General features: G+C 47.0%; 2 protein-coding genes across 4 annotated transcripts; one reads left to right on the top strand and one right to left on the bottom strand.

The window, feature by feature from the left end:
• Window positions 1–23,633: 23,633 nt before the first annotated feature.
• On the top strand, window positions 23,634–62,727 carry FGD1 (FYVE, RhoGEF and PH domain containing 1). Of its 3 annotated transcripts, none has more exons than XM_047764428.1 (18): window positions 23,634–24,509; window positions 40,552–40,725; window positions 40,996–41,173; window positions 41,299–41,737; window positions 43,021–43,110; window positions 43,797–43,945; window positions 45,291–45,447; window positions 45,556–45,694; window positions 52,823–52,881; window positions 53,020–53,166; window positions 53,529–53,621; window positions 53,784–53,863; window positions 58,620–58,650; window positions 59,157–59,258; window positions 59,610–59,735; window positions 59,912–60,073; window positions 61,181–61,324; window positions 61,820–62,727. In XM_047764428.1, exons 1-18 carry the CDS (start codon window positions 24,203–24,205, stop codon window positions 62,123–62,125), a joined length of 2,883 nt encoding a protein of 960 aa, XP_047620384.1. In that variant the 5' UTR covers window positions 23,634–24,202; the 3' UTR covers window positions 62,126–62,727. The 3 variants fall into 3 exon arrangements, with proteins under 3 accessions (XP_047620384.1, XP_047620385.1, XP_047620386.1); XM_047764430.1 differs by lacking the exon at window positions 23,634–24,509 and adding an exon at window positions 31,414–31,489; XM_047764429.1 differs by lacking the exon at window positions 61,181–61,324 and having other exon boundaries at window positions 24,073–24,509.
• On the bottom strand, window positions 62,672–67,844 carry TSR2 (TSR2 ribosome maturation factor). Its single transcript, XM_047764432.1, has 5 exons — window positions 67,710–67,844; window positions 67,452–67,542; window positions 64,849–64,940; window positions 64,179–64,355; window positions 62,672–63,656 (listed from the first exon to the last, which is right to left on the bottom strand). Exons 1-5 carry the CDS (start codon window positions 67,791–67,793, stop codon window positions 63,534–63,536), a joined length of 567 nt encoding a protein of 188 aa, XP_047620388.1. The 5' UTR covers window positions 67,794–67,844; the 3' UTR covers window positions 62,672–63,533.
• Window positions 67,845–68,313: the final 469 nt, after the last annotated feature.

The following is a 68,313-nucleotide window of genomic DNA, read 5'->3' as shown; positions in this document are numbered from 1 at the left end:
CCTATCCCAAGGATATGTTCCTCAACCTCTAGCATATCCAGGCAGAAAATGGCTCCCTCTGCCTACTCCTATCCCTTACATACACAGGAATCACTGCCCCTACATCCATGGAATTCTTCTAACCCCTTACCCCTGAGAAACACAACTCCTGTGGACCCGAAGCCAGCCCTGGCCGCCTTCACCTTACCCCCTGCATTAGCAAATTCTTCCGTTTTCTTTAAGACCTAACTATTCAGTTCTGTGAACTTTCCCAGCTGAATTAGAAACTCAGAGCACCTTGTTACATTTATCACTTAGTGTTGTAATCATTTATGTGTCTGTACCTCCACAGGAGAGTGAACTCCGTGAGAATGGGAACCATATATATATAATATATATTTGAGCCCTCTGCAGGACCCAACACAAGACTAGTACAAGGCAGACTTAAGCAAATGTTTTTTAAATAGGTAAGTTTACAGGCCTGTACTACAAATCAACGGGAAATGGACATTTTAGTAGATAACGTTGGGCAATTTGGCTTACCAAAATGAGAAAAATAAAACTGGATCCATGCTTATTTTTGCATGAAAGGGTAGAGAGTGTCTTATGACCTAGGACTGTGGAAGGACTTTTTTTTTTTTTTGTCTTTTCTAGGGCCACACCCACCGCATATGGAGGTTCCCAGACTAGGGGTCTAATCCAAGCTGTAGCCGCCGGCCTATGCCAGAGACACAGCAACGGGGGATCTGAGCCGCATCTGTGGCCTCCACCACAGCTCACAGCAACACTAGTTACCTGACCCACTGAGCAAGGCCAGGGGTCAAACCCGCAACCTCCTGGTTCCTAGTCAGATTTGTTTTGTTTTGTTTTGTCTTTTTGCCTTTTCTAGGGCCGCTCCCATGGCATATGGAGGTTCCCAGGCTAGGAGTCGAATTGGAGCTGCAGCTGCCAGCCTACACCAGAGCCACAGCAACGCGGGATCCGAGCCACGTCTGTGACCTACACCACAGCTCATGGCCACACCAGATCCTTAACCCACTGAGCAAGGCCAGGGATCGAACCGGCAACCTCATGGTTCCTAGTCGGATTCATTAACCACTGCGCCACGACGGGAACTCCCCTAGTCAGATTTGTTAACCACTGAGCCACAGCGGGAACTCCTGGAAGGACTCTTAAAAGTCCCAAATGCACAAACTATAAGGGAGAAAATTGTAATGAAATCTTTGATAGGAATGAAAATTGGTATTACTACTTAGGAAAACAATGAGGAAGTAATCAGAATAGTTGAAGACGGCCCTGGGACCCAGCAGTTCTATAGAGATGTGCATGTATCAGCTTCAGAATCACTGGGAGGGCTTGTTAAAACACCATTGGCTGGGCCCCATGCCCAGAATCATGTTTCTGTAGTAGAGTCCAGGAATTTGCATTTCGTTTTTTTTTTTTTTTAATTTTCTTTTTTTACATTATAGTTGATTTACAGTGTGCTGTCAATTTCTACGGTACAGCAAAGTGACCCAGAATGTGTATCTGTATATATATACATTCTTTCTCTCAATTATCCTCCATCATGTTCCATCACAGGTGACTGGATATGGTTCCCTTTGTTGTACAACATGATCTCATTGCTTACCCACTCCAAATGCAATAGTTTGCATCTATTAACCCCAGACTCCCAGTCCATCCCCCTCCCTCCCCTGCCCCCCTTGGCAGCCACAAGTCTATTCTCCAAATCCATGAGTTTATTTTCTGTGGAAAAGTTCATTTGTGCCACATATTAGATTCCAGATATGTGATATTCTGTGGTATTTGTCTTTCTCTTTCTGACCTAATTTACTTCGTACGAGAGTCTCTAGTTCCATCCATGTTGCTGAAAATGGTATTATTTTTGTTCCTTTTTATGGCTGAGTAGTAGTTCATTGTGTATGTATAGGAATTTGCATTTCTAACAAGTCCCGAAGTGATGATGATGAAGCTTCTGCTGCTACTACTGCTGCAAGTCCAGGTACCACATTTTGAGAGCTACTGACAGAGAAAATGAAATTATCAAAGAATTTAGTTTTCTTCATTGTGCTTTTGTGTGTTCTCCATGTAGTCATTGACTATGTATTATTTTAGGGTGAGGTTTTTGTTTTTTAAATTTTCTTTTATTTTTACTTCCCACTCTGATTTCCCTCCTTTAGGCAACCATTCTAAAAATGTTTTATGCATATCTTTTTGTTTATATATGTTCTTACAAAATATGCATTGCTCTTTTACATGCGTATGTTCCTCTAATTTTTTAATTTTCAATTTTTCAAAATTCAGAAAAATTGAAAGAATAGGTCAATGAAAGCCCATATACCCTTAATATTTTGCCAAATTTGTTCTACTTCTCTTTGTGTGTATATGTATACATCTTCTTGCAGGCAGTATAACACCTTGCCCCTCAAAATTTATGTGCTAGAATAAGGACATTCTCCTACATAACCACAATACCATTATACACACCTAAGAAAACTTACTAATTCAATAATACCATGAAAGATACCCTGTGTTCAGATTTTCCAGTTGGGTCCAAAATGTTCTTAGACCTGCTCTAATTTTTTGTAAAGCTTTATTGAAGTATAGTTGATTCACAAGGTTGTGATAATTCCTGCTATACCACAAAGTGATTCGGTTATACATGTACACACATCCATTCTCTTTCAGATTCTTTTTCCACATAGATTATCACAGAATATTGGGTGGAGTTCTCTGTGCTGAATAGCAGGTCCTCGATGGCCAATCATTCTATATACCTCAGGGTGCATATGACAATCCCAAACCCCCAGTTCATCCCTCTCCCCCTCCCCAATCTGTCCCCTTTGGTAGCCATAAGATTTTCAAAGTCTGTAAGTCTGTTTCTGTTCTGCAAATACGGGCATTTGTATCCTTTTTCTAGATTCCACATATAAGTTATATCATATGATGTTTGTCTTCTCTGACTGGCTTAGTTCACTTAGTGTGATAATCTTAGGTCCATCCATGTTGCTACAAATGGCATTATTTCATTCTTTTTTTTTTCTTTTTTTTTTTATGGCCTCACCTGAGGGGTATGGAAGTTCCTTACTAATTCAATAAGAGCATAAAAGATACCCTATATTCAAATTTTCCACTTGGGCCCAAAATGTTCTTAGACCTGCTCTTATTTTTGGATCTCAGTATTTAACCAAGGTTTGTGCATTATGTTTAGTTGTTGTGGTACTTTAACCTCTTTTAATCTAGAATGGTACCCCTATATTTTTTGTATATTTGATATTACACTGATCCTTTTGAAGAGTCCAGGCCAGTTTCCTGTAGAATGTTTGGATTCATCTGCTCTTTCCACATGATTAGATTCAGGTTAAATAATTACAGCAATAACAGTACATAGGGGATATCATTTAGTTCATATTGTTATCTCCTCAAGAAGCACATAATACTAGGTTGTCCCACTATGGAGAATGTTTTTGCATTTTTGTTTTATATAAATGGTATCTTACTCCATTTCTTACTTTTTTTAAATCCATTGCTTTTAACTGCTCATGCAAACCACAGTGTGCCTTCACTACATTTTCCGTGAATATTCCCCCAATGATGGATAGGATTGCCTCTAGCTCCATGATACCACAAATAATACTATGATAAACATCCTTGTGCATGTCTCCTCGTTGGCCTGTATGAGAATTTCTTTTGAAACATATACCCAGGAACAGAATAATTACATCATAAAGTGTGACTAATAATGCCAGTACTGCTACATGGTTCTCTGGGATGGTTATACCAGTCCAATTTTACCATTAGTGCACAAAGATTCCTGGATTCCTACATCTTCAGACACTTGACATTTTCTAGCTCCATAGTTTTTGCTGGCCTGTAGATGTAGAATAATAGATTACTTTGTTTTTAGTTTATATTTCTCTGATTACTAATTAATTTTTGAGCATCTCTTTGTATGTGTGATAAATACGTCTTCTGTAAATTGCCTGCTTGTGTAGATGGCACATTTTTTCTGTCAGGGTCCCTATCTTTCCTGTTGATCTGCTAGAGTTCATTATATAGTCTAGCTATTAGTCCTCTGTCAGTCTCAGACATTGCAAATATTCTCTCCCTGTTGTAACTTTGCCCATGATAGCCATCTTTGAACAGAAGTCTTAATTTAATGTAATCAAATGCATCACATTTTTGTTTTATGGTTTTTGGTTTGGGGATGATAATTTAAAAAGTAGTTCCCTCCTTGTAGGTCACAAAGATATTTTACTATTAACTTTATACTTTTACCTTTCATCTTCAGGCTTTAATTCATCTAGAATCCACTCTCATATGTGGTGATAGGTAAGGATGCAATTTTATTTTTTCCACATGGTGAGCCACATTTCCCACCATCTAATACTAAACAATCCTTCCTTTTTCATCCATTTGCCATGCCACGTTTGTCATCTATGATGAAACATACACACACAGGTCTGTTTCTGTTCTCGTACTAATACCACCTTGTTTTTAATATTTTGTAACATATCTTAAATCTGATAGGGCAAGTTCCTCCTCTTTAGTAGTCTTCTTTTGGGTTGTCTTAGTGATATCTTCACATAAACTTTATGTCTTTTTTTTTTTTTTTGTCTTTTCTAGGGCCTCACCCATGGCATATGGAGGTTCCCAGGCTAGGGGTCTAATCCAAGCTGTAGCTGCCAGCCTACGCCAGAGTCACAGCAATGTGGGATCCGAGCTGCGTCTGCGACCTACACCACAGCTCATGGCAATGCCAGATCTGTAACCCACTGAGCGAGGCCAGGAATCAAACCCGCAACCTCGTGGTTCCTAGTCAGATTCGGTAACCACTGAGCCATGACGGGAACTCCTTCACATAAATTTTAAAAGAGTTTATCAAGCTCTTCAAAAGCCCAACTGTAATTTTGATTAGGATTGTACTGAAATTATAGATTAATTTAGGGGAGTTGACACCCTCAAAATATTAACTTGTCGCATCCAGGAGCTTGGAATATCTCATTTGTTCAGTTCACCCTCTATCTGTGTTCTTTATGAAGAGTTTAAAGGAGTTCCCGTCGAGGCACAATGGTTAACGAATCCGACTAGGAACCATGAGGTTGCGGGTTCGGTCCCTGCCTTTGCTCAGTGGGTTAACGATCCGGCGTTGCCGTGAGCTGTGGTGTAGGTTGCAGACGCGGCTCGGATCCCGCGTTGCTGTGGCTCTGGTGTAGGCCGGTGGCTACAGCTCCGATTAGACCCCTAGCCTGGGAACCTCCAGTGGCTACAGCTCCGATTAGACCCCTAGCCTGGGAACCTCCATATGCCGTGGGAGCGGCCCTAGAAAAGACAAAAAAAAAAGAGTTTAAAGTTTTGTCTTTAGAATTGTTGTGTTTTTACTAATTTAATTCCTAGTGGCTTTATAGTTTTTGTTACATTGTGAATATTTTTATTTCTTTTTGAATAGATAAAACATATACAGGAGTTCCCTGGTGGTGCAGCAGGTTAAGGAACCTGCATTGTCACTGCCGTGGCGTGGGTTTGATCCCTGGTCCTAGAACTTCTACATGCTGTGGGTGTGAACAAAAAAAAAAAAACTGAGAAAAAAATTTTAAAAGATAATATGTACATATTTTGAATATCAAAACTATATAAAAATTATACTTTGAGAATTGTCACTTATCCTTGTCCATTCTACCCAGTTGCCACTGTATACACTCCCCACAGTTACCGGTTTTAGTCATTTATTTTTTATTTTTCCAGTGTTTCTGTTTTTTTTTTTTTTTCTTTTTAGGGTCGCCTCTGTGGCATATGGAGTTTCCCAGGCTAGGGGTCCAATTGGAGCTACAGCTGCTGGCCTGCGCCACAACCATAGCAATGCAGGATCCGAGCCATGACTGTGACCTACACTACAGCTCACGGCAACGCCAGATCCTTAACCCAATGTGTGAGGCCAGGGATCAAACCCGCAACCTCATGGTTCCTAGTCAGATTTGTTTCCACTACGCCACGATGGGAACTTCCTCCAGTGTTTCTTTATGCAGGTACAAACAAGTATAAGGATATATCATATTCCATCTCCCTCTTACACAAAAGATGACAAACTCTACATACAATTATACGTGTTGCTTTTTTTTGCAGGTCCTTCCATATCAGAGCGTTAGAAAGTTTCCAGTACATAGGAAGTCATTGTATAGAAACACATAGAGTACTTCCTTAAACTGTTATGTTATGTGGATGTACAATAGTTTAATGACTGCAGTACCCTATTGATGTTCAGGGTATTTTCAGGACTTTAGAATTACAAATGGTGCCATAATGAACAGATATTTTATATATATGCAGATATTGCTATAGGATAAATTCTAAGAATCACATTTGTAACTTTGGTAGATGTTGCCAAAATCCCCTCCATAGGTGTACCATTTTGCACTTACCACCCATGTATGAGTTTATATGTTTTACCACAACCTCACTCAGAAGGTGTATTGTTAAAGACTTTTGGACTTTTGATGTGATAGGTGAGAAATGGTATCTCACTGTAGTTTTCATTTACCTGTCTCTTACAATGAGTGAGATTGAGTATCTTCATATGTTTAAGGGTCATTTTTGTCTTTTTCTTTGAGTTGTCTATATACACTTTTTTTTTCTGTTGGGTTCTTGATTACTGCAAGCTTGTTACATAATTAGAGAGATTAGACCTTTTCTATTGGTTTACTCAGGTTTTCTAGCTATAGACTAATGAAAGCTTTACCTTCTCAATTATAATTGTAATTTCTAATTTCTTTCTCTTTTCTGATCACAGTGTTTTTGCTATCTCCAATATTATGTTAACTTGTAGTGGAGAGAATAGACACCTTACCTGGTTTGTGATTTTAGCATATAAATGCTGTTTACTGGTTAAATGAAGTGTGGATTTCTGGATTTGGGGAGATACACATAATTATATCAAGGAAGAAACCATATGTTCCTCTTCTATTGAATATTTGTTATAAAGAATGGGTATTGAATTTTGTCAAATAACATTTTGGCATCGCTGAAAATGATATGATTTTTCTCTGCAGCGTCAATATGTTAGATTGTATGCATGGATGTCCTAATATTTGATGGCTCTTGCATTTCTGGAATAAACTCCACATAGTCATGGCTTCTGTTTGCTAACATTTTATTTAGGATTTTGCATTGATATTCATGAGTGAAGATCACTCTATATCATTTTCTTTTTCTTCTTTTTTTTTTCCTTGATTTTTTTTTATTTTCCCACATTTTCTTTTTCTTGTGGAATCTTTGTTATATCCTGGTATCAGTATTATATGTACTTCACAAAAAGAATGTGAGTGTTCCTTTATTTAAGCTCGAGAAAATAAAAATAGCATTCAGACGTTCTGCTTTTCAGTGTTAGTAGCCCTCACCTGTGAAAGCATCATGGCCTATTGCTTTGGAAGGAAAGTAGTTCTCTGTTTCTTCCATGGAAATAGGTCTATATGGACTTTTTTTTTTTTTTAGGGCCGCACCTACAGCATATGGAGGTTCCCAGGCTTGGGGTCTAATCAGAGCTATAACCACCGGCCTGCTCCAGAGCCACAGCAACACGGGATCCAAGCCGCATCTGCAACCTACACCCACAGCTCCCGGCAACACCAGATCCTTAACCCACTGAGCAAGGGCAGGGACCGAACCCGCAACCTCATGGTTCCTAGTCGGATTTGTTAACCACTGAGCCACAAAGGGAACTCCTGGACTTTTAGAGTTTGGTAAATTATATTTTACAAGGATGTTTTAAAATGATTTGCATAGAGTTGTATGAGGAAGTTTTTTATAATGTTTAAAATGTCTTCTTACTATAGTTATGTATATCTTTTCATTCCCTGGTTCGTATATTTGTGCTTTCGCCATTTCTTGTGTGTGTGTGTGTGTGTGTGTGTGTGTGTGTGTGTGTGTGTGTGTGTGTGTGTGTGTGTGTGTCTTTTTAGGGCCACAAATGAGGCATATGGAGGTTCCCAGGCTAGGAGTCAAATTGGAGCTGTAGCCACCTGCCTACACCACAGCCACAGCAACGCTGGATTCGAGCCACGTCTGTGAGCTACACTGCAGCTCACGGCAATGCCAGATCCTTGACCCACTGAGCAAGGCCAGGGATCGAATCTGAGTCCTCATGGATACTCATCAGATTCATATCCACTGAGCACGACTGGAACCCCTCCTTTTCTTTATTATTATTAATGGCTTATATATTTTTCACAGAATTGGTTATATTTATTTTTTAGTTCTACTATTGCCTGGTTTCTAACTCCTTCATTTGAACTATTCTCTTTAATTCTTTCCTTCTTTCCCCCTTAATTTTGTTTCTCTTTCCCTAACTTTCTGAATTGGGCGCTTTTTTTTTTTTGTCTTTTTTGTTGTTGTTGTTATCGTTGTTGTTGTTGTTGTTGCTATTTCTTGGGCCGCTCCCGCGGCATATGGAGGTTCCCAGGCTAGGGGTTGAATCGGAGCTGTAGCCACCGGCCTACGCCAGAGCCACAGCAACGCGGGATCCGAGCCGCGTCTTCAACCTACACCACAGCTCACGGCAACGCCGTGATCATTAACCCACTGAGCAAGGGCAGGGACCGAACCCGCAACCTCATGGTTCCTAGTCGGATTCGTTAACCCCTGCACCACGACGGGAACTCCTGGGCGCTTATTCATTTAATATTTCCTTTGATTTTTTTTTTTTTCATTTTATGGCTGCCCTGTGGCATAGGGGAAGTTCCCATGCTAGGGCTCAAACACTGGATCTGAGCCTCATCTGCAACCTATGCTGCAGCTTGCACCAACGCTGGATCCTTAACCCACTGAGCGAGGCCAGGGATCGAACCCACATCTTCATGGATACTATATTGGGTTCTGAACCTGCCGAACCACAATGGGAACTCCCTCCCTTGTTTTTATTTTTATTTTTTCTTTTTAGGGCTGCACCCACGGCATATGGAGGTTCCCAGGCTAGGGGTCAAATCGGAGCTACAGCTGCTGGCCTACACCATAGCCACAGCATGTATGCCACATCCGAGCTGTGTCTGCGAACTACACCACAGCTCATGGCAACGTCAGATCCTTAACCCACCGATCGAGGCAAGGGATCGAACTCATAACCTCATGGTTCCTAGTTGGATTTGTTTCCTCTGTGCCACAAGGGGAACTCCCCTCCCTTGTTTTTAATATAAGTATTTTGCTATGAAGTTTTCTCTGCTGTTTTATCTATATCCATAGATTCTGAAATGGGATGTTTTCATTATCATAATTGTCTAGAAGTTCAACAATTTTGGTTTGAGTTTCCCCTTTGACCCAAGAGTTGTTTAACAAAGATCTGCTTTTACATACTCAGATGGAAGATCTTTTTCACATTGATTTCTAGTTTTATCCACTTGTGATCAGAGAACATTGTCAGTATTAGTTCTGCCTTTTGGAATTTATTGAGATTTTCTTCTTGCCCTAATATTGATTTTGTTATTTAGGTTTTTTATATTCTTACTGGGTTTTTGTTGTTCATTTGATCTGTCCTGGAATGAGAAAAGTGAGCTAAATTTCTCCTGTTTTTAGTGTGTTTTCTTTATATCTCTTAACATTTCAACTTTGTGAAAGTTGCTATATTATTTGATATAAAAATAATTTTAGGAGTTCCCTGGTGGCTCAGCAGGTTAAGGATCTGCTTTTGTGTTTGTTTTGGCTGCACGAGTGGCATGTGGAATTTCCTGGGCCAATGATCAAACCACAGCAGTGACCTGGGCTGCTGCAATGACAACACTGGACACTTAACCCATTGCACCACAAGGGAATTCCCTGTAATACACTTTTTATTTTGGAATAATTTTAGTTTTACAGAACAGTTGCTAAAATAGTGCAGAATTTACATATACCCTTCATCTAGTTGGCCCACATGTTACTATCTTATATGACTACATTTGTCAAAACATAAGAGATTAGCATTGGTACATTGCTATAACTAAACTCTTGACTTTATTCAGATTTCACCAGATTTCACTAGTATCTTTTTTCTGTTCCAACCTCCAACCCAGGATCCCACATTGCATTTAGTCATATCTCCTCCAATCTGTGACAGTTCCTCAGTCTCTCCTTTTCATGACCTTGACAGTCAATTAATGCCTTTCATTCTGAGTTCTAACATGCCTGATAAATAAGATTGCAACACCTGCTTTCTTCATTTGCATTTGACTGATATATCTTTGCCCTTCTTGTATTTCTTAAACTTTCTGAATCAACTTGGTTTTTGTGTGTGTGTGTGTTTGTTTTTTGTTGTTTTTTTGTTTTTGTTTTTGTCTTTTTAGGGCCACACCCACAGCACTTGGAGTTTCCCAGACTAGGGGTCAAATAGGAGCTGTAGCCTCTGGCCTATGTCACAGCCACAGCAGCACAGGATCCAAGCCGTGTCTGCAACCTACACCACAGCTCACAGCAACACCAGATCCTTAACCCACTGAATGAGGCCAGAGATCAAACCCGCAACCTCATGATTCCTGGTCGGATTCGTTTCCACTGCGCCACAACAGGAGCTCTTGTTTTAATTGACTCTCTTGAATACAGTAGTTGGTTTTTGCTCAGTGATCCAATGGAAAAATGTTTGTCTTTAAACGGGTGATCTAAGGAGTTCTCATCATGGTTCGGTGGTTAATGAATCAGACTAGGAACCATGAGGTTGTGGGTTAGATCCCTGGCCTCACTCATTGGGTTAAGGATCCGGTGTTGCTATGAGCTGTGGATGTTTGGTGTTAATATTCTCACATTATTTTAAGTTTTATTTTCTTTTTTAGCTATGTGTTTATATATTAAGAGCATTTTACTATGTAGTCTGGTTTTTCTAGTTATCTTTACATTTAGAAAAGTTTGTATTTTGGTCTAGTGATTAATTTGGGGTGTCTTATTTTTTGTTACATTTTTTCCAGTTGTTTATTGCTAATATAAAGAAATGTTATTGATTTTTATAAGTTGACTTTGTGCTGAACTCCGTTTAATTCTAATAGTATATCAGTTGAATCTGTTGGGGTTTTTTTTGTTTTGGGGGGGTTTTTGTGTGTGTGTGTGTGTGCTTTTTAGGCCTACATCCATGACATATGGAAGTTCCCAGGCTACAGGTTGAATCAGAACTACAGCTGCCAGCCTACACCACAGCCACAACAACACAGGATCCGAGCCACATCTGTGACCTACAGCACAACTCATGGCAACGCCAGATCCTCTACCCACTGAGTGAGGTCAGGGATCAAACCCACATCCTCATGAATATTAGTCAGATTCATTTCTGCTGTGCCACAGCGGGAACTCCGAATGTTGGTTTTATCTCTTCTCTTCGAAACCTTACACCTCTCATTTCTTTTTCTCTGTTTATAGAATTAAACAAGACTTCCAGCTCTTTTTGTTTGGCCATGCCCCACAGCAGGCAAAAGTTCCCTGGCCAGGGATGGAACCTGTGCCACAGCAATGACAACATCTTTAACCTGCTGAGCCACCAGGAAACTCTAGGACTTCCAGTTTTATTTTAGACAGTAGCTGGTAAGAAAGAGTAAGCATCTAGTCTTATTTTCAGTCTTCAAAGAAATGAATCTTAAGTTTCTCCATTTACTACGAAATATGCTATAAGGTTTTGCTGTGTAACCCTACACCAAGTTAAGAAATTTGCCTTCCATTCCTAGTTTGCTAAGAGTTTTCATCATAACTAGGCATATAACATACTTTTTCAACATTTTTTTGTCTTTTTGTGTGTGTGTGTGTGTGTGTGTGTGTGTGTCTTTTTAGGGCCGCAACTACAGCATGTGGAGGTTCCCAGGCTAGGGGTCTAATTGAAGCTGTAGCTGCCAGCCTACACCACAGCCACAGCAATGCCAGATCTGAGCCACATCTGCAACCTACACCATAGCTCACGGCAACGCCAAATCCTTAACCCACTGAGTGAGGGCAGGGATTGAACCTGCAACCTCATGGTTCCTAGTCAGATTCATTTCCCCTGTGCCATGACAGAAACTCCCACTTTTTCTACATTAATTGAGTTAATCATGTGATTATTCTCCTTTGGTCTATTCACTTGGTAAATTACAATGATAGATTTTCTGAGGTTGAATGCATTCTTGGAACAAACTTCATTTGATTGTGGTGCATTTTTTAACATATTGTTGGATTCAAATGGCTAATTTTTATTTAAGATTTGTGTAGCTGGATTCACAAGTGAAATCAGCATGTAATTTTCTTATATTGTACTTGTCTGGGTTTTTTGTTTGTTTGTTTGTTTTTTGCCATGCCTACAGCATGTGGAAATTCCCAGGTCAGGGATTGAACCCAAGCCACAGCAGTGACAACACCAGATCCTTAACAGCTAGTCCACCAGGGAACTCCTGTCCTTATCTGGTTTTAAAATCAATAGTTCAAAATTGTACTAGACAAATAAAGTGAGCTTTCATTTTCTATTTTCTCAAGAACTTGTATAAGAAGAAAAGTACCTCTTGAGAGTCCAGCATTCTATACCTATAAACCTGTCTGGACCTGGATGTGGGAGGAAGGAAGGTCCTTGCTTACCATTTCAATTTCATTAATACTTTAGTGATCTATTCAAGTTCTCTATTTCCTGTGCCACTTCTATCATTTTATATTTTTCCAGGCAAAAATTTTACCTAGATCTTTTCCAATTGTTTTGGTCTAGTTCCTAACAGTCCAGTTTCTGGCTTGAGTACCTGGAAGTGCTTTCACAGAGAGGAGGGTACAAGAGGAGCAGCATGTCTTTCATTTGGGGGCCAGAGGAAGTTTGGCTACCTCTGCATTTTCAGCAAAGCAATGGCTATGTCTGATTCTCTGTTACTTTGGATATTTGTGATTATATATGAATGTGTACACTTCTATAAAGGTGTGTGTTTATACATAATAGTCTAGTGTGTTTATGTTTATATAAAAATGTTGGACTGAAAAGAACAATTTTTCAAACAATTTTTCTGTGTAGTTATTTTTCAGCATCTGTTTGCACAGGTCCCTGAGCTGTGATGGGATATTTCCTTGGGTCTCTCAATGTCCTTGTGTACGTCTGCGTCTTTGCCAGCTGGTAATTCATTCTGTGTGCTTTTCCATGTCTCAGAGTATCTGCAACTATTAGGGTTCGTGATTCTATGTGTATCTTTATGTCTCTGCACGTGTCTGCATCTCTAGGGACGGGGGATTCTATACGCATCTCTGTTTTACTGTAGAAATATATGTATGGCGTGCACATGCTACGTGGCAAGTTCAGACTCTCCAAGTCTGGAAGAAACATTACAACAGGAAATGCTCTGGATTCCAGCTTCCGGATGGAATTTCACTCAGAAAAATACCCCTTCCTGGTCCTCCCAATAACTGCAGCCTTCTTTGTCTTTCTTAAGAGAGGCTGAGTTGAGGGGGTTTATGCTAACCTTGACCTCAGAGGCCATGTCTTTCAGGAGGATTTGGCAGAGCCATGAAATTCCACACCCTGCCACTCGCCTCTTGCCAGGCCTACTTCTTCCTCCTAAACCCTTTTATAGCTTCACATTATCTACCAGACCAATCCTGATCTAAATTTTCCAGGGAGACCAGAAGAAGACACAGGGAGATGAGGAGAAAGAAGTAGAATAAGATTTTTTAAGGAAACAGATAAAGGTAGACATAGTAACAGGGAGATAGACACATGAAAACAAGAGATAAAGACAAAGATTCAGAGACTAAGAAATAGGGCCTGCATGGTAGGAGCAGATAGATAAATTTAAAAAAAGGTTGGGGACAGAAACATGTATAGGTAGACAGAATGAGCAGTGTGGAAAAAAGAGGGACTGACAGAAATGAGGCTGGAATGTAGGGAGAGAGAGGTGGGGACAGAAACAGACTGAGGTTAGAAAAGCAGTTATATATAACACATGAGGACAGACAGAGACACAGAGATAACAGCCAAGTAGATAGAGAATGACTGGGATTAGATAGACAAAAGACAGAAATGGAGATGCTGAGGAGGAGGAAGAGGTTGATGGATGATATAGAAGCTAATGTATTTTTTTAATTGAAGTATAGTTGATTTACAGTGTTTCAGGTATACAGCAAATGATTGAGATTTATTTTTTCAGATTATTTTCCATTATAGATTATTACAAGATGTTTAATATAGTTCCCTGTACTATACAATGGGTCCTTGTTTATTTTTAGAAGCTAATATTTTTGAGCATTTGTTATGTCCGAGGCATGGTTCTACAAGTACATATGTGTTAGTTCATTTAATGCTCTTGGTAACACGGAAGCAGATACTGTTATCAGCCCTGTTTTACACATGAGGACACTGAGGCACAGCAATTCAACAGCACAACTAGAATCGGAATCCAAACAGTCTAGCACTAGTGGATCGTACTCTTGGCTACTTTGTCAATGACAGGGAGAAACAGAGGGACCACGGGCTAGGGACATGATAGCAAACAAATGAAACACACATAGGGACAGAAAGACACAAGACAGGCACATGAAGAAAGCCACTGAATAAGAAGATGGTAACACGGGTAGAAAAGGAGTGCTAGAAAGAGATGAGAAAATCCAATAGGGAACAAAGGCAAAAGACCAACTTAGGGGTATGTGTGCAAGAGAGACAGATAGGAGTTCCCTGGTGGCCTAGTGGTTAAGGATCCGGCATTGTTACTGCTGTGGCACAGGTTCAATCCCTGGCCCAGGAACGTCCAAATGCTGCAAGCGCAGCCTAAAGAATCAGAGGCAGAGAATGTAAATGTTAGTTGGGGCGGTGGGGGATGGGGGGAGGGGAACAGGGTGAAGACAGAGACTGGAACAGAAAGGTGTGAACAGAAATAGAGAAAGATAGGTAGGGAACAGAAACAGATGAATGCAGCAACACAGATAGAAAGGGTAGGTACAGAGTGATGGAAACAGGGGCAGACAGAATAGAAGCCAAGGAGCCAAAGGAAATTGAAAGAGAAACAGAAAAGACAGGAATTGTGGAACACAAATTCAGAAACAGATGAGTAATACGGTATAATGTGAGGATGGAGACACAGACCAAGAGAAGAAACATAAGTTAGATGGGGATGGGATGGAGACAAGGCAACCCTCAACAGAGACAGTGGTGAGTGAGAGCAAGAGCAAGAAAGGGAGAAGAGATACTGAGAGAGAATGGGAGAGACAAGAAAGAGGACCACCAGGAAGATGTAAACAAGGAGGACAGGAGAGCAAAATGAGAGACAGAGATGGGGGACATATGAGAGGTGGTGACAGTGATGGTGAACTGGGGTGGAGGCGGAGACAGTAAAAAAACAAGAAAGAATGAAGTCATTTTGATTCAGCAACCATTCACAAGTCTCTGATATATCAGGGCTGGCACTAGGTTGTGTGGTGCCTAGTGGGCTGTGAGTTCAGGAAAGCAGGCCCTGGGCTTTTATTATTCACTGCTATATCCTACACCCACAATATAATTCCAATCATGTGGAGGGCTACCAGTTATTAAATATTAGGTACCAGGGGTTATGCATGCACTGCATGAATATGTCATTGGATATTCACAACTCTGATGTAGTAGGTATTATCATCCCTAGTTTACAGATGGGGAAACTGAGACTTAGCATGTGTGATGATTAACTTACCCAGAGTCACACACAGGAGCTAGGATTGAAGTCCCAGTCTGGACCAATGGGGAGAGTATGTCATGAACCAAGGATTAGGATGAACTCTGTTCTGTCTGTGCACCCCAAGGTACAAAAAATCAAATTCCAGGAGTTCCCACTGTGGCATAGTGGATTAATGATTCAGCTTGTCTCTGTGGAGGTGCTGGTTCGATCCCCAGGTTGCTGCAGCTGGAACGTAGGTCTCAGCTCTGGCTCAGATTCAGTTCCTGGCCCAGGAACTTTCATATGCCACAGGTGCAGACAAAAAAAATAAAAATAAAAATCCAGTCTGCCTGAATCCAAGGCCTACATGTTTGACCACCATGCTACACTGCTCCAGGGTAGACTCACTCACAGACTGATGAAAGACTGCTGAGCCAGGGTATGTCCTGACTCCTTACCCTCTGAAGCTCCCTCTAGCAAAGGAAGCTGAGTGGCCAGCTAATTCAGAAAGACTGAGAAAAGTCCTATGAGTGACAGGGATAAAGCCCTGTGGGCAAACCTCAGCCAAGGAATATCAGAGAATGCTTCTTGACGAGGAAGTAGTTCAAAGAGGCCAGAGGTAGATTTACACAGAATCCAATGAAGCTTCAGGGTCTCTCATTTGCACAGGTCCCTTCCAAGGCCCTACTTAACAATCTGTGAAAAACCAGAGCACTGAAGATGTGTCACTCTATAAGAAAACTGAAATGCCCTGATATAGCTCATATATGAAACTAAACAGAGGTTTTCCCAAATTTGACAATAGTCCTAAAAATGTATGTTATTATAAAGGTGAAACTTTTCTAAACTATCAATAGTTTATTACTAATAGTAAACCAATAGTTCTTGTACTAATAAATTATCAACCATGCTATTGAGACTAATATTTCTATTCTCTCTATTTAAAAACAACTTTATCTCATGCTTCAGTGGCAAAATAAAAACCATCAGACATGAGAGATTTGTTCCAGGACCCTCATCTTCCCACCACTGAATCTCTAAACCTCCCAGTATCTGTGTTCATCTTTTGTCTCATTCTTTCCTATTACAATGAAGGGCGTGAGGACCTCTCCTCCTCTCTGAGGTCCAGGGCCCAGAATCCCAGCCCCTCCTTTCCCTTCCATTATTCCCTTTTTCTTCTGTGTTCCTGTCCCGTCCCTCTCTGTGATCTCTGGGTCATTGCCAGCAGCAAACACAGTCTAGTATATCCCATTTTTTGTTTTTTAGGGCTGCACCCATGGCACATGGAGGTTCCCAGGCCAGGGCTTGAATCTGAACAGCTCAAATCCAAGTGTTTGACCACCTTGCTACACTGCTCCTAAAAATGACTTGTGAATGGTTGCTGAATCAAAATGACTTCATTCTTTCTTGTTTTTTTACTGTCTCCGCCTCCACCCCAGTTCACCATCACTGTCACCACCTCTCATATGTCCCCCATCTCTGTCTCTCATTTTGCTCTCCTGTCCTCCTTGTTTACATCTTCCTGGTGGTCCTCTTTCTTGTCTCTCCCATTCTCTCTCAGTATCTCTTCTCCCTTTCTTGCTCTTGCTCTCACTCACCACTGTCTCTGTTGAGGGTTGCCTTGTCTCCATCCCATCCCCATCTAACTTATGTTTCTTCTCTTGGTCTGTGTCTCCATCCTCACATTATACCGTATTACTCATCTGTTTCTGAATTTGTGTTCCACAATTCCTGTCTTTTCTGTTTCTCTTTCAATTTCCTTTGGCTCCTTGGCTTCTATTCTGTCTGCCCCTGTTTCCATCACTCTGTACCTACCCTTTCTATCTGTGTTGCTGCATTCATCTGTTTCTGTTCCCTACCTATCTTTCTCTATTTCTGTTCACACCTTTCTGTTCCAGTCTCTGTCTTCACCCTGCCTCCCCCTCAACTAACATTTACGTGCCTACACCACAGCCACAGCCACAGCAACACAGGATTTAAGCCACACCTGTGACCTACACCACAGCTCACAGCAATGCCAGATCCCTAACCTACTGAGCAAGGCCAGGGATCGAACCCACAACCTCATGGTTCCTAGTTGGATTTGTTTCCGCTGCGCCCTGATGAGAACTCCTCTCCCATCTTTCAAGAAATCATTATGGAGTTCCCATTGTGGCTCAAGAGGTTAAGAACCAAACTAGTATCCATAAGGATGCAAGTTCAATCCCTGGCCTCACTCAGTTAAGGATCCGGCAATCCCTGGCCAGTGGTGGGTGCGGCTCGGATCTGGTGTTGCTGTGGCTGTGGCATAGGCCGGTAGCTACAGCTCCAATTCAACCCCTAGACTGAGAACCTCCATGTGCCATGGGTGCAGCCCTAAAAAGACCAAAAAAAAAAAAAAATCATTCTTTGCCTCTCCTCCTAGCTCTCAGGGCTCTGTTCCTATTCTCAGTCACATTTCTCAAGGGTACCACCTACACACCTAGCTCCACTTCAGCAGCGTTGCAGGCAGCATTCTATTCCCTCTGACCTAAGAGCAGGTCCTATAACAAGGTACAGTCCCACCGGCACTGTAATCAAGTCTTCCTGGTTTTGTAATTAGTTTTATCTTTCATTAAAATACATTATAAATTTTATAATATACATATCTGTACAGTGTGAATAAATTATAAAACAAATGCCTATGTACCCATCTCCCAGCTTCAAAAACAAATAATTTCTGAGTGACAAAACCACCTGTGTAGCCCTCCCCAGTCACATCTCATTCCCCTCCCTGAGGTAACTACTGCTATTTTTCATGCCTTCCTTTTCTGTATGGTTTTGCAACATATGACTACATCCATATATTGTATGATTTTGCATGTTTTTAAACTTTATATAATTATATTCTTTCATGACTTTTTTGAATCAGTATTAGGTTTCCCGTGTTTCATCCCTGTTGATACATGTAGCTGGAGTTCATTCATTTATGTCATTGTAATATTCCATTATATAAATATGTGTCAATTTATTCATCTAAGGCTCTTGTTTCTGTTTTTGCTGTCACAAACAGGCTTTGGTGAACACTCTTGTAGTGTCTCCCAGTACACATGGGCAAAGATTTCTCTAGGGAAGAAATTCTCAAACTAACTGGTCTTAGGATTTCCTTTGCATTCTTAAAATTCATTGCAGACTCCAAAGAGCTTTGGTGTGTGTGGGTTATGCCACCTGATACCTGCTGTATTAGAAATTAAAACCAAAGCGTTCCTGTCATGGCTCAGCGGAAATACATCTGACTAGCATCTATGAGGATGCAGGTTCGATCCCTGGGTTTGATCTCTGGCCTTGCTCAGTGGGTTAAGGATCCGGCATTGCCATGACCTGTGGTGTAGTTTGCAGATGCTGCTTGGATCTGGTGTGGCTGTGGCTGTGGTGTAGGCTGGCAGCTACAGCTCCAATTCAACCCCTAGCCTGGGAACTTCCATATGCCGCAAGTGTGGCCCTAAAAATTCCAAAAAAAAAAAAAAGGAAAAGAAAAGAAAGAAAATGCAAAAAAAAAAAAGAAAAAGAAAAGAAAACCGAGAAGGCCTAAATATATTTATTTTAAAATAAGAAGCCCATTACATCTAACAGGAATAACGTTTTTATGAAAAATAATTATATTTTCCAAAACAAAAAGAATGTAGTGAGAAGAGTGTCACTGTTTTACATTTTTGCAAATCTCTTTACCCTCTGGCTTAATAGAAGACAGCTGGATTCTCATATCTGCTTCTGCATCAATCTGTTTTGTTTTTGGTTTTTTTTTTGTTTTTTTTTTTGTTTTTTTTGTCTTTTTGCTATTTCTTTGGGCCGCTCCCACGGCATATGGAGATTCCCAAGCTAGGGGTCGAATCGGAGCTGCAGCCACCGGCCTACGCCACAGCCACAGCAACGTGGGATCCGAGCCTCGTCTGCAACCTATACCACAGCTCACGGCAACGCCGGATCCTTAACCCACTGAGCAAGGCCAGGGATCAAACTGGCAACCTCATGGTTCCTAGTCAGATTCGTTAACCACTGCGCCACAACAGGAACTCCCCCATCCTGGTTTTTACCCCAGCACTCCTCCAAAACCACTCTATCAAGGGCACTACCAATAACCACATTGCTGTATCCAATGGATCCTTTTCAATCTTCACTTTAGTTGACTTCTCAGCACACTTAAAATATTCCTAGTAGTTCTCTTGTAGTGCAGTGAATTGAGAATCTGGCGTCACTACAGCAGCTTGGGTTGCTGCTCTGGTGCAGGTTTGATCCTTGGTCTGGGAACTTCCATATGCTAAGGGCACAGCCAAAAAGAAAAAAAAAATCCCTGACACACCCCTAGTTATGTCCCTGTTCTTTACCTTTTTCAGTCTCTTCACCATCTCCTACTCCTTCACCCCACCTGTAAAGTGGAAATTCCTCAGAGCTCAGCCTTGGATCCTCTTCCTTTCTCCTTGCTCTCAGACTGACCTCTTCGCTCATGGTTTTTAATGAGTCTCTCTATTGCCAACTTTCATTTATACCTGAAACCAGACCTCTCCCCTGGGATGTATATACCACTATCTACTTGACTTCTTCATTTGGCTATCTCAAGGGCATGTAAAACTGAACTCTTGATCTTCCCCAGAAAACGTTTTCTTCTTTCCTTCTTCCTCATCTCCATGAATGACCTGGCTTCATATTACCAGATTCCTGGGAGGCATCCTCAATTCCTCCCTCTCCCTCCTACCCCAAGCCACCAAACCAAATCTTTTCAATTCTAAATATCTCTCCAATCTGTCTACCTCTCTCCATCTCCACTTCCACCACCTGAGTCCACTCACCATCATCTCTGATTGTAGTAGACTCCTAATCTTGTCCACCTCCAATCCAATCCACAGCGGCCAATGTAATCTTTTTAAACATCAACTGTATTATGTCAATCCCACGCTTAAAACCTTTCAATGTAGTGTATTTCAGCATTTAGGGGATGTGAAGTATCTACAAAAGAGATGCTATTTCATCATGATCATATATGATGTAAATTCAAGCAAAAGTTTCCTGAAACATGATCATGAATCCTACATACTGTGATACATTTTGATATTTTCTATTCTTTTTTCAAAATGATTTCAGTACCTTCTGCAATTTGACCCACATGTAACAGCCCTGATTCAGTACCTTTTTATTGCTCGTAGAATAAGATCCATTCTCCTTACCATGGTCTATAAAGCCCAACCTAAGCTAGCTCCTGCCTACCTCTTCAACTTCATATCCCACCCCTCTTGCCCTCAGCTCACCACGCTCCAGCCACACTGGCCTTCCTACAGTCCCTAGGTATACCATTTCCCTTTCTTCCCAGGGCCTTCTCACTTGCCACAGCCTCCACCTCGGGACAGTTTTGCCTCAACTCTTCATCCTTCATCCCTAACTCCCACTCCTTCACTTAGCTTAAATATCAGGCCTTGCCTGACCCTCAGGCTAAATTGCCACCACCCCTTATTCTTTCCTATCACCCTGTTCCAGCTCTTTATATTTTTATCACAATTTATAATTTTGTGTGTTTATATGTTATAATTGTGTATTTTTTTTACCTCAAGTCCTCTCCAGCACCAGATTGAAACTCTGAGGGTGGAGTTTGTTTACCACAATCTTGTTCATGTCTGTCTTATTTATCACTGCATAAGTAGTGCCTCACATGGTGCCTGGCCCAAAGTGTGTGCTCAAAAGGCATTCATCAAACAAACAGAGATCTGAAGAACAAATGAAATGGAACTGGGGAGATGTGGAGAGAGTTTCTTCCAGATCCAACAGCATATACAAAGACTGGGAAGTCAGACTAAGGAATAGTCTAAGAATTTCAGCTTTGACTCAAGCATGGAGTCTGGAAACACTGCAAGGGGTCAAATCATGAAGGGCCCAACTTAACCTTCCCTGTTGAGGAAGTTGGGTTTTCTTTTGAGCCAACGGGGACTCACTGAAGGGTTCTAAACATGAGAGTGATATGATTTGTTTTGCCTTTTCAAAAGATCACATTGTCTACAGTGAAGAAACTAGACCAAACGAAGTCTGGGACAGTATACAGGGTAGAAATGGTGCTAGCCTAGATTAGAGTAGTGGTAGTGAAACGAAGAGACTACAATTGGATTGTGATGATCATTATACAGCTACAGATGTGATAAATTCATTGAATAATGAAAAATAAAAAGAGACTATATAAATAAATTTGGGAGATATTCAGGAGATAAAAGGGACAGGACTTAGTGGTTGCATGGAGGTAGAAGAGAGAGAATAGTCAGGGGTGTAGCTCAGTTTTCTGCCTTAACTGGGGTCATTCACTAAAGAAGGACAAAAGGCTTGGAGGAGGATGCCTTGAGTTGGAGAGAAACTGAGGCTTTAGGTGTCTCTAGGGTATTCGGGTACAGCTGCCTGTTAACCTGTTGAATGCATAGGTCAGGAAAAATATCTGGACTTCAGGTATCAACTTGGGAGCCATCAGCAAAGAAATGATAATTGAAGCCATGAGAATGTTATAATCATAGGAAAGAGCAGAGAGAGAGAAGACAATAGAGCTCAGGGGAAACCCTAAAGAGTGCCAACACTGAAGAGTTGGACATGGAGTTCCCTGGTGGTTCAGTGGGTTAAGCATCCGGTATTGTCACTCCTGTGGCACAGGTTCAATTGCTGGCCTGGGAACTACCATGTGCCACTGACATGGCCAAAAAAAAAAAAAAAAGAGAGAGAGAGAGAGTTGGACAAGGAGGACCCTGGAAAGTAAAAAGGAATTACCAAGGAAGTAGGAAAAAAAACAGTGTGGTGTCATGGAAGTGGCTTAAGAAGGAGGAAGTGGTCACTGGGGCTAAATGCTACCAAGAGGTCCAGCAGGATAGTCTCTGAAAAGATTCTACTGAATTTAGTGACACATGGCCAAGGCAGACCTTGATAAGAAGAGCAGCATTAGGCAAGTAGTAGAGGCAGATTGGAGTGGGTTGAAAGATCAGTGGGAAGTGGGAAAATTAAGTTAAGTGTAGGCGACTCGAGCCATTTATAGAGAGAAGAGAGGGAGGTGGCTGGAGAGGGAGATTTTTTTGGTAATTGTTTTTAGATAGAAGAGACCCGAGTATGTTGAAATGCTGGTGGAAAGGAGCAAGGGACGGACTCTTGTAGGTTTGGTAGCAAGAAGTCAAAAACTTCCTTTTTGGTGACTTCTGTTTGTGAAGTAAGTAAGTAAGTAAGTATGAGGGTTAGGGGGTAGATGGAGAAGTTGGGAGTTTGAGGAGAAGGGGAGGTTAGAAATAGCAGTTGTGGAGCTTGAGAGAGAAGGCTGCCTGGGGATGCATAGTAGGGTTGTGGTTCAGCACCAAGGGCCTGGTAAAGACTAGGTACTATGAGTTTATATTGGCTTGTATCTGTGAGGTTGAATAGTTTTCTTCAGCAGTGTTTAGCTGCCTGGGCGCAGGCATAGAAAAGGCGGACAGTTGGACTGATCCAAGGTTGGGATGTTGCCAGGCGGATGCGACAACTCCTGGGAACTGGGGCTGTTGGCAAGAGAATGGAGAAGTAAAGGACCACGGGGTCTGGTCTGAGCAGAGTGAAGATCCCTATGAGCCAAGCCCTAGAGAAACTCTGGAACATGTGGAAAGGCTTCTGGAAAGAAGATTGAAGGACAAGCAGAGGGAGGCAGATCTGAGATGGGACAAAAAGGCAGATTTGGGGTGTTGAGCCCATAGACTTGCCTGTATGGTACCAGGGAGAGGTGGGAAAGGCCGGAAGAGGGGGAATTTTTAAGGGGAAGGAGGGCCTTGAGGGCGGTCTCTGGGAGAATTGAGGCCGGCCTGAGTGAGGGGGCGTGGCCAGGCGCAAATCCCGGGCGAGGGGGCGGGGCCCGGGTAACTGGGTCCCAGCGCCGCTGTGGCTGCGGCTGCTTCAGCGAAGGCTCCCGCCTCCCCACCCCCTTCCCCCGGCTCCTTCCCGCCCGCTGCCTCGGAGACCCAGGCCGAGGCTGGGGAGGACGGTGGAGCCCGGCCCAGGCTGTTCCCCTTCCCCCGCGGCTGGAGCATCATCCGGAGGGATTGGCTGAGGAGGGAGCCCCGCAGCCGGAGCGCGCGGCGCACACGCGCGCCCCCCGCCACCGCCGTCCTCTCCTCCCTCCCTCCTCTTCCCTCTCTTCCCCTCCCCTCCCCTCCGCCCCTCAGCCTCCGCTGCAGCGGGAGGAAGAACCCTTTCCGACCAGCCGGGAGAGCCCAGATCGATTCCCATTTGGGGAGAAAGAAGAGACCCCGCACTCGGAACAGACCGTCGCTCGTCCCGGGGCCGCGGAAGTGGCCCGCCGCTTACGAGAGAGCCCGCGCCCAGCGCAGCCCCCCGACCCTCAACCAGCCGCTGCCGCATAGACAGCACTCCCCAGCGGGCCCCCGGCCCAGCCGAGCCCACTCCCCGCGCGGGGCCCGGGCTGGCGATGCCTGGCACCGCAGCGGCGGTGGCCGCGGCTGCTGTTGGTACTGCCACCGCTGCCACGGCTGCTGGCCCGGGCCCGGGCCGGGGGCTCGAGTCTCCGCAGTGGGGTTGAGCCCGCAGCCCCGCCCCCCGAGCTTGAGGCCGCTGCTCCGCCGGGCGCCGGGCCTCCTCCGCCCGCGCCTCCGCCCCAGAAGCTGGAGCCAAGCGGGGAGCCCGGGCCCCGCGCCCAGGCCCGGACCATGCATGGCCACCGAGCCCCGGGGGGCGCCGGGCCTTCCGAGGCCGAACACCCAGCCGCGAACTCCCACGGCGCCGCTACACCGGCCTATGCAGACTCGGACCCTGGAGCCTCGGATCCCGGACTGCCGGTGCCCAGGAGCTCAGGCTCGGCTCTTGGCAGCTCTTTGGATCCCCAGTTTGCCGGACCCTCGGACGCCAGCCTGGGCGTTGCTCCAGGCCCCCGGGTCTTGCCCTGCGGCCCCAGTCCACAGCACCACCGGGCCCTGCGCTTCTCCTACCACCTGGAGGGCTCGCAGCCCCGGCCTGGTGAGTGATCGAGAGCATTGGAAGCCCGGGCCATGGCCCTGGGAGCGGGTTCTTGTCCTAGGGCCTCTAAGCCCCACCTCGGGGCCGGCCCGCTCACCCGAGCCCTTCCAGTCTTCTCAACCCCCAGCCTTGTCCCTCATTTCTCGGCCTTCTTCCAATTCTTTCAACCCCAGTCTCCGCCTCCTCTCTGTCCCCCGTGCCCCTTCAACCCTTCCGAACCCCTTCTCTTCTCTCTGCTGAGGCTAATGGGAGAGGGAGCACTCCAAGAAAAAGCGGCTGTATTGCAAGGCAGTAAGGGTGGTTGGTTGTAGGAACTGAGGTTTGTTTGGAGGAATGGGAGAAAAGAAGAGTTTCTCATTTGCCAAGCGTCTGTATTGTGCCAGGCACTGGGCTGGGTGCTTCACATGGGTTCTCATTTCATCTTCAGAAGGCTGCTGTGAAGTAGTTATCATTAGCTGCATTTTGTAGGGGAGGAAACTGAGGCTCAGAGAAGTTAAGCAACTTGCCCAAGGTCACACAGCCAGTATGGAGACAGGATTCCAAATCAGATATGTTTCAGTCCAAAGTCTATGGTCTTCCCGCTTCCCCAAACTGAGGTTGGAGACCATGAAAGTAATGCCAAGCCTTCTGCTTATGTGATTTTCTCCTGCACTGTTCAGCAGCTCTAGAGTATGAGTGGAAAAAAAAAAAAAAAAGAGGGATGGTGGATTGATCCAAGGTTGGGGTTTTGCCAGGTGTGTGTGGCAGGAGGACAGGGGAAGGAGGGAGTAGAAGGTGCTGATGAGAGAGAAAGGTAGAAGAGGTGGGCCTCGGGGGTGGGAGGGGGTAGAGCTGGAGGGAAGGGCTGGAGGGGCTGCTAGAAAGGGAGACAGCAAAAAGGTGGGGAGGGGGGAGAAGCCGAAGCCGGTTTTAGCAGATCTGGAGAGCTAAGGGCTACAAGGTTGTTTGTGAGAAGTCAGGATGCTTGAACTTGGATTTGCAGAGTTGGAGCAGCTCCAGGTCAGGCTGGGGCCAAAGACCACTGCCTGGAGAGGCCTTTGCATTGCAGAGATCTGAGTGTCTGAGGGGTCCATCAGGGCCTCCCCCATCTGAGGACATCCCATGTGGACCTGAGCCCAGGAACCATGGAGGAAGAGCAGTGTCTTCCACTGGGCAACACTCAAGGAGCTGTGGAGCATCTGGGGCCCTCCAGGGCTCACATCCCAGGCTCCACAGGTTTTGGGGATTGTGGCTCAGCACCAGGTAGCACTGGTAAAGCATAAAGTATGGGCAACATGTGCCCCTTGCTGTTCTTATGACCTTGGGCTAGTCATGGAAAACCTCTGGGAGTTTTCAGGGGCCCCCTAGGTGGGGGATGGAGATAACCAACTGACAACAGGCTTTTAAATCCTCTGCCCTGCATGTTGCTCCTGCTGACTTATCAAACTCCCCTTGACAGGCACTGTGTGGAGCAGGCTACTCACCTGCTTTACTGCAGCACCTTCTTTCAGATCCCAAAACATGCCACAAGCACACCCACCTCAGGGTTTTTGCATCTGCTTTTCCTCTGCCTGGCAGCTCTTCCTCCTGCTCTCCACCTGGCTTATTCCTTATCTTTCAAGTCTCAGCTCAGATGTCACCTTCTCTGAGAGACCTTCCCTGATCACTTTAAGTAGGGCCCCTTTGTGGATCTCCATCGGAGTTGCCAGTGGCTTCCATCCTTGCACTTCGTATATCTGCAAGTATTTTATTCTATGTGTCTACTTTTTTATTGCCTGTCTTCCTCAACTAGAATGTGAGCTCCGTGAGGGCAAGGGGATTATATCTGTTCTGTTCACTGTTGTATCCCCAGCAACTAGCATAGTGCCTAGCACACAGTAGGTGCTTAATAAATCCTTGTTGAACAAATGCCTGAAAGCTATGAAGGGAGCACATAGTAGATCCTCAGCAACTATTGTCTAAGGGAAGGACTACTGAACTCCTGCCCTCTGGATACTCATGGTGTGGGAGTCAGCAGCTGGGCAGCATCTAGGCCCCTGGTCTCTGGCCTTTGATCGGTACATAAGGGGTGATAACTGAGTTGCCTTCCCACTCCACCAATCCTTCTGTATACAATCACAATACCCATCCTGAACCACTCCCCTCCTCCTTTCAAAAAGCAACACAAAGTTCATACTATTCTTTTTCCTGATGCAGTCCTTGTCTCTATAATTGGTGGGTGTCTTTTTCTTTTTTTTCACTTCAAGATGAGGATTGGGAATAAGAAGGGGGTCAGGGAAGGACCTGGCCTCCCATCTAGACGTTCCTAACTGATTCTCTGGGGGACCCTGGATGAGGGACTTCCCTTCTCTGAGCCTCAGTTTCCTCATCCAGACATTGCCTTGAGGAGTCTATGAGATACTGTTTGCAAAGCCTGTGGAATGAACTAAAATTAAAAAAAAAATAAGAGAAAAACCTTCTGAAGAGGAGGCGGAGAAATTACTCACGCCCTGGCAAGACAAGTGCTGGGCCATGTGATTCACAGCAGCATGGGGTGTGAGAGGCCCGCCTCCCCCACTGCCCAGCCAGCCCAGGGGTAGGCACAAGTGACTTGCTTCTCTCCGCACAACACTCGCCTATAATTGGCCCAAAGAGGGCAGGGTTGGTGGTTGTAGGGTGTGTGTGTATGAGAGAGAGAGAAAGAGAGTCTTGAGCTTCAATTAAAGGGTTGATACATTTTAGTCCACATGTTAAGATTTCTGTGTGCCTCCTGGCTTCCTCCCTCAGACTACCTGAGGCCTTTATTGAATCGCCATCCTTAGGGGCCAGAAGCACATCCTGGGGTGGGGCTGGGGGTTAAAGTGGTATGCCTTTTATATGTGAAAGCTTTGAATTACTTCAAAGTGCTTTCTCTTTTAGCTACCCTGATTCCTGGTGGGGGGAGGGTGGAGGGATTGTTTTTATGCCCATTTCCCAGGTCGATAAAACCTAAGGCCTAATTGGGTTATTGAGATAACTCATGAGATACCAGAGAGGACTTTGAGTCAGAAAGGAGTTCCCAGGTGTAGGTTTGCTCATAGAGATTTTGGGGAAACCCTACCCTCTTCCTTAGGTTTGGGCATATCCTTCCAGGTGCTGGTTGAGGGGTACCTTGGGACCCGACCCTAGCTCAGTCAAAAGAGTTGCACCTGATGTTAAAGCCTTTTCCTGGATATTGGAAGGACTGAGCCACTTGGGGGTGGGGCAGCAAGAGGGGCTTGCTTCTTCTGATTTGGAGCCTGGGACATCATCTGAGGCTCTAAGAGTTAGAATTGGAGCTGGAAAGGCCCCTAGTCACCATGTGGTTCTGGGTTTCCCAAACTGGGAAACTTGTTGACTTTGAAAAAAATAAATATGATTCCCAGACTCTACCTCAGAGCTCCAGAAACTGGGGGTTGCAACCCAGGAATCTATTGTCACAGCTCCCCAGGTGATTCTGATATATAGCCTAGAGTAGGAACCATCCTTGAGCTGGGACAGTGGAGGCTCTGAGAGGCAAGGTTTAGTGGTGGTCCTACAGTGAATGAGCGTTGTTTAGGATGCTGCATCAGCTTCCACCTATGTGGGCCTCCTGCCCTAACTCCCAACCTTGAAAGGAGGCCTGGGATCTAAGCTAAAGGGAGTAAGTCAACCTCTCACCCACGTACACACAAACACTGGTGGCCTCAGTTTACTCTTTATGCCTACCTCTTGTGAATGGCTGCCATTTGGCAATTCCAATTGGAGGGCAGTTACAGTTCTGGGACTCTAGGCAGAGGAAACCTGGCATCAGCAGCACCCAGTACAGGGCCTGGCCCAAAGGAAGGGCTCTAGAGGTGTGTCAGAGGAACACAGAGGAAGTCCAGTGGGAGCAAAGGCACTGAGAGGCATCCTGGGACAGGGACTGGTATTGGGGGAAGTGGAGAGATTGGGCTAGCAGAGGGACTTTATCCTGAGGGCAGAGGGGAACCATTGGAGGAGAATGATGTGCTCAGATGTGGATTTTTGAGAAATCCCCATGGCTGCATGTGGAGAGTGGATGGTAGGAGCAGCACGAGAGTGGGATCGGAGACAGGCAGGTGGGGGTTGCAGTCATCCCAATAAGAGGTGATGGTAGCTTGGGTTAGAGCAATGGCAGATGAGGATGGTAAGATCTGAGAGAGATTTCTGAGCTAATATGGACAGGTCTCAGTGGTGGCTTGGATGTAGAGGCTGAGGGAGAGGGAAAAATCCAGTTGTTTTCTGAAACCAACTGCAGTGACCTGATGGATGGTGGTGGGGCCATGTACATGCAAGAAAAGGAGTAGTTTTGGGGGCAAAGGGGCAGTGGGAAAATACTGAGTTATATTTGAGATGTGTTGCATTTGAGAGGCCTGGGGGGACTTCCAGGTGGACGTGGCCAGCAGGCATTTGGCTGTAGGACTGAAAAGCTCAGAAGAGAGGTCTAGGCCAGAGATATTTGGGAGTTCTCACCACCAACATATACCAGGGACCACACAGTGGCTCTAGGGGCCAATCTCATCCTTGAAGACATAGTACCAGTCAGCAGAGTCACCCTCAGGTGGATTATTCATTACCTGCCCAAATGTTTTCTTAGAATGCTGTGGAGGGGGGAGGGGCAGCTTTTAAAGCATATCTGCATAAAGCTGAGACCCATTTCACATACAACCAGGGTAGTGGCTGTTGCAAAGAACTGAGGCAGTACCTCTGAAAAGCAAATCAAAATTGCTCAAGTAAATTCCTGTGTCTCCTTCCATGTTCTCCCTGTTGACAGGCCACAGAGGAAGGTTGCTCATGGAAAGGAGAAGAGGGGACTCACGACAGGATGGGGGGTGGGCTCTGCTGGAGATTTTTGGAGAGCAGCAATTTGAGGTTCCAGGGGAGTGTCTGGGAAAAGACCCAAATTTGGTTCCTAGTTGGCTGGGATGGCCCAAACAAACACAACAAAATGTAAAGATTCTGGGTAGCTGCAAAAAGGATGTCTCCAGACAGAACTAAAAGAATTGAAGTTTCCAATTGCAAATGGTTGGCACCCCCATTCCTCAGCCCTTTCAGGTGGGTGCCTCTGCTCCTGGGGGAGGGCCTGGCTGCGGTCACCTGCTTCAAGGGTGAGTGGCAGCTAACAGTGCCCCAGACAGATGCCAAATATGGCTGTCTGGGGGCCAGTTAGCTAAATGCCTTAGGCAGATGTGGAGCTGGCCAGACACTGGCTGGGTGGGGCTAGGACCTGTCTGGAATGAAGGCAGAAAGTGTAGGCTGCCCTCGGCCAGCCCCAGAAGAGTTAAGTGTCCTCATCTGGAGAGAGCAGTGTATCCAGCCCTTTCCGGCTCCAATAGCCAGTTCTTTGAACATTGAAAGCATCACACCTCCAAAAGGTGCCTCCAAACACAAAGGGCTGGAGACAAGAATGAGGGTAATAATGGAAGGCACCACACTCCTGACTCTGCCTTGGTTCACTGGACCCCCAGGCTTCCCTACCCACCCGAGGCCTTAGTTTCCCATTTGTAACATTGAGGATCTGGTCATCGCACTTGTCTAGCATATAATAGGGTGTGGATAAGTACTTGGGGAGCAAATAAGGGAGAGTGAAAGAGGAGGGCATTTCTTTGTTTAACAAATGTTTATTGAGTACTTACTATGTGCTTCGCCCAGTGCGAGTTGCTGGGTGGGCAACAAGGCAGGCTCAGTCCCTGTCATCGTGGAGCTCCTTTGTGGCAAAGAAGACAAACATGACATGAGTAATCCCAAGTGAGGATGCTGCAGGAATGTAGGAGGGGGTGGGCAGGGAAAAGAGGACATTTCAGTTGAGATCCTAAGGATAAATAAGAGTCCAGAGGTAAGGAGATGCAGAAAAGCCATTCAGGCCCACAGGAATGACATGTGCCAAAGCCCCAGGCAGAGGAGAGCACTTTCGAGGAATAGACAAGAGGCCTTTGTGGCTGGAGGGTGGGGGTGGGGGAAGTGTTCGGGAGCTGGGCCTTTCTCGTCCCTGTTCTCAGGAGTTTGGAGTTCACCCCAGAGGCTAGGGGAGCCCTTCACTGGGCTGTAGGAATTGAAAGGGACTGCATTTTCACAAGCTTGTTGTGGTATGGAGAACACCTTGTAGAGGGGCCTGAGGATGGGAGGACACCAGTTCAGAGGCTGGAGTGGGGTAAAAAAGTCTGTGGATCCCTGTTCTCCCACAATGTCTGAAGGACTTGGGGTCTGGCTGGATGTGTGAATTGAGGGATCAGGAGGAGTGGTGGAGAAAGCTCGGCTTCTGGCTTAGGGAACTGGGTGGCTGGCCCTGCCATCCCTAGGGTAGGGAAGCAGGAGTTGGAGCCCCTAGGGGCTGGGGTAGGGCTGGGGTTTAGGATGCACTGAATTTGAGGCGCCTGAAAAGAGGGCATTTAGGTGGCAGTGCCCAGGAGGCATCAACTGTTGCCCATCTGGGCCCCAGACTAGGGACAGGAGGGTGAGGGGCACAGGTGTGTGAATGAGGCCCAGAGAGGGAACTGAAGGCTCTTCCCTGGTGCGGTGCGGGGGCGCGGGCGGCTTTCAGCATTCCATGGCACTTCCCCGCAGTCGGCCGCAGAGAAGGGGTTAAGTCAGGGAGGGAAGGCGCCTGTAGAAAGCGGGAAAGGCGGGACTGGCAAGGCTGGCCCCAAGGAGCTGCAGCTGGCATTGAAGCCCTTCCGCCTGGGCCTGCTAGGCCCTCGCTGCCGCTGCCGCCCACGCTGCCGCCTTCAACTTCACCTTCACCTTCCCTGGCTCCCCCTCCGGCTTCTTCCCGGCTCCCCTAGGCCGGGCCTCCCTGCCTAATGCGTTCCAGGTGTAGCTGAAGCCCCCCTCCCCCACCCGGGGCGCCAGGGAAGGGGGGGCAGGGAAGGTGTGCTTCTTTCACTCTGCATCTCTGGGTGGCTCCGAGTCTCCAGATCTCACATCTCACCGACAGCTTCTGTCTCCGGAGAACTCCTTCAGGGATCTCCCTTTGGGCCCCAAGTTCCTGGCAGAGGCAGGCCGTGGTGAGAGCCCCCCCAGACCCATTTCTGCCACTGAGAAAGTTTCCTGTGATCCTGGGCTAATCACCTCACCCCTCTGAGCCTCAGTTTTCTCATCTATACAATGGGGTTAGCATCCCCACCTCCTGGGATTCTTAGGATTAAATGCTCCAGGGAGAGCGCCTGGCATGGCATGTTGTAGCCATGTTCAACAAGTAGCCCTGGCCTGCCCTTTTTGTCCCTGCCCCTTTGCTGCTCTAGGCCTGCATCCCTCACTGTCTGTCTGCCTTCTGACTTGCTCCCGCCCCCCTTTTCCTGTCTCCCTCTAGTTGTCTGATTCTCTGGGTCTCTGTAGTTTTCCTGTCTTCTTCCTCCTTGTCTTTGTCCCAATCCCTCTGGGTCTTTTTCTCTCATAATCTCTCCCTGGTCGGCAACTCTCAATTTTGACCAGGCCTCCGGGGAGGGAGAAGGGGGATGGGTGGGTGTTGGGGTCACACACAGCAGGGGTCAGAGGGGCCATCCCTTAGCGGCTTTGTCCTCTAGGGGAGGGAAATCCCAGCCAGCGTGGCAGCCCCAGCACCGGGTAATTACTGCCCCCAGTGCTCCCAGCTGCAGCTCCACTCCCTTCCCTTCCTGTCCTCTGAAGTCCCCAGCCCCTCCCTGGGGGTGGAGTTACCACCCCCAGCCTTCTCTGGACTCGAGTCCAGAGACGCTGGGAGGAGGTGGCCAGGCCCTCACAGCAATCCAGCAACTAGAAGAGGGATGGCTGCCTGTGCTCCCATGTGGCTGTGGTGTGTGTGAGTGTGTGTGTGTGTGTGTGTGTGTGTGTGTGAGCCCGCGCGCCTGGCTGCCTAGCTGTCTTTGTCCCTATGGGTCTGTTTTGTGTATATCTTAATGTTCTTGTTTCTATATATCCATGTATATGTTTGAATGTGTCATTATATATCTGTGTGTGTCTATGTGTGTCTTTGGGCCTGAATAGATTGTTATGTGTTCTTGTATTTCTAATTGTGTCACCTTGGCTTTGTCTAAGCCCCTAGGGTATTTCCAGATGTTTCTCCATGTGGGTCTCTGTATGTAGATCCTGTGTGTGTGTGTGTGTGTGTGTGTGTGTGTGTGTTTCTGTGCGTTTCTGTGCCAGTGTCTATTTCTGTATGGCCCCTATGGGTCTGTATCTTGGTGGTAGTGGTTGGAATAGGAGGAGGTTGCCTGCCTGTCTTTTGGCCTCTTCTGCCCCTTCCCCCTGTTCTGGAACCTTCTTGCAAACCCAGGACTCTGTTCACTGTGCCCTTCAATGAAATACACTGTTCACCTCCCTACCCCTAGTACACACACTTTTGCTCACTTTTCTTCCCTTGCCTGCAGGACTGTGCCCAGTCCATCTATACCTAAAAAAAACATACCTCATCCTGGAAGACTGAACTCAAAAACCATTTACTTTAGAAACTTCTCTCCCTGCCCACCCCTCAATGCAATTTCTTTCCCAACTCAGCAAACATTGGTGGAGGATGTGCTTTGTGACTCTGGACACAGACACATCTGGGATCCAGCCCCAGCTTAAACACTTCTAGCTATGTATCCTCAGGCAAGTTATTTTGTTTCTCTGTCCCTCAGTTTCCTCAAATGGAGCATACAGGGTTGTTAGGCCATACAGGAAAGCATCAGCACAATGCCTGGCGTAGAACAGGAGCTCTACAAACAGTGGAATCCCCATAATTTATATCCTCCATGAAAAAGTGAACGCCTTGAGTTCCAGAGAGTTCTAAAAGTTCTTGCAGTCCCCTGCTTCTTCACCAGGCATCCTGCGCAGGACAGAACGGGAACTGGACCAGACAGAACAAAAGGCAGATTCCATTTCAGGGGACTGCTGACGAGTATTGCATGAGCCAGCTCCCTAAGGCTGTTCAGGCCCAGAGGAAACTGGGATCCTCCAAGGGGTGGAGGAAGGACTCCAGAGCTGCTGCCCCAGGGCCAGAGCAAGAAGAGGTAAATGGCAGAGCTAGAAGGGGGCATTAAGGACCATCTAACTCAGATTTGGCTAAGTGGTGGCCCACAAGCTGATTTTGACTTACAAGTTTCATTTGGCTTACTTACTGATTTTAAAATTAAGAGATTTCAGATAAAAGCCTAGATTTCTGATTCTCTTAAAATATTGGAAGATCTGAAAATGCAGGGCCCCCATTATTGCAAGGTGACAATTAGATAGAGGGGGGATGCTGCCATCCCTACTTCAGGTTAGGTATGTGCTCTCCAGTTTACCACCATCCTCACCATTCCCCATTGCATTATATTGTCCCATTTTACAGACAGGTCCTCACTTTACACAAGGGTCCACACTTTGTTTACTTCACAGAAGTTCTTCACTTTACAGAAGGAGCATCACTTTACAAAAGAGTTCCTTCATTTTACAGAATAGTCTTGTATTTTATCAAAGAGTCCTTCATTTACAGACGTCATCCATTTTACAAAAGGATCTTTATAGAACTCTCCTCACTTTATAGAATGTCGCTCCACTTTGAAGAAATCTCCTCCATTTTGAGGAAACTTCTTCTCTTTACAGAAGGGGGCCTTCTTTTTGGTCAAAGGGACTTCCATTTTATAGAAAGTTTCTCCAGTGGTCAGGAAGGAATACTCTAAGAAGCTCCTTACTTGCCAGAATGGCTCCCACTTTTCAAAAATCCCCTCACTCTGCAGAAGATGTCTCCATTTTTCTGCAAAGTCCTTATGTTCAAAAGACCAGTCTTTTGGACTGGTTCCGTTGTGGCTCAATGGTTAACGAACCTGACTAGTATCCATGAGGACACGGGTTTGATCCCCGGCCTCGCTCAGTGGGTTAAGGATCCAGCTTTGCCGTGAGCTGTGGTGTAGGTCGCAGATGTGGCTTGAATCCCACATTTCTGTGGCTGTGGTGTAGGCCAGCAGCTGTAGCTCCAATTGCACCCCTAGCTTGGGAACCTCCATGTGCCATAGGTGCGGCCCTAAAATAGCAAAAAAAAAAAAAAAAAAAACAGTCTATTTCAAAGAAGGACTCTTCACACAGTGTTCCTATGGACAGCTCCCCCTACACTTTTCTCATACTTGACAGATGTTTGTGTTTTAGCTTTCAGAGAGAACATCTGCCATGCCAAGCAAGGCCTGCTTGTAGTCTGGCCGCAAAGGTAGAGCAGGGCAGCTGGGCTGGACCTCACATTCAAGGGGCAGGTGGGAAGAGTTGGGCAGCTACCCCACCTTTATCTCAAGCTGAGGGACTCCCCTGTTCTCAAGCTGAGGGACTCCCCTTCCCCCTGCAGAGGTGGCTTCCCAAAGGACACTTTCTTATTTGCTGTTCTTTCTTCTCCACTCCCTCAGCTCCCTTTCCCCACCCCACCTCACCTCACTCCACCCCACCCCCAGGAATTCAACTATCCCTGGGGCCTACCTCTCAGCCTGGAGAGGCAGAGCTCTAGCGGCTGCTAGAAGCCTGCACTGGGGGTCAAGAGGCCAGAGTGCAGAGGCAGAGATCTAGCGGCTGCTAGAAGCCTGCACTGGGTGGGGGTCAAGAGATGACCACTCTAGCATCTCACCAGTTCCTCACAATAAGAAGCACACACATATTCTTCCCATTTTGCAGATGGGGAAATTGGGGGTCTAGAGTTGTGAAGCAATTCCCCAGGTCATCAGAGAGTTCAGGGCTGAGGTCCAGTCTGTGGCCCTATTAGCTGTCTTGCAATTAAGCCAAGGCTACCGCTGGGAGAAGGGGGAGGGGGTGCTGCTAGCCAGGGAGAGGGGAGAGCCAGGAGCTGAAATTCCCTGAAAGAGGTGAGGGTACAGTTACAGTGGTAAAGGCCCTGTCTTCATACTCGACTAGAGGGTCGTCCTGCTCTGCCAGTAAGCCCAGAAGCACATGCTTAGGGCATGTGCCAAGCAGGGGCGTGAAACTACCAGAAACAATTTTTGGCATGATTTTGCTATTTCGATAACAATAAGTTGTCATGGGAAAATTCCAAACTCTGTTATACTTCTTGACACTTATTTTATAGTTTTGTTTGGTTTCTATATTTGAATTGAATTTGAATGAGGGGATGAGGTACCATTGTCCTTTCTCTGCCATTCTGCCTCTGGTAGAAATCCCGCCCTGATCTAAGGAGCTGCCCAGAAGAGTGGGGCTGGGTTCTGTGTCCATATCTGGGTTTGCACATGTTTCTCAGTGTGTGGATAGCTTTGTGTTGAGTAGCAGCCCATGGCCTGTGGGTTTATGTGTCTGTGTGCATAGTTTCTTGTCTTTGTGGCTGTGTGGTTCTGCTGGCTTTCACATTTAAACTGCATTGCTCTGTGGAAGTGGGGGGCACTGTGATCTTTCCCTTATTTATCTCATGGACTCCCCAAAACCAGGGAGCTGAGATTATTACTCTATTTTCCACACAAGGAAACTGAGGCTCAGATAGATGGAGAGACTGGCCCAGGGTCACTTAGCTAGTAAGGGAGGGTGTTGGGGTTTAACTGAGCAAGGTCTGTGTGACTCCTGAGCCAGATGTTCCTAGTGAAGGTTTCCCAACACCCTAACCCGTATAGTCCAGTCAGTGCATATAATCACACTACCTTTCTTTGAAACAGGTTTTTTAATGATTGACCTTGTTTTTGAATAAATAAGACCTGGATTTAAGGTTACCCTTGAAATAATGTCACTGTCACGAGCATTCAGGTGCCCATTGTAGGGAAATTGGGTAGAGCCCACAGCTCGCCTGAGGCTTAAATGGATAAGAGTCTGCCATGGGGGGGACCCTGGCTGCTGGGTGCCACCTCGGAGGCCTGGCTCTGCCTCATTCACTAGAATTTCTTCTTGACTAGGGTTGCTGGAATTCACCCCAAAAAAGTACAGTTAGATTTGAATTTCAGATGTACGACAAATAATTTTTTTTGTATAGCATTAAGACATTTTTAGTATAAGTATGCATGAGGCATGCTTATACTAAGAATTTATTCATTGCTTATCTGAAACTCAAACTTGACTGGGCATCCTGTATTTTATCTGGCCATCCTGTCCCTGGCTTCTCCCTCCCCTGAGCTTCCCCAGTCCCGACAGGCTGACCCCCCCTTGCACTTCCTGAGCGGCACTTAGCTTTTCCTGAATGAGAGTCTCTTGTCTTTGAGATTGGGAACTCCCTCAGGATCAGGATCAGGATCAAGATTGCCCTTCACCCTGCTGAGGGCCTGTTGGAGGGCGCACTCTACACCCACAGAAGAGCCAGGGCCGCACCCAGGCATAGTGGGGTGCCTAGGGCGTGCTTTCCATCTACAACAAGAGTCGACTGAGTGCGGCTGTGTGTATGCACCCTGTGCCAAGCATGTTGCATGTGGATGTGTGAGCAGCTCTATGGTTTTCATTGGGTCTTTACGGGCCAGTGTGGCTTTACTCACACAGTGTGTGACTGGGTGTGCTTTTACAAAGCGTCATGGCATTTGGTCCTGTGACTTTCTGTGTAGGGGCAGCAGAGTAAGGCCCCTTGTGGCCTCTGCTCTCATGGGCACTGGGGACTCTGGTAAACCCAGTGGTCAAGGGCGCAGTGCTGGTGGAGGACCTTGTCCGGTGTATGCAAGTGGGTGTGTGAGAGAAAATGTTGTGTATTGTCAACCATAAAAAATGGACTAGAGAAAAATCAATGCAGGACTTAAGATGGGGGGGGGGTATAGAATGGGGCAGTGGGAAGGGCTGTGGTATCTAGGGCAGGAGAGGGCCTCCACTGGGAACTCCCTGAGGGCAGAGATAGGATTTTCACATTCCCCATTGCAAAGTCTACTGGGCTCAGAAATATTGGAGAGACTAAACTAAGCCAAAGGAAGCCGGAGAGTTCAGCAGGGTCATGAGGGGCCATAGAGGCCTAGCTGAGAAGCTTCTATTTTCCACATGGGTAATGGGGAATCATGGGAGGTTCTTGTACAGATAAGTGGCATGACTTGAGCTGGAGGTCCATCTAGCCACCTGGAAGGAGCAAGACCTGGGGCCAAGGGGTCCACTAAGGGTAAACATAGGAGGAGACAGGGAAACGTAGGCAGAGAAACACGGAGGGGAAGCACTGCAACGGGAGAGAGCGCATGAATCGTCTTCCCTCAGTGGAGCCCTGCCTAGTTCTCAGCCATTCCTAGGCTCCTAAACTCCCTGCCGTCATAATTGGTAGGCTTGTGGGTGTTGCTCTCACTAGCCACACTCAGCTCATGACTTTCTGAGACACTGGGGTGCACCCCTGCTCCTCTGCATTCCCCTTTTTCCCAGCTTCCTCTTAGAGAGCAGGGTTAAGAAAGGAGTCCAGTCTCAGATCAATCTGCTGAAAAGTCTGTCAGTGACTTGCTGTGTGACCTCAGGCAAGTCACTGCCCCCTCACTGCCTTCATCTTTTCCTTAGAAACTGGGCTGACAGTCCCCACCCCTCTCACCTGGGAATCCAGGGTGTCCCCGAATATTTGAATTCCATTCTTCAGGGCTGCCTGCCAGGGAAACAGGGAGAAAGGAGGGGCAGGTCCATCTTTGGGCTCCCAAGTAAGGTGGGTGAGAAGGAGCAGAGAGTGAGCCAGAGCAGGGCCATGGAGGTCACCCTATCCCTAGGACAAGCAGTAGAGAGAGTGCGAGTCCCCATCCAGGGGCCCTGCTGCCCTGTAGGGACTGGGTGGCGAGGGATTGCCCAGGGAAGTCCCTGCTTTGAGATGTGGAGACAGAGCCAGGTGGGTGCCTCCAGGCCCCAGGAGGCAGGCAAGTGGCACCTAGGACCCTGGCACCTATGTGTACATCCCTGAAAGGGCCTCTGCATGGTGGCCCTCTCATGTCTGGCTTTCTTCTCTGGATCTCTGGCCATGTCAGCTACTCTCTGTGTCTCTCATTTTCTCTGGCCATGTTGTCTCTCAAACTGTGTCTCTGCATGTGCCGCCCTCCAGGTGATTCATCCTCCTCAACCCCATGCCCAGGGGGAGGGCAGGGCAGGATGAGGCCAGGATGTGCTGAGCAGGGCAGGGTGAGCAGCACAGCTGAGCTGAGATGAGAACCTCCTCCTTCCTAGCTAGGGTCCTGCCTGCTCAGGTGGGAAAGGAAGTAAGGAAACCGCACCCAAAGCCAGGTATAGGGTGGGGGAGGGTGCTCAACCTGGGACCTGAGGCACCTTGTTTCTTCAGGGCTGGGAGGGGACCATGGCCTGAGTCTCCTGGGGCCTGTGTGATTGAATGGTGGCCTGGATGGAGTCCAGGAAGCTACTGGCACCCTGTGGGCTGGGCTAATCCTTCCCTCCAGGACTGGAGGGTTCTAGGGTTAGACAGACATAGAATTCCCGGCTGCTCTTGCCTATGACCCAGTAGGGTGTCTCTGTGTTGTAGCTGTTTGTTTTTGTAACAGAGGCCACATGTGACACCATGACTGTTTGGACCAGGAGGCAAATGTCATGTGTGTGTATACCTGAGCTTCTAAGACCCAGGGACAGCATAGACATGTTTGTTTCATGAGGATGACATAGTAAATTATGCCATGTGTCTGTGTTTCTGGGTACATGGTAGTATGTGACTTTGTGCTATTGTGCCATTGTACCAGGTTGTGTCTGACATGGTATAATGACCCTGTGTGGCCATGGTCTGTGAACCATTTGCAGGTGTGTGAACCTGCAACACCATATTATGCTGTATGTGACACTCTGGTCCTGCGATTGTGAGACGCAGTGTAAATGACATTGTATATCTTTGTGACTTAGCAGAACCATATCTGAGGCATATGTAAGTGGGTATGTGATGCTAAGTGGTTGGGTGATTGTTATATGAGGCTGTGTGTGAAATGGTAGGTTTGCCAGTGTGTGTCTTTGTGACTTTGTGACTATGTGTGTGTTTGCCAGTGCATGTGATACCATGTGCTGTGTGATAATCGGTGAAATGGTGACTGTGGGTCTTTGTGACTGTGTGACCGGGCTTTTCAAACGCGTGATGGCACATGATTGGATGTTTGAATCTGTATGGCCCCAAAATTACGTGAAACGCTGTAAATAACCCCATGTGTCTCTGTGACTGAGTGGGCGCATTTGTACCCGGTCATGTATGAGACTGTATGACATGGGGTAAGAGAACATCTGCAGCTGTGAGAGGCCATGTGGCTGTGGCACAGCAAAACTGGCATCATGTGTGGGTGGGAGCTCCGGAGGGGCTCTTGGCTGCCACTCACTCTCATCCTCACAGCTGTTTGCCTGCATCCTTCCCTATGCGACAGCCTCTCGTGGCTCCCTTCTGCCCACAGAATGATCACCCAGATCCTCAGACCACCCTCCAGGGCTTGCCTCCTCTGCTCTACTCTGTCCCCTCCCCAACTTCTGTATCATCTGAGACCCACCACAGCTCCCTGCCCAGCCAGGCCTACACTGCTTCCTTCAGAACATGCCTCCCAGACTGAATCTTCTCTCCCCAATGTGACCATCTTCTCCCCCAGGGCCAAAGGCATACATAGTTTTGGGGAGCTCATGGTGAAGAAGAAGGATAGTGCAAAAAAAAGGCCTCCCTTTTCCAAATTTTTTGGCCTGGTGTTCTAAAGCTGTTCCTGTGACCTGAACCCTGGGTACTGAGTGTGTGTGGATATGGAAATAGAAGAGGGTAATACAGATTCTTGAGAGGCAGGGATTTTAAGAAGCACAACTTTTGTTCATGAAATGTAATTTTGTCATTTTCAGCTGTATAAAATTGTAGAAAAGGAAGTCCAGATATCTTCAGGACCTTAAGTAAAAGGGTGAAGGATGGTTTAGGCTCAGTGTCTCACTGTGGCTATATAAACAAGGGCTGCAAGCATGTACACATGCTGTAGGCTGCTCTTGCCCACCCACAGCCTGGTTAAACACCCTAATAATAATGCCTGCCGACATACAAGAAATCAGCGTAGTAATCACAAAGAACTCTCGTCTGTTAACAAAAACAGCCAGCCGCAACCCTGGGCCTGGCTCCCCATCTGAGGGCTGGGGTAGAGGCTTCCCAGAAAGGCAGTGTGGCCAGGAAAGGGGCTCAGGGAAACCCGATACCACAGGTACCTGCTAAGACTCCCCAGTGTCCTTTGGGGTAATGTCATTTGCTTCACAGCCAGTTTCTGCCTTTCTGCAGGGCTGCACCAGGGAAACCGGATCCTGGTTAAAAGTTTGTCCCTTGACCCTGGCCAGGGCCTTGAGCCTCATCCAGAAGGTCCCCAGCGGCTTCGCTCAGACCCAGGTCCCCCCACTGAAACCCCTAGCCAGCGTCCTTCACCACTGAAGCGGGCACCGGGCCCAAAGCCACAGGGTAAGTGGTTCCAGAGAAAAGAGGGGACAGAGGCGGGAAAGGTTGGCCAGTGGCAGAGGAGAGGGCTTGTTAGAGGAGCAGAAAGCACCATGATCTAGGGGCAGAGGGCTGTGGCCTGGGGCTAACATGTGTGGACTGGCACCTCACCTCAGTCCTACTCTGTCTTCTTTGGGCAACAGCGCAGACTGGGAGTTTGTGCAGGGGCTATGGCAGCCAACTCAAAACTTAGCCTATTGGGATCTCCCCTCTTTTGCCCGCCCATCTCTCTAGTCCCCCCGAAGCCTAGCTACCTGCAGATGCCCCGGATGCCCCCTCCACCTGAGCCCATCCCACCCCCGCCGTCACGCCCACTGCCTGCAGACCCCCGAGTGGCCAAGGGCCTGGCCCCCAGGGCAGAGGCCAGCCCCGGTTCTGCAGCAGTATCCTCACTGATTGAGAAATTTGAAAGGTGAGTCTGGCTCCCGGGGGACCCTATGGAGGGAGGGTGGGACTGGGCTAGGAAGGACGGCTATGAAACAAGCTTCAGTCAAGCTCACACCCTCTGCCTACATGTGTGTCCATCACCCACCTCAGAGAGCCTGTGATTGTCGCCTCGGACAGGCCAGCCCCTGGCCCCAGCCCAGGTCCCACCGAGCCAGCCATGTTGCTACAGCCACCCCCACAGCCACCAGTGCCCCAGCTCCCTGAGGGCGAGGCCTCCCGCTGCCTGTTCCTGCTGGCTCCTGGGCCCCGGGACGGCGAGAAGGTGCCCAATCGGGACAGCGGCATTGATAGCATCAGCTCACCATCCAACAGCGAGGAGACCTGCTTCGTCAGTGATGATGGGCCCCCCAGCCACAGCCTCTGCCCTGGGCCCCCTGCCCTGGCCAGTGTCCCTGTTGCTTTGGCCGACCCCCACCGGCCCGGCTCCCAGGAGGTTGATAGCGACCTGGAGGAAGAGGACGATGAAGAGGAGGATGAAAAGGACAGAGAAATCCCAGTACCCCCAATGGAGAGACAGGAGTCTGTGGAGGTACTGACCCATGTTCTCTGAGAGACAGGACCACGTAGAGAAACCAGGAGACTGGCTTTTACACTTGGTTCTCCCCCCAGCTCCGCATTTCTTGAAACAAGGCATTGTTTCCACTTGGAATGTTGGCCTTCCCTGGTCTCCTGGTACTGAATATCAGTAGCAAATCTGTACCCTGTCCCCTCATCACTGTAACTACAAAAATGACCACACACAGTTCCAAATGCCTCCTAGGAAAGTTGTTCTTCCCTCATCTGAGAACCACTAGCTGGATCTCAGTTTTGCCATCTTGAAGATGGGTGTCCTAGTTGGGGATCTTTAAAGGCCTATTCCAGCTAGAAAATTCCCAGATTCAGTAGCTATGCTATTGGGCAAGTCTCTGCTGCCCCACCATAATATCAGTTTCCTTATTTGTGAAATGAAAGTCTCTCACATGCAGAGAGACTTCCAGACAGCCAACCTCCAGAGAGACATAAGAGCTTCAAGCCCCCAGGAACCTGAGGCTGTGGGCAAAGGCCCTTGGCAGCAGGAACGCCTTTCTGGGCCCCAGAGGCCTAACACTACTTCCAAAGGCATCCTTACACTTAATTAGGTTGAAGCCAGACTACCTGCTCCTCCAGAACCCAGCTCAAATGTGGGGGCGAGGTCAGGAACTCAGAAAATATGTATCCAGTGAATAGGCCACCGGGCCAACAGGCAATAATAGGTTTTATGCATTTTTAGACTTTTGTGTTTTCCTCGCATCCCAGGTGCTCAGCAAGCCTTTGTTGACAGTGAACTGAGTGGGTGAATAAATAACTAACATTTATAGTCTACTTAATCCGTACTCTGCTATGTTTTATTTATATTAAATCATTTAGTTGTCTCAATTACAAATGGACTTAGGGCCTATTATTATCTGTATATGTAGATGAAGAGACTTAAATACAGAGCAGTTACACAATTTATGCAAGCTAGTAAATGACAGAGCTAGGATTTGAACCCAGGAAGTCTGACTTGTCAACCCACATTTAACCACTTTACCAGGCTGAATGAATGGAGGTAGCAGATGGCTGGGTGAATAGGTGGCTGAGTGAGGAGTACATGGCATCAGAATTGAGGGGTGGCTTTTGATACATGGGGGAGTTAAGGGTGAAGCTTTGGGGCCTATGGGTTCAGGGATGGGAGATATAGTTACCTTGGGGTAGTGTTAGGCTTGGAGTAGCATTTGTGCTATTCTGAGAATTTTAGGGGTTGGGGTGAAGGTTAGGGCAAAGGATGACGGACCCATGGTTGCCTCTTTCCAGTTGACTGTGCAGCAGAAGGTGTTCCACATTGCCAATGAACTCCTGCAAACCGAGAAGGCCTACGTTTCCAGGCTCCACCTCCTGGATCAGGTGAATGGTCCCTCAGGGATGCTGGGGTGCCAGGACCTGGTAGGTGGGTGCCAAGGAGGAAGTGATAGGGCCTGAGCCCAACCCTATCACTGGGGCCAGAATCTAGAGGTGGTAAGGTGCCTCGCTGACCTTGACCCCCATCCTGTCCCTGAAGCCAGCTCTGATTCATGATCTTTGTACCAACCCTCATTCCTAACACTGGGCAGGTATACCAGCCCTGACTGCAACTCTGACCCAGATCCTGAATTAACCCCTAGCTGTGAACAAGACTCAGAACTTCATTCTAACCCTGGCGCTATTCCTGACCCCAAAATCCACTAAAATCCCTAAGGGTAGGATTTTTTTTTGTCTGCTTTGTTCGCTGCCTGGTACCCAGGAGGCACTCAAAAATATTTGTTAAATTAGAATGGATCTAATTCCAACCTTCTTTGACCCTGAGTCTAATTCTGACCTTGACCCTGATCCTGACTTCTCATTGTTCCAATGCCTACCTCCAGGTCCTAACCTTGATAACCTGATATCCAGCCACACATATAAGCCTAACTCCATTCCCTTGCTCCTCAGTCTCAAGACTGATCCAAAGCTCCACAGAGCTGCCCATAAACACTGCCCTCACCTGCAGGCTGCCCCTTTCCCAGCCAAGCCCCAGGCCCAGCTGGGCTGAGCATGCCTGCCCTGCTCCACAGGTGTTCTGCGCCCGGCTACTGGAAGAAGCTCGGAACCGCAGTTCCTTCCCAGCCGACGTTGTCCATGGCATCTTCTCTAACATCTGCTCCATCTATTGCTTCCACCAGCAGTTCCTGCTACCTGAGCTAGAGAAGCGTATGGAAGAATGGTGAGTGGCCCCAGACCTAGGCTGCCCGCCTGCCCTCCTGTCCACTTGCCTGCCAAGCCCAGGCCAGATGTGTGCACAAGAGTTCATTCCTGCTGTCCCTCTCCCCTCACTGCCATTCACAAAAAGAATCAGGCCCAAGCTCTGCCTTCTAGCCCCTGCCAATCTAATATGAAACGCAACTCAGGATTCAGAAAATTACAACCAAATAGCAAACCCCTAAGGAGTATGAGATTAGGAGCTAAATTGGCTGGAGTCAAAATTCCAGTCTGCCACTTGCTAGCTTTATGACATTAAGCAAGTTTCTTAAATGACTGCTTCAGTTTCCTCAGCTGTGAAATGAGAGTAACAGTAATAGCCTACCTGGTAGGGTTATTTTAAGAATTAAATGAGTTGATACATGTAGAGAGCTTAGAACATTACTGGGTATATAATAAGTGCTTGATGAGTGTGAGCTATTGTTATTTTTTTTTTATCAGTACTATGACAGAGGTGAGAATGGGGGGTTGTGGGAATTCTGATAAAGGAACCAAACCTAGCCTGGGGGTTAAAGAATTCAGGTAGGAGGTGATATCTGAGCTGAGTCCTGAGGTAGAAGGGCAAGGTTCATAAGCAGTCTCCTGGCAGCTTCCAGGCTTTCCTCTTCTAATTCATCCTTTAAAGTCTATACTACCTGCCATAATGGTCTCTCTGAACAACAATAAGACCATGTCACTTCCTGCTTAAATCATCTCCACGTTCCCCACACCCACAGGATAAAGCATGTCTGTGTGACCACAGATGGCTGGCATGAAGTCACTTCCTACATCTCCCCAACTATTGTGACCCCTGGGAGCTGAACCGGGGCTGGTTCTTGTGTCTCCCCTGGCAGACTGACCAATGAAGTCTGGGACCAGGTTTGGTCCTGTGTGTCCGCCAGTAGACGGTGACTCCTGAGAAGTGGCGACCAGGCCTGCTTACTTTGCTCCCTCTACCTGACGGTGACCCTCTCAGGGCTTAGCTAAGTGTGACTCATTTATGTCCCCAGAATCACGCAGCACAAGGTTAGGCACAGAATCAATAAGCAGTATTTGAAGTGGCCCTTGCAATGAAGTCAGAGTGTGTATCCTAGGATGTGTCATTCCTTGTCCTCAAGCAGGGCAAAGTTGAGGTGGATGGTAGTCCCACTTGTGGTCTCAGGTCAAGCTGAGCCTTGTGACCTACTCAGTCTATAATATAAGCAGCATTTCCAAAGGAACAGACTGGCTGAGAAGCTGATTTTCAAGACAGATGAGAACGGCCTATGGGGTGGAGGCATTCTGGGGGACGAGGATCAGCAGTACCATGTCAGCCCCTGCTTCTGCTCCAGGGACCGCTACCCACGCATTGGAGACATCCTGCAGAAGCTGGCACCCTTCCTCAAGATGTATGGCGAGTATGTAAAGAACTTTGACCGGGCCGTGGAGCTGGTCAACACCTGGACAGAGCGCTCCACTCAGTTCAAAGTGATCATCCATGAGGTGCAGGTAAGTGGTGAATCTGGACAGGGCTGTCCGGGGTGGACAGGTCTACAAGGACCCCCTGTGGGGATCTTTGGCCAGACCTGAGCCCCCCCCCGCTTCTGCTTATCACAGAAGGAGGAAGCCTGTGGCAACCTGACGTTGCAGCACCACATGCTGGAGCCCGTGCAGCGCATCCCCCGTTATGAGCTGCTTCTCAAGGACTATCTGTTAAAGCTGCCCCATGGCTCCCCAGACAGCAAGGACGCCCAAAGTGAGTACGCACAACTGGTCCCTGCCTCCCACCCCAAGATATAACTCACAGGGTCAGCCTTCCATTGCCACGTAATTGAAATCTCAGAATAGGATCTCCAAACTGAAAGGCCCACCGTGAGGGTCTGGAATGAGAGCCCAGGATGAACCTCCAGATTTTGAGATCCCTCCCCAAGCACCCAGACAGAACATTCAGAAGTTCCCCCAGTCTGATTTTTCCAACTGGAACCCCAGAGTTTGAAGGGCATACCCAGAATGATCCCCTAAAGGGAGCCATCCATTTCCTAGGTTGAGACCCCCAAGGCTGACCCCTAGACTTGTCCTCAAATGAGGTTATCCCAAGTCCAAAATGAAACTAAGTCTAAACTCCCAGGGCCTTAGCTACCAGTCTAAGGACCCAGACTGACCTCCTTCAGGCAAGCCCTTTTTACTGAATCCCCCCAGCTGAGCTCTCCAGAAAGAGACTTGACTCATAAAACCCCTGACTCTCCATGTTCCACATTTAGAGCTCCACTCTCTGTCCACCAGCCACTACCCAGAATGATTCCCCACAAAAGAACCACTAGGTCTTGTCGGCACCCCACAGAATCACCTCTCCAGAACTGAGCACCCCAGACTGGATTCCATATTTTAGTCCTCCCATATTTGGATCTCTAGGCTGAGATACCACCTTCCTCGATGAGTCCTCACACATGTAACCACTAGAAAAGTGTTTCATTCTGATTCCTTCAGTATGAAACCCACTCCTCAGGGTCATACCTCAAAGAGTGCTCCCCAGAGTCTCCCCAACCTGTTATTCCCATTCATTCCTTCATTAACATAACAGCTATTTACTGGCAACCTCGGTGTTCTGTGCATTGTCCTAGGTATAGGGGACATGGAGGTGAACAAAACAGACAAGGTCCTTGATCTCAGGGAGCATGTATTCTAGTTGGGGAGATAGACAGTAAGCAAAAGTCATAAGTACACAGGAGACCATTAGATATGTGATTCAGAGAATAAGAGGGTGACATGGCAGTGACTAGGCGGGGGCAACTTTAAATTGGGTGGCCTCCGAAAAGAATATATTTTCGTCAAACCTGAATAATAATAGTAAGAGAGCCACTAAGAAAGGAGTGCTGAGAAGGGCGGAGCACGTTTCAGGCAGAGGCAATAGTAGGCGCAGAGTTCCTGGGTGAAGGTGGGGGGCAGGTATTGGGGATGGGAGCAGGGCAGCAGCTTGCTTGCATATCTCTGGACCAGCAAGAAGACCAGGGTGACCTGAGCATGACCAGTGAAGGTAAAATGGTGGAAGAAATAGGATTTGGAGAGAGGAGCAAGTCTTTGAAGGCCAAGATAAGGAGATGGAGTTTATTCTCAGTGCAGTGGGTAGCCATGAGAAGATTTTGATTAGGATCACTTGGTAAGGTAGAAAAGGAGATGAGAAATCAGAAGCCATTTGCAATATTCTAAGTGAGAAAAGTTGGCTTGGATGACAGTGGTAGCAGTGGAAGTAGTGAAAAATGGTTGAATTCAGAATATATTATATTTGAAAGCAGCACTAAAAAACCTAGGGTGAACGGATATGGAGCTTGGGAAAGTCAAGAATGACTTGCAAAAAATAAAGGGGGGGGGGAGTTCCCATGGTGGCTCAGTGGTAATGAACACGACTAGTTCAAGAGGACACGGGTTCAATCCCCGGCCTCTCTCAGGGGGTTAAGGCTCCAGCATTGCCATGAGCTATGGTGGGGGGTCACAGATGCAGCTCAGATCCTGCATTGCTGTAGCTAGGGTGTAGGCCGGCAGCTGCAGCTCTGATTTGACCCCTGACCTGGGAACTTCCATATGCCTCAGGTTCAGCCCTAAAAAGACAGGAAAAAAAAAAAAAAGAATGACTTGCAGATTTTTGGCTAGTGGTGATGGTTCCTGAGATGAGCTTAGGGGTTTGATCTGGGATATGTTCAAAGAGAGCTACCAGTTAGGCAGTTAGATGAGCCTAGGACCTCAGGGAGATACATTTGGATATCAGTAGCACAGAGACAGTATGCAAAGCCATAAGGCTGACCACAGTCACCAAGGGATTGAATGTAAATAGGAAGAAAAAGGATCCAAGGGCAAAGCTGAGGGAAGTGGAATCAGCAAAGGAGACTTATAAGGAACAGCCCTAAAGGTGGGAGGAAAACCAAGAAAATGTAGGGTCCTAGAAGCCACAAGATTCCACAAGAGCAGACAGTTGTGTCCACTGCTATGTCCACTTCCCAAACTAAGCCCCTTCCACCCTACCAAACAGGGTGCTTTGCTACCAAGTCTGGACTTCAAGAAAGAGCTAGGACCCTAGAAAGTTTGATAGCTGCACTCTACAAACAGACATCTGCAGACTAAGTGCCTCATTCCTCTCCCCAAATTAGAGTCTGCACTGAGGTACCAGGGTGAATGACATAACCTAAACCTTAAGCCTTCCAGACTGATTCCCTCGGATGACCCAGGCTGAACTTAGTCTGAGGTTCCAGTTATAGATCCCCCACACTGGTTTCCCCACACTAAGATCCCCATCCCAGGCTGGGCCTCCAAAATGCTCTCCCCACCCTCGGCTCTGAGAGTGGGTTCCCAGTCAGAGCACTCAGCCTGAGGTCCCAGAAGGAGATTCACCCAAAAGAGCTTCCCAGTCGGATCTCCTTGGCCACCATTTTTTTTCTTTTTCAACTGCCCCTATGGCATATGGAAGTTCCTGGGCCAGGGATCAAATCCAAGCCGGGGCTATTATCTACACCGCAGCTGCAGCAATACCAGATCCTTAACCCCCTGCTCCAGGCCACAGTGAGTCATTCTTTTGGATCCAATGAGTCCAAAAGAATGACTCTCCAGATCCATCCCACAGACTGAGATCGCTGAGTCCTCAGACTGAATTCCTAGAGTTCCCCAGTGTCAACTCCAGAGAGAACCCAGACATCGAGCCACTCAATCTGAGCTTTAAATAGAGATTCCACATTGTGTCTTCCATAGCCCAAGTCCTGCAGACTGATGGACCCCATTTTCCATCCCCCTCACTGAGCGCTTAGACTGATGCCCTAGATTGTCTCCCAAATTAAGCTCCCCACTCCAAGCTCCAAGTCTGATCTTCTAAATCTCAAGTGCCAGACTGACTTCTCCCAGACTGAGCCCCCTATTTCCTACCTCCCACACTTGGATTCACCGATTGAGATTCCCAGACTGAGTCCAGCAGAATGAAGTCTCCAGACTAAGCCCAATACTGAGACCAGAGAAGGGTATGGCTGCCATATTGAGTCTCCATGTTGTATGTCCTCCGAGATCCCCAGAAGAAGCTTCCTATCTCATTTATCCACTCAGAGCCCATGAATTCATTAGAATCATAGGTCCACATTGAGCTTCCAGGACTGAGTTCTGCAATCTTACTTCCACACTGAATCCCTACCATGGCATGCTGAAACTGAAATTCCCCAAGTGAGTTCCCTGGACTGGACCCCCAGAGTGAGCCACCAGTGTAATCTCCCTAGATTGGGCCCCCAGATAGTCCCTTTTACCAACTGCATGTTCCTGGCAAGCTGCAAGACTTCTTGGCCTCAGTTTTCTCAGGTATAGAATGGGGATGATGGTAATACCTACCTCATAGACTTGTTTTGAGAGTTAGTGAGATAATCCAGGTGAAGCTTTTAGCACAGTGCCTGGCACATGGTGAAGGCTCAATGGACGTTAGCTCTTTTTGTTACTGAATGCCCTGGCTGCTGCCCTCCCTACTGAGTGTGCCTAAAATCAGCCCCCAGATTGAGTTCACTTAAGTTGCGTTCTTGTTATACCAATCTTGGCTCTGAGTCCCTAGAATGAACCTCAGAGCTTGAGCTTGGCCAGCTCAGCTCTGCACATTGACCCCAAAGATTAACCCCTCAGAAAGAACTTCCCAGTCTAATTTTTTGAGCTGCTCAGAATGAGAATGAATGAGAGCCAGCTCAGGATGTGCTCACTAAGCTCCCCAGCCCCAGATCTTAAGCTGACCTCCCTATTTTTTTTAACCCCTCAGACTAAAATCCCCAGCTAGAGCCCTAGAAATTGCCTCAAGGTCTGAACTCCACTGAATCAATCATATGTCTGGTTCCTCAGGCTGATGCCCCCATTTTCTACTTCTTAGACTGAACTCTGGAGCCTCGATCCTAGACTGAGCTCCCCAAACCAGGCTAGCTGGAACTCCTGGCCTGAGCAGTCTACCCTCAGCCCAAGACTGAACTCTAGACCAAGATCCCAGCCTGCCAAGCCCAGACCAAACCCCAGACCAAGAGCTTCCTGGCCAAGCTCCTACACAAAGCTCCCTGTAAATTGCATTCCCTCACCTGAACCCCTAAATGAAATCCTGCACTGATATTCCTGCACTGAATCCCCAGACATAGCCTACACATACTGGACCCCTAGAAATGCCAGTCTGCACCCCACACAGATACCTCCTGGGAGTTCCCATTATGGCTTAGCGGGTTAAGAATCTGACTAGTATCCATGAGGATGCGGGTTCAATCCCTGTCCTCGCTCAGTGGGTTAAGGATCTGGCATTGCCATGAGCAGTGGTGTAGGTCGCAAAAACGGCTCAGATCTGGTGTGGCTGTGGCTGTGGCATAGGCTGGCAGCTGTAGCTCTGATTCGACCCCTAGCCTGGGAACTTGCATATGCCACACGTGCGGCCCTAAAAAGAGAAGAAAAGGCACCTCTAATAGCAAAGCTGAGCCCAGCAGCCTCCACAGGCCTGAACTTGTATGCCCACAGCTTGCCAGAGTCTTCTTCCCATCCCCTTCCCAGGACACCACCTACCTCCACGACCCAGTATGCCCCTTGCCCTTGGGTGGGGGAGATGAGAATGTGTAGGGCAAAGGGCAACTGGGAGGGCAGCCCCAGCCCTGATGTCAGCTCTGCTGCCTCCCAGGCAGACAACCAAAGGCCACCACCTCCTCTCTCTGAGTCTCAGTTTCCTCATTGGACAAACAGGGCACATGGGGTTATGAGGATTAAATGATGCTATGTAAAGCCCAGGAGCCCAGAAGAGGGTGGTAGGACCTTGGCCACATCCTAAGGGGCTCCTAGTCTGTTGAGGGATGCATATATGTAAATACACAATAAATACACAGTGTGACTGGTGGGACAGAGTGGGGCAAAGGGGAATGTGGGAACCCAGACAGAATCCTAACCCAGCCTGGGAACTCAGGGCAGGCTTTCTGGCGGAGGTGAGCTGAATCCAGAAGATTTAGTTGGCCAGATGAAGCAAGACAGGACATGTCTAGGGAGGTGCAAGTTGAGAAAGTTGGAGAGGTCAACAGAAGCCAGATCACCAAGGGCTTTGAATGCCAGGCTAAGGGACTAGTCCTTTACCCTGCAGGCATAGAGGAGCCATTGACAGATTTGAACAGAGGAGTGACAAGCAAGCTGTGTGCGAGAATGCTCCCTCTGGCAGCTGGGGCTGGGAGGTTGGAGACTGGCACCTGAAAGGCCTGAACTGGATTAGGGGCCACAGATCTTGAGCACCAAGACTTGGTCATGGAGGAAGAGCCTCTTAGGAAAATGACACTTAGTTGGCCAACCATCTGGACCCTCTTCAGAAGCACCTATGCTCCTCCATTGCAGGCATATTTTCTTTTCCTTTTTTTTTTTTTTTTTTTTTTTTTCTCTTTAGGGCTGCACCTGTGGCATATGGAAGTTCCCAGGCTAGGAGTCGAATTGAAGCTACAGCTGCTGGCCTCTGCCACAGCCATACCAACACCAGATCCAAGCCGTGTCTGCGACCTACACCACAGCATATGCCAACACTGGATCCTTGACCCACTAAGTGAGGCCAGGATTGAACCTGCATCCTCATGGATCCTAGTCAGGTTTGTTACTGCTGAGCCACAGTGAGAACTCCCAGGCATATTTTCTGAGTGGGCAAATATAGCGCCGTGCAGACAAGAGTGGGGTGCATTGTCAGTGGGGTGTAGTACAGCTAGGCCTCAAGCATGGGCAAGACTTATTAGTGTGTGGAAATGTATAGGGACTTTGTTTTTTTTTCCTAATGATACCTGGTCACAATAGGAAATACAGGAAAGCTTAAAGAGGCAGGAAGGAAAATCACTTATGATACTAGAGAGAATCACCTCCAGAGAATAAGCATGAGGAACATTTTGAAATATTTTTTCCTGGTGTTTTTTATGCATACGTATTTGCAAAATTGAGATCATTTGGTATATACAAGTTTGTATCTTTTCCTTTTCTTAAAACATGGTGAGCATTTCACAGATTATGAAAAACTACATAAGCATTACTTGCAAAGTATTGCATTATATGAATTATATGAATGCACATTAACTTATTTAACTGAACACCTGCAGTTGGACATATTTGTTTCTGGTTTGGTATAACACCACTGTGATGAAAGTGTACTTGTACATAGAATGTGTATTTTCTTCATATACATTCCTGTAATCAGAATTATTATGGAGTTCCCATTGTGTCTCAGCAGGTTAAGAACCCAAATAGTATACATGGGGATGCGAGTTCGGTCCCTGGACTCTCTCAGTGGGTTAAGGATCTGGCATTGCCACAAATTGTGACATAGGTCGCAGACACAGCTCAGATCCAGCATTGCTGTGACTGTGGTATAGGACTGCAACTGCAGCTCCCATTCAACCCCTAGCCTGGGAACAGATACCACAAGTGCGGCACTGAAAGAAAAAAAATTATTGAGACTAAGAATAGGATTGTCTGTTTCTTTATAAGAGTTTTTTCTGATTATAAAAGTAATACATGTTCTTTGTCAAAAGTATAAAAAATACAGAAAAATCTAAAGAAGACACTAAAAATGACCCATAGTCCCATCATCTAGAGACAACTTGTTAAACATGGGTATGTTTCCTTCCAATTACATATGTAACTATTATTTTTTCATGGTAATAATAATCTTAAGCTTGCATTTTATTAGCTGCTAGCTCTTCTCTGTACTATGATTCTGCTATTGTGGCATTGAGTCAGTTTCTGATTTTAAATGATGTTGCTGTGGACTTCTTTGAGGCTGGCACTTTCTGGGATGGGTCAGGCCAGGAGGAGGTATTCAGGGAGCAAAGAGGCTCCCAAGAGACTTTTCTCTGCTAGTCTCTCATCTGACTTCCCACTCTGCCCACAGAGTCTCTGGAGCTTATAGCCACAGCAGCAGAGCACTCTAACGCTGCCATCCGCAAAATGGTGAGTGGTCCTTCTAGCCCCTGCCTTTCCTTGGCCAGCCACCTATCTCTATCTCAGTCCTGGGAGGCTGCAACTTATGTACATCTGAGGGGAGACCAGAACCCCAAACCCTGCCTTCTATTCACTGTCTCCTGCCAGGAGCGAATGCACAAGCTGCTGAAGGTATATGAGCTGCTAGGGGGGGAGGAAGACATTGTCAGCCCCACCAAAGAGCTCATAAAAGAAGGCCACATCCTTAAGCTGTCAGCGAAGAATGGGACCACTCAAGACCGATACCTCATACTGGTAACTGCCATGGGTAGGGGTGCAGGTGGGCTTGACATTGACCTGGTACTCACTCAAGGCTATACTTTCTGCTTTCCATTCTTTCAGCTACTAACTCATTGTATTTTCACTACCTATACTAGAAAATTTTTTTCTCTACCAATAATAGTAACTAAGACTTAGACGTGTCTTGCCCAAGATCGTCCAACTAGGAAGTGACTCCCATACCTAGGCTCTTTCCTTGCCACCTTTGTGCTGTGTTTTCCCCATCTATTGCCTTGAGTCCCCAGCAGTAAACTTTCAGGAGTCCTGTAAGGGAAGGGAGCTGGGTCACACCCTTGCTGAGTCCTCTGTACATACATCCAAAACCTTTTCCTTCCTAGTTCAACGACCGCCTCCTTTACTGTGTGCCCAGGCTGCGGCTACTTGGCCAGAAGTTTAGCGTGCGGGCACGCATTGATGTAGATGGCATGGAGGTGAGCACCAGGAGGTGGGAAATGGGGACCTGGAGTGGGGACTTAGTGCTGGGAGGAACAAAGACGTTCTGACTTTGATCCCAAATGTATGCATGTGTGCAGAGGGCGAGGGCCCTATGGAGCTCAGTAGGCCTCACCAAGCCCTTTTCTCTCTCTATTCAGCTAAAGGAAAGCTCCAACCTCAATCTGCCTCGGACCTTCCTGGTGTCAGGAAAGCAGCGCTCCCTGGAGCTCCAGGCCAGGTACTTGCCCTTGCCTATCTCTTCCCTCCAACCCCCTCTTCCCTTCAGGTATGCTGAGGCATTCTAGGCCTAGTGCCAGGTGACAAGCTGCCTCCCTAGAGGCGAGTATTCCAGAGAAAGGGTGGGTACCTTTGCTCAAAGATGCTTGTTCTTCTGAGGGGTTAGAGGAGAGGGAAGAATGAGATAGTAATTCAAAAATGAATAACAACAGTACAAATAGTTTATTGTGGATTCAGAGCTTTAAGAGAAATAACACCAAATGCAGTGCTTGGTCCATGATAGGAGTCTGGTTTGAAAAAAAAAAACAAAAAACAGCCCTAAAAGGTATTTGAAAGTCAATAGGAGAAAATCCTAAATATGAACTAGGCGTTAGCTATCAGGGCATTATTGCTAAATTTCTCAGGTGTGATAATGGTATAAGAAGATAAAGAAAGGAGAATAGCCTTGATTTTTAGTGGTATATGCTGAGGATTTAATATCATGATATCTGTAACTTATTTTTAACTGATTTATCAACCAAAAAATATATACATGTACAAACATATACACCTACATATAGATATATATTACTATATACATATATATGGAGTAAATACAGCAAAATATTTAAAATTTGCATCTATATAGTGGATATATATTTAATGTACTTGTGCTATCCTGTCTATTTTTCTGTATGTTTGAAATTTTTCATAAAAAATTTTAAATAATAACAATTTAAAAAATAATGCCTAGCCATTTAACAAAGGGGCCTTCATATCCATTCTCTACTTGGATGATTGTAATAGCTCACATTTTTTTTTTTTTTGTCTTTTTAGGGCCGTGCCCATGACACATGGAGGTTCCCAGGCTCGGGGTCGAATTGGAGCTGTAGCCGCTGGCCTACCCCACAGCCACAGTAGCGCCAGATCCGAGCTGCGTCTGCTTGCACCACAGCTCACAGCAACCCTTAACCCACCACAGCCAGGTCCTTAACCCACTGAGCAAGGCCAGGGATCAAACCTGTGTCCTCATGGATACTTAGATTCATTTCTGTTGAGCCATGACGAGAATTCCTTAGTTCACATTTAATAAAGACCTGCTCTTATGCCAGGCATGGTTTTTAGGTAATTTTAACAAGTTTAAATTGACTAGTTGAATTCTTGGTTTTTTGGCTGTGCCTGTGGCATGTGGAAGTTCCCGGGCCAGGGATCAAACCTGAGCCACAGCCATGACAATGCCAAGTCTGTAATGACTAGGGCACCAGAGAACTCTAAACTAGTTGAATTCTTTTTTTTTTCTTTTTTTCTTTTTACAGCAGCACCCGCAGCATATGGAAATTCCCAAGCCAGGGGTCGAATCGGCGCTGCAGCTGGGGCCTATGCCCCAGCCATGGCAACGCCAGATCCTTAACCCACTGAGCCAGGCCAGGGATCAAACCTGCAACCTCACAGAGACAACATCAGATCCTTAATCCACTGAGCCACAATGCAAACGCCATAGGCTAGTTGAATTCTTTTGTTTTTGGTCTTTTTAGGGCCACACTCTCAGCATATGGAGGTTCCTAAGCTAGGTGTCTAATTGGAGCTACAGCTGCCAACCTACGCCATAGCCATAGCAATGCCAGATCTGAGCCGTGTCTGCTACTTACACCACAGCTCACGGCAATGCCAGATCCTTAACCCACTAAGAGAGGCCAGGGATTGAACCCGCAACTTCATGGTTTCTAGTCCGATTCATTTCTGTTGTGCCACAACAGGAACTCCTAGACTAGTTGAATCCTTAAAACAACCCTTAAAGTAGCCACTGTTACCATCAAACCTACTTTACAGATGAGAAAACTGAGGCACAGAAGAGTTATGCACTTTGCCCAAGACCCCACAGCTAGAAAGAAGCAGAGCTGGAATTGGAGCTCATGCTGTCTCCTGAGGGCCCAGGTGATAGGGTATTAGATCATGGTCAGGGCCAAAGTGAATGCACATGGATTGATGATCTAACAGGCTGCAAGGAATTGAGAAATGAGTCAGAACACTCACTGGTGGGACTGTGTAGAAGCAGGAGAGAGAGATGAATGTAGGCTAGAGGGTGTCCTCCTGGAAGATGTGAGAAGGGAGTTGGGTTTGATGTTCCAGGACACTGAGAGACCATATTGGAGGCCTATGGCCGGGGAAGTGAGAACACAGTCGACAACAGGCACATCCAGAGGAGGGCAGGTACAGGGCACAGTCGGGCCTCAGCAGAGCCTAAGTGACAAGCCACATGAGTGGGATGGGTCATCTGCTGGGAAGATGGGAAGAAGGAGGCTACAGAGAGATGCTAGGCTCAGATGGGTGCACCAAGCATTGTAGGGTGCACAGGGAAAGCATGGAGGGTTTGCTTTGCAGTTGCTTTTACTGCCTTTTAAAAAGTTGTTTTCAGTGAAATTTTTCAAATATCCAGAAAAGTAGAAATATAAGAAACACCCATATGCCCACCACTTAGACAGCTGATTCTCAACTTTGGTGATATAGGAATCAGTTGAGAATCTTTTAAAAAATAATTACGTCTAGAACTCACCCCTGAAAACTGGTTTAATTTGTCTGGAGTATAACATAGGGAATTTTGTTTTTTTAATTTTTTTTTTTAATGGCTGCATCCACGGCATATAGAAGTTCCCAGGCCAAGGACTGAATCTCAGCTGCAGTTGCAGCAGTGCCAGATCCTTTAACCCACTGTGCCAGGCTAGGGATTGAATCCGTGCCTCCACAGCAACCTGAGCCAATTCTTAACCCACTGTGCCACAACTGGAACTCCTGAACATGGGGAGTCTTTGTTGTTGTTGTTTTTCATTTTTGGCTTCCTGTGGCATATGGAGTTCCCTGGCCAGGGATCAGATCCGAGCCACAGTTGCGACCTCTACCACAGGTGCAGCAATGCCAGATCCTTAGCCTGCTGTGCTGTGCTGGGGATCGAATGTATGTCGCAGTGCTCCAGAGATGAACATGGGGAATTTTAAAAGCTCCCCAGATGATTATAACATGTGCACCAGGGTTTAGAACCACTGACTTAGGAGTCAGTGTGTATTTTTCCATATAAATATTTTGCTAAACCATTTTAAAGTAAATTACAGACACTATATACTTCAGCATGCATTGCCAAAAACACCATTGTAGCCCTTAAACATCAAAGGTTGTATTGTTTAGTGCAGAGAAATTAGAAGTTAGAAAATATAGATAGATAAATAAAAAAGAATTTTTCGAAAAGAATACAGGAGTTTCCCATGTGGCTCAGGGGGCTAAGAACCCAACATAGTGTCTGTGAGGATGTGAGTTCAATCCCTGGCCTTGCTCAGTGGGTTAAGGATCTGGCATTGCCACAAGCTGCGGTATAGGTCGCAGATGCAGCTCAGAACCAGCATTGCTATGGCTGTGGCGTAAGCTAGAGCTCTGATTGTACCCCTAGCCCAGAATTTCCATATGCCACAAGTGCGGCCATTAAAAAAAAAAAAAAAAAAAAGAAGAAGAAGAAGAAAAGAATACAGTCAGAATAAGGTAAAATCCCCAAAAACTGTACCACCCAGAGATAGTCAGTGCTAATGAACTGGCAGAACCTCTTTCAGGCTTTTCCTCAAGGTCCCCTCTTTTTTCTCAAGGCAGAATTTTCAGAGTGAAATGCATAGGTCTTCAGTGTACCATCAGTGAGTTTTGACAAATATAAACATTCAAGTCACATATATTTTTAAACAAAAAGGGAATGCTATGTATGTTTTCTATATGTTGTTTTCAGTTAACATCAACAGCTTTCTACATCATTTATGTGGTCTGGCAGTAGTGATATACCATCATTTTTTTTAAACCTGATCCCCTGTTGTTGGACACTTAGATTGCTTCTAACTTTTCACTACAATAAATAGCAGTGCAGTGGACATTCTTATAGCTAAATATTGACTCACAGCCTTAATTTTTCATGAAGTGGTCCTCAGGACATAGTAAAAACTTTCATATTAGAATCTTTTTCATATTTGAAAAAGACTCTTGATGTCTGGAGTATAGATTGGAAGGAGATTAGAAGAGGCCAGGCTGGAGTCAGACCAGAGGCTGCATCCTACTCCTAGTGAGCAGTTGACGGGACTGCACCCAGCCTTGGAGACTGCAGGACAGATAGGAGAGTTGAGGAGGGCAAAGGGAAGCCGAACCTCACACTGATTGAGGACCGAGCTGAGCAGTTTACACATCACCTAAGTTACTGCTCAGAACAACCCAGACTGAAACTTACCATATCCATTTAACAAGTGAAGAAAAATGAACTTCCCTCTTTTCTCGAACTTGATAATCCAGCAATAGGATTTATTTATGGTTTCTTGTATATTCCGTACCCTTACTCACATGCCTCACCCTTACCCCTCTACCTGAGGCACAGCACCTCCTTGAGGAAACCTTCCTTAGCAACCCCTACCCAAACTCCAGGATGGGACAGGTCTCCTCTTCTGGGCTCCTCAGCCCTATTTTCCCTCTGTCACAGTACTGATCACCCTGTATCGTCCCTATCTCCCCCAAGACCATGAGACCCAAATTCCCAGCGCAGTGTCTAGAAAGTATTAATAACCATTGAATGAATAAACTCAGATAGGTTAAATGACTTGCCTAAGGTCACATAAGTAGTAAGTGAAGGAGCATAGTGTCAAACTCAGGTCTTTCCAACTCCAAAACACCTGCTCTTTACCACTCCAATTGCTTTTGGTTGGCCTGCCTAACCCAACGTCTTTCTTTCCCCCCCCCCCACCCCACCTTCCCCACCCAAGGACTGAGGAGGAGAAGAAAGACTGGGTCCAGGTAACATCCAAGAAGGCTTTGTGGTAGGGGGCTGGAAGAGTATTAACAGGTCTCCTAGCGGGTGGTGGACTCTCCCCTGAAATTCGCATCTGACCAGAATGGGCCTGGACACCTGCCTTCCAGTAAACTTTACCGTTACCATTTTACAGATAAGCAAACTGAGGTCCAGGGGTTAAACAGAAACTAATTCTTCCTTTAGAAACCCGGCTCCTCTGAGGGTATAACCCCAGTGATAAGCCCTGTAAAACCTTAATCCCAGACAGTAGCCAGGAAGGCCTTCTGAGGTTTTACAGCCACTGATTCCCCTCCCCCATTTTACAAATATAAGAACTGAGACCTGGATTTGGGAAGGGACTTGCCCAAGGTCATACACCTAGCAAGGAGTAGAGCTGGGCCTGGAACCCAACTTTTCTGACTCCAAGCTAGGTTATAGGAAGGTGAGGTAAGGGTGGAAATGGGTGGGTTTTGAGGTATTCTGACCTCTTATTTCTTACACTTACCCCCAGGCCATCAACTCCACCCTCCTAAAGCATGAACAGACGCTGGAGACCTTCAAACTGTTGAACTCGACAAACAGGGAAGATGAAGACACACCCCCCAACTCTCCGGTAAGAGTCCCCACCCACTCCTGGACTGGGACCCCATCCAGGCCTCCAAGTCCCCACCTTACCTTGAGATGGACCTCTCCCCTTCCCAGAGAGTAAAGACCACAGAGGCAGTGCATGACCTCAGAAGCGCAGTCTTCTATCGGCAGAGCCACAGAGAAATCATTGTGGAAACTAAGGCCCAGAAAGTAGAAGCAACTTGTTTTTAGGAGCACGATGAGGTAGAGCAGAGCCAGGACTCAAAGCAGGTCTTCTGAATGTGTCTGCTGCCTCCCAGTGATGATCCAAGCCTTGGGGCAGGGGCGAGGGCTGGGGAGTAGCTGTTTCTGACCTGAGACCTGCCCATCTCTACAGAACATGGATCTTGGGAAGCGGGCACCTACACCCATCCGGGAAAAGGAAGTCACCATGTGCATGCGCTGCCAGGAGCCCTTCAATTCCATCACCAAACGCAGGCACCACTGCAAGGCCTGCGGGCATGTGAGTGTTGGGAGGCAGGGGCAAAGCTAGGGAGGGGAGAGGCTGGCAGCCCAAAGGCCCACTTCTGAGTGGACACCCTCTAAGTTGGGGAAGGCTGCTAGTCCGCTTTGGTAGCTGGTACACTGAAGGGGAAGGCCGACTGGAATCAGGCTGTTCTTGCCCACTTGCCACCCCAGGTGGTTTGTGGGAAGTGCTCCGAGTTTCGGGCCCGCCTCGTCTATGACAACAACCGTTCCAACCGTGTGTGCACTGACTGCTACGTGGCCTTGCATGGTGTGCCCGGGAGCAGCCCAGCCTGCAGCCAGCATACACCCCAGCGCCGGAGGTCCATCCTGGAGGTAAGAGCCAGGCCCCCCGACTAACCTGCCCACACTGACCACATGGGCCCCAGCCACCCACACAGTGTGACAGAGGCCTGGGCATCTCTGAAACCATAATGCTTACTACATGCATCCACCGGAGAAGTGACCCAGGCCTGGAGTGAGTAAAATGAGTACAAGAGTGAATGAAAGAGTAATTTTTATTTAAGGGCTTTAAACGTTTAACCTTCATAGTAACTTATCTATCAATGCTATTACTATCCGTCTTACCAATGAGGAAACTGCCCAGGTGGTTATTCGCCCAAGTTACACCGTCAGTGAGTAGCAAAACTGGGATTTTTTTTTAAACAAATTACCTTTTCTTATTAAAAGTAGGATATGTGCACTGAAGTTAGACAGTATAAACCAAAATAATTTAAATTCCTTCAACCCAGAGATTTGCCACCATTAACACTTATGCTTCCTATGTTTCTACGTATGTGCACATACATACACTTTTGCTTTTGTTTTTTAGCTAAATTGAGGTATTTATTTTATTCACTTAAAGAATGCTTACTCTGTGCCAGGCACTCTTCTAAACACTTTACATATATAGTAATTCATTTAATCCTTATGACAGCCCTATATGCTTTCCTTCCAAGTCAATATATGTCCACCTAGGTCTGGGACTCTGAGCCAGACTGCCTTACCCACCCAACCCCTTCACCATAACCCAACCCCTTAACCACAATGCTAGGTTGCTTCTCGCTGAGTATAGGGAATAGATGGGCTGAAAGATGAAAAAAAAAAAGATGAAGTGTAAATGACAGAAATAACTTTAGGAATAACTGGACTGATGGAAGAATGCTTGATTGGCATTTAGGTGCCCCTGCTGAGAGCTATTCACCCCTCCCACAAACCCTTAGAGACAGCAGCCATGGCCTGAGTCCAGCAGACAAGCCTGACTTTGCATCTCAACTCTGATTCACTGGGTAACAATGGGCAGATCACTCCTGTCACCTAAGCTTCAGTATCCTCCTCTGAGACATGGGAATAGAAATCCCTGTGCTGAGGGGGTGTTGAGGCCAAGAGGAGGCAGGCTAGGCTTCCTATCAACATTGATGCCACCCATGTCTCTGGACACAGAAACAGGCCTCAGTGGCTGCGGAGAACAGCGTCATCTGCAGCTTCCTGCACTACATGGAGAAGGGCGGGAAAGGCTGGCACAAGGCATGGTTTGTGGTCCCTGAGAACGAACCCTTGGTGCTGTACATCTACGGAGCCCCTCAGGTGTGCATCCTACTCCTTTGGGTCCTTTCAGCCACCTGGCAAAACCAGGCTGCTCTCCTTGGCCTTGGAGGATAGGGTAAACCTAAGGGGAAATCAGAATCCCTACCCTTGTGAGACAAAGATTGGCTACGGACAAGGAGTGGGTCAACATTTATAGGGAAAAATGGGGTGAGTTGGGGGGGCGGTTAGCTTCCTGGAGAAAGCTGGAATAGAGACAGGGCACTGCTTGGTCCAATTTGGAGTGAAGAATATGCACATGGGGGCAATAGCCCAAAGGCCTGAAAGCATTATGAGACTAACCCAGCTGGTTTGGGGTGTGGTAGGAAACAGGTATTTGAACCAGCCTGCGTTGTAGCCCCAGTTCAGACATTTTCCTGTTCTCAGTGAAGCCACAGAAGGTTCTAGAGCAGAGGAAGGAAAAGAGGTTTAACAGATGCAAACAAAACCAGTGAGCCTAGCCCCAAGGTGATCCCTGACTCTGTCCCTGTTCCCCAGGATGTGAAAGCCCAGCGCAGCCTGCCCCTCATTGGCTTTGAGGTGGGGCCTCCTGAGGCTGGGGAACGGCCTGACAGAAGGCATGTCTTCAAGATCACCCAGAGCCACCTGAGCTGGTACTTCAGTCCTGAGACAGAGGAGCTGCAGCGACGATGGATGGCTGTGCTTGGCCGGGCAGGCCGTGGGGACACGTTCTGCCAAGGGCCTACATTGTCTGAGGACAGGGAGATGGAAGAGGCACCGGTGGCAGCTTCAGGAGCCACTGCTGAACCCTCCGAAGCCCCCCAGACCCGAGACAAGACCTAGAGGGTTTGTGGGTAACTGGGGTCCCGGCCCCCTCCCTCCCAGCTCAGTCAATACTTGAACTCCCATCATGGGCACTTTCAATCCTGAATGCTGGGTCTTGGGTTTTTTAATTCATCTTTTCACAAAACCTGGGCTTTTAAAAAAGTATTCCTACAGTGATGTTAATTTTTTTTTAAACCCTGTCCCCAGGGAGTGTGGGAGCTGTTGCTAGACCTGCCTGAATTAGGCCATTTTTCCCCAACCCCTCAATACCCTACAGATCCTGCCTCCACCCAATTCCCCCCAAAGCACCGGAGGCAGGAGATCTGGATTCAAGTGCCAGCTCTGCCACTGACCCCATGGTCCTGGCCCACCCCTGCCCCCTCAACCAGTATCTTCACACATGTGATGCTAAGCGGGGTGGTGACCAGACCTCTCCTGCCTCTCCCATAGCTTATAGCTTCTACCCGGCCCCAAGGCTACCCAGTATTTTATGGTCCAGACCCATGGCAGGGCCACCGGGCAGGACAGGGGAAAGGGGGAGGGGGGAGGACAATGAATACTCTGTTTTGTTTTTTTAAAGAAAAATACAGTTTATTTCAAGCTTACAGAAACTTTCAGAACACTGCTGTGCTCCATTTGTCTGTTTGTCCAAAGTACCAGGCTGCTAGAGTGGGCCCAGAAACTGCTCCCTTGCTGAGCTCTAAAGCTCAGCTCTCAGAAAGCTGATTCCAAGGCTACTCACAAGTCAAGCAACAAATTAAACAGTAAGGTATTATTCACTGAGGTCTTAGGCCTCATCCCTGGACTTAGATGGGATAAGGAGTTCGGAAAGAGGTTGGAAGAGACAGAAAACAAAGCCTGGGTCCCCCAAGCTCGTTGCCTTGTCAAGGTCATCCTGAAGGAACTCAGGGCTGGACACTGGGCTGCAGGAAGGGAGTGTTCCTGGGAGGTTCCAATTTCTGGGCAGTGGTACAGAGGTGCTCTGTAGGACTGGGGGATGAGGAGAAGAGGGAGAGGTACCACAGCTACTTTCATTCACATCCTGACCCAGCAGGAATATTGGTTCTCCCTGGTCCTCTCCCTTTACAATCCACTTGCCTACCATGAACCAGCATTTAGCTTCTCCAGTCAGTCCCACACCTCTCATCCCTTCTTCTTCACCCTGACTGCACCCAAGAGGCACTTTGCTGGGAAAGCATCCCTCATCACTCAGACAGTAACTCCAGGCCCTGGTGAACCAGATCCCACCAGCCCAAGACCAAGGACCCTAGGGCTCTTCTCCCCCTGGAAGAAGCTGTACAGGGGAATGGGGAGAGGGTGGAGATGAGGAAACCAGTCCAGAGGTTCATAACCCTCCAAAACACTCCCCTACACACAAGTCCCAAAACAACTAGCAAATAAGGACCCAAACCATTTCCAGCCCCACTCATTTCTTTCTCCGGACAATAGTCCAGCCATCCTCCACTATATCCTCTTCCTTAATAGTCTGGGAGTCTGGTGGCTGGGGGCAGACCCCATCTGTAACTGCCCCATCATTCATAGCTGCGACCTAGAAGAGAAATAAAGGAGAGAGCTTAATACAACACCTCCCTGGAGTTCCCATCGTGGCTCAGCGGAAATGAATCTGACTAGCATCCACGAGGATGTAGGTTCGATCCCTGGCCCCATTCAGTGGGTTAAGGATCTGGTGTTGCCATGAGCTGTGGTGTAGGTCACAGACGCGGTTCGGTTCCTGCGTTGCTACAGCTGTGGTGTAGGCCAGTGGCTAGAGCTCCCATTTGACCCCTAGCCTGGGAACCTCCATAATGCCATGGCCATGGCCCTAAAAAGACCAAAAAAAAAACAACAAAAAAAAAACAAAACAAAACCACAACATCTCCAAGCTGTGGCCGATGGAAACCCAGGCTCTCCTCCCAGCTCTGCCAGGACTGTCTATATGACCTTAGGAAAGTTTCCTGCCCTCTCTGGATGATACAACCACCACCACCCAATCACTCCCCTGGGGAACTAGGTGATCTGCCAGAAAACTGAAAATATCTGCATCTCCCCACCCAAGAGGCATCCCTCTCACCTCCATCTCCTCCACGCTGTTTGCATCATCCTCATCTTCATCAGTCTCTCTGGCTGTAGTTAGTGCAGTGGCTCTAACTTTGCACTTTCTTTGTGTGATGAGAGAGGCCATTTCCTTCAGAGCAGCCCTATCACCCCTCTGGAGGTGGCGGAACATGGTCTGTAGCTGCTGGCTCACCTACCGAGAAAACATTCAACCAGCTTGGATTTTCTAAAGAACCTACAATACAACCAGCCTGTGTTTGCGACAAGAGTGGGGAGGAAGAGAATGAGGCCCTTTCCTCCCCAAAGAGTTCACTAATGAAGCAACCAAATATGAAGGGCTCAGTAACTGCCTGAAGCACTGAAGGAGGGCCCCCTAACGGGGAAGGCCCTAGAACTGGGTTTAAAAGATGAAAATGTAAACACAGAAGGCAATCCTTCGATGCAGGTGCATGGATGTTAACCAAAACATGTCAGGCATGTACCTGGCCTGGGAAAGGATTTGAAAAGCAAGATTTGAAAGGCCGGGGAAAACTAGACTTTTCTTTAGGCAACAAGGAATCATAGAAAGTTCTTGCACAGGACTCAAGAAAAGAATGGTTACAGCCAAGAGGGTTGGTTTAAAACAGACAGTTGGGGAAGAAAGGCTGTAGGCAGGGAAATGGCAGCTGTACCCAAGATAGGCTCACCTGGGGCAGACTCCCATCTTCCACAACCGTATCAAACTCATTCGTCATGAGCTCCCCGAGGAAGTCCTCCACCTCCTCTAGCTCCAAGTCAGCTAAGTAGGAAAGGATAAGGCCCTCTGATCAAAGACCAGCCAATTTTATCACTCTTGCCCAATACTCTTCAATACATACCTAGTGGATCCACATCTGCTTGGTTAGTAAAGGTTCAAAAGTAAGCCTTTTATTTGCTGAAGTACTCTACATTCCAGATTTTAACATGATTTTAAAAAAGAAAAAAACAAACACCAAATGAAACACTTGATTTCCAATCTCCTGCATCCGACCAAGCCTTCTATTCCTGTAGCAACCCATCCACATTCACCCTCTTTCATCTGGCCTATTTTAACCAGCCTTCCCTCTACGTGACCTTGAGCATGTTACTTATTCATCTCCAAGCCTTGGTTTTCTCCACTACAAAGTGAGACTAATGGTAACCTCATTGAAAGTCTGTTATAGGGAGTCACCCAAAAAATGCCTAATGCAGGGAAGACCCATAATCCATGTTAATTTCCATCACACAAGGGCTGAAGTTTTTGAAATCCAGAAATTATTCACGATTGTGACTTCGCCAAACAGGAGGCCAGAGACCAATGGGATAGGTAAGAAGAGATGGACGTTGAGTACTTGCAAGATGAAATCATCACAGCCTTGGCACCAACAATGCTATCATGTGACTTTGGCTGAGCCCTCCTCTCTCGGCTTCAGTCACGTTATGGTCCCATACTCTACTTTTTCTGAATTATAGAATAACTCAAGAAAGTCTTCCACAAAGCTCCTTGCTCTCTCTTCCCTCTGGGAGAGCTCCATTCGCCTCCTTGGCTTTCCCTACCACTCGAATATCCCCCAAATTTGTCTCCAACCCACACTACTCTCCACCTATTTAGAGGGTGCCTCAGACCCTCCTTTCCCAAAGCCAGATTCATCACCTTACCTTCCAAACCTACTTCTCAATCCTCCAGGGTTCTCCTATTCCATAAAAGGTATCTGAGCCACCCAATGACTCAAACCAGAAACCTGCCCTCATCCCCCCCCCCACTCCTCTACAGCCAAACAATTTCCAAGGTTCTAATCCACCCCTTCTTTTCCGTAACTATTACCACTGCCTCATCATCTTCAAGACAGAAACAGTCTTCTCATCAGTCGTTCCCTCTCCAGTCCAAGCTCCATACTGACTACTTTCTATAGCCAGTAAACCCCATCCTATTAAATCCTGCTCATGAAGTTTTATCTCCTACTGCAGTGTTTCATATTCTGCTTATAAGTCGTAACTGTCCTGCTGGACTTTAAGGGAAGCTATTCATAGAAAAATCATGGTAAACAAGTTTCTTTTTGGTGGTTCTTATCAGAACCTTTAATATGATAATGATTATGGTGACTCTTAAGAGCTGAAGAGCTTTTTTTATATTATGTGACTGGAGAAGTGGTTTCTTCACTGAACACCTAAAAAGAACTAGTCTTCCATAGCATATATTTTTGACAAATGCTGGCCTAAAGGATAAAATCAAAGGCCCACAAATCCTTCCATGTCTCACCCTTTTCCAGGGGCCTCCCCAACCAACCTCCAGCCTCATTCTCTATCACTCCCCCCTCCCACACCCCCACAAGCACACCATACACCCCTACTCTAACACTGAGCTCCCTGCCACTTTCCAAATATAACACATAATCTCCTCAAACCACAGAACTTATTTTTGAGTGTTGCTCTGCCTCTCCCACCTAGTTAACTCCTTCTCATCCCTTAAAACTCACCCAAAAGCCACCTTACCCTAACAATCTCCAAAAGAAGCCTCTTCCTCAGTCTCACATTACCCAAGCACCCTGAGATCTTTATTAGAACACCTATCACCCTGTGAGTAAAAACCTATTTACTTATCTAGATCCCTCACCAAATAATAAATTTTTTTCAGAGAAAGGTCTCTGTCTAATGCCATCTCCAAGGCCAAGAAAACTAAGTGAATAATTTTTAAAAAATCATACTTCACAAAAGATCACCTAAAGGGCCCCTATTCTTATAGAACCTACAAGACACATCAAAGGTGTAGATCTCTGCTGTCCAAATAATCAAATGTGATTACTGAGCACTTAAAATGTGGCTAGGCCAAGACAAATTGGGATGTGATAAAACTGCAAAACACCCACCAGATTTTGAAAACTTAATACTAAAAAAAAAATGTAAAATATCTCGTTAATAATGTTTTATATTGATTACATGTTGAAATATCTTGGATATATTGAGTTGAACAATATTCCTTTCACCTGCTTTTTATATCAAAGTGGTTGCTGAAAAATTTTTAATTACATGATGTGACTGGCATTATATTTCGACTTGGACAGCGCTGGTGGATACTTTCATATCCATGTTACAAATTAGGAAACTGAGTCTGAGGGGAGTAAAACGACATCCAACGCGATACAAGGAGTCAATGGCATGGCCCTAAGGCACTCGAACTCAGGATTCTGACTCAGGTATCAGCAGACAATTGTTCAAGAGAAAGTGCAGATTCACCAAGACCGCCCTCCTCCCCGCGCCCCTAAACAAGTCCTAGGGCCTTAAATTCACTCACCGTTGCGGAAGAAATACTCCTCCACTGCACCCCCTAGCCACTCAGCCTTCTCCTGGCTATGCACACCTCCAAAGCCGTTCTCCACAGCGATCTGCGAACACAGGCCCGAGCCCACCACGTCAGCCCAGGAACCGGCCTGCGGTGGCGCAAGGGTCCGCTTCTGACGCCGCCCGACCAACTAAGCCTTGGGCAGCTCACCGGGCCAACTCCTGTTCTGGCCCGGTCCCTAACCTTTGTTCCAGTTGTGTCCTCGCTCACCTGCAAGGCGGGCCAAGCCTCCAACGCTGCGCGGATGCCAGCCCGGAAAAGCGTTAGGGGTTCCTCTGCAGCGCCCGCCATCATCCTGCTGCGGACCACGTGACGCCCAGGCAGGCCAATCCCTGCGCAGCATCGCCCAGGCAGAAGGAGTAGGAAGCCAAGCTTGAGAACGCAGATTCTCCCTTTCCGCTGATCTGGCAGCAAGACTAGAGCAATAGAAAAGTCTGTCGAGTAATCGATGACACCGTCAGGGTTACTCACATATGATAATTAAATCTAAGGAAGCCAGAAGTAGAAGACGCTTGGGGCCACGAGTTCCGGACCCGTGGGTATTGCGCAGAAAAGATGTGAGGAATTTATTAAAGATAAAGGACAGAGGAAGCAACCTCAGGTAGCATAGCCTAAAAGTCTGCATTTAGAAATGCATCCTAGGAGTTCCATCTGTGCCTCATCGGGTTAAGAACCCGACTCATCTCCATGAGGATGCGGCTTCAAGCCCTGGCTTCGCTCAGTGGGTTAAAGGATCTGGCGTTGCCGTGAGCTAAGGTGTAGGTCTCAGGCACAGTTTGGATACGGCGTTGCAGCTGCAACTCCAATTCGACCC

Source organism: Phacochoerus africanus, chromosome X (genome assembly GCF_016906955.1).
Source record: "Phacochoerus africanus isolate WHEZ1 chromosome X, ROS_Pafr_v1, whole genome shotgun sequence".
NCBI classification, from domain to species: Eukaryota; Metazoa; Chordata; class Mammalia; order Artiodactyla; family Suidae; genus Phacochoerus; species Phacochoerus africanus.
This window is presented reverse-complemented; position numbering and strand designations above follow the sequence as displayed.

Bases quoted from the DNA above. Each gene is read 5' to 3' on its own strand.
- FGD1 (XM_047764428.1), top strand. From the start codon at position 24,203: ATGCATGGCCACCGAGCCCCGGGGGGCGCCGGGCCTTCCGAGGCCGAA. The intron at 58,651-59,156 runs GTAACATCCAAG...ACTTACCCCCAG, and splicing joins AGAAGAAAGACTGGGTCCAG to GCCATCAACTCCACCCTCCT. The intron at 61,325-61,819 runs GTGTGCATCCTA...CCTGTTCCCCAG, and splicing joins ACATCTACGGAGCCCCTCAG to GATGTGAAAGCCCAGCGCAG.
- TSR2 (XM_047764432.1), bottom strand. From the start codon at position 67,793: ATGATGGCGGGCGCTGCAGAGGAACCCCTAACGCTTTTCCGGGCTGGC. The intron at 67,543-67,709 runs GTGAGCGAGGAC...CTGTGTTCGCAG, and splicing joins AGGCTTGGCCCGCCTTGCAG to ATCGCTGTGGAGAACGGCTT. The intron at 64,356-64,848 runs GTGAGCCTATCT...TTTTCTCGGTAG, and splicing joins AAGATGGGAGTCTGCCCCAG to GTGAGCCAGCAGCTACAGAC.